This window comes from Egretta garzetta, unplaced genomic scaffold (genome assembly GCF_000687185.1).
Source record: "Egretta garzetta isolate BGI_Z169 unplaced genomic scaffold, ASM68718v1 scaffold220, whole genome shotgun sequence".
In the NCBI taxonomy this organism is placed as follows: Eukaryota; Metazoa; Chordata; class Aves; order Pelecaniformes; family Ardeidae; genus Egretta; species Egretta garzetta.
In genome coordinates, this window is record NW_009258414.1 from 4,925,400 (window position 1) to 4,997,488 (window position 72,089).

The window sequence follows — 72,089 nt, forward strand, 5'->3', positions numbered from 1 at the left end:
ATACTTGGAAACTCTATTTTAACTGGGTCCTTAACATCTTTCAAGCATGTCAGTGACTGATTCCCAGGGCTCTGTGATCAGCACCTTTGAGAACAGCGCACAATGCCTTCTATCGCTGATGTAAAAAGTGTTAGAACGGGAGTAAATTGCTCTTGCTGGTTTTGCATATGGTTCATTATTTCTGTGCTTCCCTCCCTTTTATTTCTCATTGCAGCCTTTCCAAAGGGATGAAACGAATGGTGAGTGGCATCTTGTGGCTCTCAGCTTTACCACATGAATGACTCCAGCATTAGGAATGTTAGTGCCCTAACAGTTGGCAGTCTCCCACCTCAAAGACGGAGCAATTCGGTATAATAGGCTGAGCAGCCTCAGCTACCGTTGTGTCTGGGATTTTGCCTGAACTGTTAAATCTAGGACTTGCAGTTGGCACTTTGTGCTGCTGCTGCCTCTGGGCCAGCCATGCGCATGAGTAATTTGTATAAACCACACTTCACAAGCTTGAAATGAGTTGTGGTCCTGCAAGATTAGAACAGATGAGTGCAGCTCTGTCTAGATGTCAACTACTTTTAAAAATATCCAGCATGTATGAACAAGTAAAATAGGACAGGAGAAGTTGTGCCAAATAAAATTATTTTGTATTGCTGCTTCAGTTTCCATTTTAATTTTACGTAAAATGGAATACAATAGAGTTGTCTTAATGAACTTTGCAAATGTGTTGTCAGCAGTAAATTTCCATAATTTGGCAAAGAACTTTACTAAGTACACACTATTCCTGACAATGTCACTTAGACAGAAGTAGTACTTTCATCTTCATATAGATACTTATATGGATATTGTTAATTCTGATCATAATGGCTGCAGGCTTCTCAGAGGCAGAATGACAGTGCTGGGAAGGTGGCCTTTGCAAACTGGATCAGCCTCAGCCCCTGATCTACTCCAGCATTGTGTCAGTACTAAATAATTTTGAGAAAGGGAGAATACATTGTGGATTATACAAACGTGTAATGTAGGATCTAATCCTCGAGTCCTGAATTGAAATATTTCAAATATATTTTATTTGGGATTTTGGCAAATCTACTTTTCTGCTAACAGGTTCATGAAGTTAGATTGCTGCCATGAGCCTGTGGTCTTTTCATCATCTTTTACATTATGTCTTCTTGTGTTTTACAGTGGGTTTTAGTCTTAACTTTGGTAAAGAACCTAGCTATTTGCTTATTTTACATGAGTGCTTACATTCAGAACTAAAACTGGTCAAAAATACTGGATTAGAAGTGCAAAGGTTTTGCTTTGTGTTTGGTTTGTGTTTTGGTTTAGTTTTTTGTATGAAATGTTTTCCGCATAATTGTTTTTGTAACCCAAACAGCAAACCCAAATGTTGTTTTTAATATAACTAAGCCATCATGTAGCCTCCATGTAAACTGTAAGGAAATGAATAGAGTCTTGAAAATGCTATATTCTCCATCCAGTGCATCTAAAGGAGTACTTATATTTAAATTTTGTTTCATCCTCTTAGTATGAATTCATGTCATTACCAAATGGTAAACAAAAACAGATGTCAGGCTCACTTTAGAACAAGTGGTGAGCTTGCAGTTAGATATTGAAGTAAACTACTTCTGAGAGCAGGGTTTTCATATACTTCTGTCCATCTCTTTCAAATGAATATTTTTATGTTGGAAATGCCTTTAGTGCCCTTAGAAGAAAGTAGCCAAAAAGGAGGAAAAAAAAAAAAAACAAACCCAAAACAAAAAAGGATGAAGAACTTTGAGAACGTCTGGTTAGTTAAGGGTATTTGTTTATTAAGAAGTGAAGAGAAAAGAACATCTGGCCATTAAAATAAGATGAGTAGGTTATGGAATAAATTTATATAAATAAGCCTAGCTTAAAAAGCAGAACAGTTGTGTACTTTGCTACTAAACAGATTTTGTGGCAGTACTGCAAACTTGCCAAGATATTAAGTAAATGAAAGCCAACAATCAAGTCTTTAAGTACGTACCTTAATGTCGTAAGAGTATTATGGGCTTACAGAGGAAGAAAGCTTATAAAAGTACTGACCTTCATCTATACTCTGAAAGACATTCAGGTGAGTTAAAATAAGACTTTTTACAATATCAAAAGACAATACCTCAGAACAAAAGAATTGTCTGAATGCAAATATTGTAGCAAAAGTTTATAATATAGGCTTTCATTATTCATGAAATCATAATAGATGGCATTTTGTAGTCTCCTACCAGGAGATATGAGGCATTCTGAGATACAAAAAGCATTCTAAAAGAGCACCGTCAATGGAACAGAGTTCATATTTGCAAAGGAAATACTGTTTTCCCCATTAATATAGAGGCAAAGTGTTTACCAGTTTAATGGTATTTAGCAAAAAAAAGTCCCATTTCCCTGGATAACTCTTCTCAGGTGCTAACTAAACAGAACTGTCAATATTGAGTTCATGTCTACCTTAACTGCTGGTTTGTTCCCGGTCCCCTTCAGCTGGTTAGCTACACCACATGTTTATTAGTGCTTTGCTGAGCCCCTCTTGGAACGAGAAGACCACTTCCCTTCAGGTAAATTCTGGAGAATAGTTTACCTGAGCCTGAGCTGGCTGCCTCTGTCCTGCAGGATCCTTCAATGCTAGTCCAGCAAGCTTTGTACCTACAAACCCCCTCGTCTGTCATGGGACTATTGTCCCAGCATCATACAATAATATGCCATTGTGGCAGATTATGACCCGGTCCTCACTTTGAACAGGGAAGGAAAAAAAAAAAAAAAAAAAAAATCACAAAAAAAAGTTTAATGTGTCTTAGAGGCTTAAGGGTGATGCGGTGCACAAGGAATACTAAGCCAATGCTACGCAGTGTGAGATGACCAGTCAATACAGAATACTCTGTGGGAGACTACTTTTGGGTGATTTCAGACACTCTGCATCTGGTATCCCAGGTATCCCTCCATAAGGTGAATATATGTAGCCTGAAGCATGGAAATTTAAGTGGCATCATCGTAGCCCTTAACACGGCCGTGGTAGCTGCTGAGAAAAAACTCACAAAGGCTGCTTTACCTTGTTATCTGATGGGGTTATCTCCTGGAAGGGGGTAGAGGGAACTTCTCAGCAGTGGCAAGATGTATCTCTTTATAATGAATGAAGCAAGTTATGCTTCCAGTAATGGGTCTGCAGAGATTTGGCTATCTAATGTACTTGGCAGTCTTAATGTCTCAACCTCTCAGTGGCATTGCACTTCTTGCACATGTGCTTTTCCTTCAGACTAAAGAAATCCTATTATATAAAAAACAGCAAGGTATTTGAAACAATCACAGTTTGAAGAAAATAACTTTTTTTTTTTTGAAAAATACTTGCCTTAAGGCAACTGACTCAGTGATGAAAACCCTAAACGCTGAATATTCCATACTTACCACCTAAATCGCTTGTTGATTTTATATGGGTTTGGTAAATGACTGACATCTAAAAACAAAAATCTGGAATAAGCCAAAGCTAGCAAATATTGAAATTAGTATCTGTTTGATGCTCTGGTAGAGTACACACAAAAGTGTGTAGAGCAATTTTCTTATTAATTGAGAGCAACAGAGGATGCTTTCTATTATGTCAAACTGTTTAAATAGTAAAATTAATAAACATGTATTTTAGTGCAAGGTCTGAATCCTGTTCATCTTACTTACCTCACTGGGTCAACTTCTACAAGTAGGGTGAGTAACCAGCAACTGACTACAATTTTTGAGAAACTGAGCAGTTGAGTGGAATTAGAAGTAAAGTATGTTAATTCACAGAAAACTAATAACATTGAGGTTTCTTGTTCTACTGTGTTCCATAAAGCAAATTTATCTATCAGAGAGAAGAATGCAGGGCAATTAAAAAGTGATTAAGAAAGCAAACAAAAACTTCTGCTATCAAATTACATCACCATCCCACCAAAAACTTAAATTAGTCTTCAAAGGCTCCTCTCTGCTGAAGCCAGTCTCAAATTCTAAGTATATGTCCTAAGACTAGAGAACTGAAAATCAGTGGGTTGTTTCGAACTATCAAGTGTGGCCTCAACATGCAGTTCAGACTTTCTGAATTAAATGGATCTCCTATTATGTTCGATTTTGTAGTAGATTTTTCCATACAGTGCCATTTCCTGAAAAATTGTAGCTTACCAGAAGATTGTTAAAGGGACAGTCATTCTAGTGGTTCTTCATAAGATCTGTACACTGAAAATACTTCAGGCTACCTTTCAAGGAAGAAGCTTCGGAGCTGGAGACTGAGAGTCAGGAATATATATTTCCATTGTGGAGCCTGATTCAAAATTTATGGAGTATCAGAATATATGGCAAAAGACAGCACTGGATATTCTTGTTGTTTTGTAGTGGATCTGAGGCTCGTTGTCTCAGCGGTGGTAGCCACACAGAATCACTGATTGTCTGGTCTTGGACATCTGCTGAATTGTTCATCATTTCCCTGCCATCGTAAAGGAGTGATTTTTTATGTTTAGATTCGATTTTCAAACAGGTTAGGTAGTCAATAATAATGATTTAAATAATAAACTGGAGCGCAGCTAAGTTACTCTAAGAATCTGTACTCAGTTGTAATTTGAGTATTTTCCAGGCTGTATTTGGAGCAAATCAGTTGTTAGGGTTTGAAGCCTGATCCAAAGGGCACTGAAATCAATGAAAATATTGCTCATGGGTACAGTGTAACTTTGGTCAGGTTCTGTGGATTCATAATCCTCTAATTTACACATGTTCTAGAAATTATTTCTTCAGATTATTTCAGAGACAATTCTGTAGCATCACTGTGCCCCAAAGAGATGAACAGATGGAAGCTAGAGATCACAAGTATCTCTTCTGCGTAGATGGATAGATAGACTGTGTTAAGCTTTTATAGTTACGGACTGTAACAGAGGAATACAGTAGATTAATTATGAGGATTATATAGAATTAAAGTATTGGATTAAGTTAAAACAAGTTTCATTTCCAAACCTGCAACAGTAAAATAAAAAGAAGACGAGTGCTTATCATAGAGTCTTCTGCCATGAAAGAATGAAAGGGATTTGTTTAGGAAACTTCTGAACTCTTGAGACGGCAACCAAATAAAAGACAAATGCTCAGAAGCTATGAGTTAATGAATACAAATATGACCACTTTAGTTCTGACATTAAATTATCAGTTTATCATGTTAGGAGTTATTAGTCGTATCAGATGTGGTGCTTATATGATATATTGCCAATTTGACACATAACAGAGCTTGTAAAACACCGCTTAGTTTTATTTCTAATAATTTTCTAACTGTGTAAAATGTTGAGACAAGTATAGGAAATACTACAGGAATACATTACCATTAAGTGTGTGTTTGACCTTGTATCCAAGTCCTTTTCTTGAGGTTTATTAAGGGGTAAAACTCTGAAGTAGAATTCATGTAAGTGATGAATAAGTAGAGTTAATTGCTGTTCGAGCCTCTTTTCTCGATGTCTTCTCTACAATTAGCTGAGTTGCAAACCAAAGTTCAGGGCAGCAATTGCTTTTTCAGGTTTTAATTTTACTCAGAAAACACACAAGATAAGAAAAATGAAAACCAGAACCAATCCTTGATCACTGGATATTTTGTTTATTTTTTTAACAGCTACAGGTTACAAATGATACACTGTCCTAGTTCCAGTAAGGTAGTGATTTGGGGATTGTCTACTACTGCTTGGCAATATTGCCTGTTGCTGCTATAGGCTATGACAAAGTGAGATCAGTTAATTGGTGCTCACATCCAGATATATTGAAGAAAAACTGGTTGCTTCTGTTTGTAATATTAAGAAGATTGTGTAAATGTTAATACAGGATTGGAGCAAAATTTTATCCTGTTTACTCACTGAGTAAACTAGCAAAATGCTGGTTTAAAATGCTTCTGAAGATGTGCTTCGGTTGTTCTTAAATGTTAAGACAAAAGTCTTGATCATCTCTTCTAAAGGTTCATTTTTCTTTTTGTATTCAGACCATACCATCTTTCTTAACAAAGTCAATAAGACCATATAAAAGAATGGAGGTTATTGAGTGAAAAGAAACAGATTGACAAAAGAATTATGCTGCTAGAATATACTTGAGAGATCGAAGCTTTAAATTAATTCCAGAGAATTTTAAGAATCAGGGCTAACAATAATAGAAACCCAGAAAGGACGAAAAGGGGTAAATTTGAAAAAGTAGAAATATGTAATGATAAAAAATTACTTGTGAGGAGATTTCAATTATGTATAGAGAGCGAACTTAATCTGATCAAAGTGAATTGGTTTTATATGAAAGAAAAAAAAAAGCCTCCACCTTGCCATAAATCTCTTATGAATAAATGTGTATTTCAACGCTAAGATACTGTGGGAAGTGTCATGACTAAAATAGGCACAAAAAGAATGAAATAGCTGTGCTAGGAATTCCTCCTCCCCATGCCCGCAACCTTTGGTCCTTCCTGGAACAGTAACGGCTGTCGGGTCTGCAGCCAGTTCTCCAGAGAAGATCTTTGGGTTTGCCACTGAGAATATTTTAATTCATTTTATGGTAAAAACTTAAACATGCCCACATAGGTTAATCCAGCAATTAAAGACCAAAATGGGAAAAAAAAAAAAAAATAAATTTGCAAGCTGGAGTTTGAAAGGGCACTTCAGAAACTGAGCATTTAACATTCTGATGGAAAATTTATAGTATTCTCATGGCATTTAAAGAACACGCAGCAACAGAAAGCAAATCACTATAGAAGGCAAGAGACAGTCAATGAAATCCTAAGGGTAAGCAGACACCACCACCCCCCCAAACTAGGTCAACTTAAGGAACTAAAATATACAATAAGATTTAAGGAATTTTTAAGGCAGGGTTATTTTTTGGTTTGTTTTTTTTTGTTTGGTTTTGGTTTTCTCCCCCATGTGATACCTGAGTGGTTGATTTGTCATTAGAACTTTGAAAGAATAAAGGATGCAGTAGTTTTAGGTATTTTAAGTAGCTTTTTGCTGCTTTTGCTACCTATCATATAACAATTTAAGTCTTGATCTTTCATCTGAATGCATGGATAACATTAATACAAATATTATTCGCCCTCGTGCACCTATAAACTTGTGTTTTCATGGCCTTTCATAACTAAATATCTGATGTACTTGCCCCTACCCCCACAATTAGTACTGAACTCCTTAAAATGGTCTGTGCAGTCATGAGCACGATGTCCCTGGGAGGCAGAGAAATGCTATCACTGGTATTCAGCAACTAGAAAAAGGCCGAGCTTTTGCTTTGCCCACACTTGTGACAAGGAGCAAAAAGGAAACCTTGATCTCCCATCAGCCATGTTAGCCCAGGCTTCTTCCTACATAGCTAGTACTCAGCAGAAAACGTTATCTGTTTACCTCTGAAAGCTGTCTTTTTAGAGATAAATCTGGCTTTAATTTAATGAATTCTAATTTAGTTTGGAGTATGAAATCACTTAATGAAAAATACTTTTTCTGGATAGTTTGAAATCCAGCACAGTTTTAGGAATTAAAGCTATAGGGTAATAGTAAACCTGAAAATAGGATTGCCAGGCTATTTTAATGGTGATAGCATGGTCTCACCAGGTTTCAACTGATTTTTGAATATGATTTACCTCATGCTCTTTTGTTCTTTGCTGATCTATATGTGAAGGAGAGCTAAATGATTCATCTGTACTTTGGGGGGAAAAAAGTTTCACCATGACAACATTGTGGCCCAGAATATTATCCTATATTAAGAAAAGAACAAGATAACAGATCTTTTTGGCACAAACTAAGAAAGACAGTAACTCTTGGGAGGTGCTCTTTCTTTGTAAATCAGAACTTCGTTGCCTTGGAGGAAAAAACCGTGTCTGGTGTTCATAAACATATTTTATTAAATGCATTACAGAATCTCTAGCCAAGTGCTGTCATGGCTAATTTGAGGCTTCCACATGGTGTGCCTTTTTGGTTCTTTTACCTTTTACTGTTTTTCTACTCTTTTTGTTCCCTTCTTGCTGCTTGGTTACAGCCCTGCTATTGCTCATACGGAATGGACCTGGCTTTCTGAGGTGCTGAGCCCTTGCAGATGCACTTGCAGTGAATGGGAGGCTTAGATGGGGTGGACAGGTCCAGCTGAATACTGGTCACATGTTACTGGGAAATTTAAGCTTGCACTTCAAAGAACCTGTAAGACTTTGATTAAGTCAATTAATTCATTCAATGCAGAAATCATAGCACCAGAAATTATGAACTGGTTTAGTTAATCTAAAAGCCCTATGACGGGAGCACAGTGAAATGATTTTTTTTTTTTTTCCTGAGAATTTTGTTTTACAATTTGTTTTCTTAGGAGAGCTGTTCTGAAGATTACCATTTCCAAGAAAAGAACTTGTTTATGGCATAACATTAATGATGAATCTCAAAGATACATTTTAAACATAGATGTTCCAAAATACGCCGTACATGCAGTATAGTGGTGGAGAGTGGTTAGCTTGACTTCCTAGTTTTATCTCATGCTAGAGATAACAAAAAGTCAGGAATTGTATGCTGAGGGAATTTCCTCATCTTTCTAAATGAGTTTTCATCCAAATAAGAACAAAAGCATTTTCACCTAAACTTCTATGAAATGGCAAATTGCAGAAAATGATCGTTGAGGAAAAATCAGCGTATGGTTCTTTGAAATGGTTTCCACATTTACTAAGTTGCCTCTACTAAGGCAAGAAAGCTTTCAGAGAAAGAAACTAAGCTTAAGAAGTGAGCTTCATTTAATCAGCCAGGTCACTGGCTCTGGCTACTGAAGCTGTGGTTACTTAAACATAAAAAAACCCCTCTTTTACTGTGAGTGTGATTGGACACTAGAATAAGTTGCCCAGAGAGTCTGCGGAGTCTCCATCCTTTCAACACAGGCAAAACCTTCCCAGACATGGTCCAGGGCCATCGGCTCTGTTCTGTGCAGTGAGCGGACTTTCTTCCTAGAGAAGTCAAGATACACACTTTTCTTTTTGTCTTTGTCTTGTGAACATGGGTGATTTCATACATGGAAAGGTTTCCCCCTACACTTGTGAAATGTCCTGCAGGTGCCCAGGAGGAGATAAGTACAGAAGATCAATGCACTATACATTGTATATATTTTGCAACATAAATCCCTATATAATCAAAGCAGTTTTATTTGGCTAGATAGGAGGTTTATGGAAATTCCCTTTATCAAGTTGTATTTTAACTTATTTTGATTCCAGTATTTATGGAATTAGGGGCGTGTTTGGGTTGGTACCACTCTCAGCATGGCATGTTGCCAAAAATTCATTACGTAGTTCTTCTCTGTTGCCAGGTTAAGGTATTTTCATCTTTCATGCATGCCTCTCATACTGCATGTGCTATTTTCTCTGATTTTACCCTGATTTTTAATTTCATTCATTCTGACATTGTTCTGATGCAGCCCAAACAATTAGCTTCTGTGAAGGTATTCCTAATTTACACAGCAGTACGGGAGAGCAGATTGCTCTCTAGTTGTTACGGTCCTTCCGTTAGTGGCTCTTCTGCTATTTATTCTACAGCTTTTTTTTAAAAAATCCTCTTTTTAGCCTCTGTATAGTGACTATGTTTTCTGTGCTAATTCGAACAAATCCTGTTCTGTTTCTCATTCTTTTTTTTTACATTTTCATTAAGTATCTTATAAAGATATCACTCTACTAAATTAAATTAAGTATATAACATCAAATGTTAATTGTTTATTCTTCAAACTGTGCTTGTTCTTTGAAATGAAAGACAACGATGCTGTGTTGAGGATCCTAGCTATCCTGTCTGTATATATCCCTAGCAATTTTCACATCAGTGATTAAGGGATTAGCTTGAAACCACAAACACATGCCTCAAGCCAAAACATATGATGGTGGATTCTGTGATCCTTACAAGTAATACCGGGCCATTCCTTTGTTTATATGAGGCATGATTATAGAGCAGCCAGTAATAAATGAGGGTTTGGCTGTTTTTTTTTCTAGAATCACTGCCTTCTTTTCAGACCTACTCAAAATTCTTTCACAGTACAATATGGGGTTTGGGATTCGAAGTGCCTGGTATTGAACAATCCAGAATTTCTACACCTCTTTCAATATTCAGTCCTACTTGGAGTAGTACTATCTCAGGCTCTGCTTCCACCCAGGTCTGGGGTGGTACGTCACGGGTTGCTATTAATTCTCAGCCTCTCTTCCATCGTGAAGCAGAACAAGAGTAGTTTGATTTGTATGGGTCTGGACATCAATGTGGTGAGCTTCCTAATGATTTAATTGTATTTACATTATGACACAACCTTGCACTTAGTGAAGCTCCTCTCTTGCTATGAATTGCAGCTTACTCAGTTATACCAGTGACAATTGTGTGAGTCTCCTTGTGGGCTCTGCTCCGCTGTGGAGTCAAACATCCTGCCCTGGCTCCTGAAGGGAAGCTCCACCAGGTAGAAACAGTAGCCACGCATTCCTCTTTTGGGATACTCCTGGGAGACAATTTTATTATCACATCTTTCTTTCTCTTCCAGTGGTACCTGCACATCTTCTCTTCAGTATGTAGCGTTGGGTACTCAGCCCTCCTGTTCCTTTGCTAGTGAATGAGCTGGGATGTGCTCCTCCACGCAATGGCTATGGCATGCTCCAAATAGCTTGCAAACTGTTTTACTCAAACCAAGAGTGTAAGGAGATAAAAGACAGAGCTATTAAAAAGGGAGAAAAATCAGCACAGACACAATTGATATCTTCTAACAGGATGGGGTAAATAGGTTACAGACTCCTGCATCCACATTGTATCAGGTAGTGAATGGCTGTGAATGAACTCCTAAGTTTGAAGTCTTGAGGTACACTTCAAGGTATGGGTAATAACTAATATAACACTTTGATCGAGAAAGATTTTTTTTAATACCTGATCCAAGAATTATTTCATCTGTTTATACTTAATGTTAAGTTCAGATGATTATATTTTGATGATAAAAATCTGACCTACAAAATAGATCTCAGCAGAGTCTTTTGAGTCTGCATAGGCAAAGAATGGCAGTTCCTCAGTGTTGGCATACAGCTTATTTTGAGCTTTCAGCTGGTGAAAGAAAAAATTGAACAAGTTTTTACTGGCATCTCAAGCACCTTTGAAAATCCCCAGGTCACAAACAGGGAGAAGAATGGAATTTAGCCGCACACGGGGAGAAGAATAGAACTTACAATGTAAATTTTGATCAAAATGCCTTGGTGAAGGCAAGGAAGGATAATTGCAACCTGTAAGGATTACATAGCAGGAGCAATTTGGGTAACAGTTATCAAACTGAACAAGTAGGCCTCTCTGTTGTATTTTCAGACTTTTCTCAATCCGTACTGCTCCTTTAAAATTTTCCAACTTTTATTTAGAAGCAGTGACTGGACCAGTGCTGCAGCAGAAAAAAATATTAGAGATGACCATAATTTTCAATTACATCTAACCTGTTGGACAGCAAAGATCAGCATAGTCGATTTGAAAAATGTTGTGAATCTTTGAACACAAGAGTGTTTAGGGATTTCTGGGAAACATCTGTGTTTGTCTAGTTGCACTAAAGACTCCCCAGCGAGGAGGGTAGTTTCTGAACCTCATATGCACAAAATTGATGAACCCCTGCTTGAACAGTGGTTGCAAAACAAACCCTTCACAATGATTAAGAGTCATGCTCGTTTTATACCTCAGACGAGCCCCAAAACTCCTTACAAAAAGATGCAACTTTTCACTAGCTTTGCAAGGCCTGCACCTGAGTTCCTATTGCCAGCCAGAAAGCCACTGGAGATGATGATGTTTCCTTGACCTAATGGTAATGATGTTTCCAAATGCTAACTGGCAGGGCACTTTTGGTGGATGTGGGCAAGAAATCTCATCATGCGGACCCCCTGAGAGGACAGCAGTCCTCTCATGAGGCCCCCCCCCTCACATATTTACAGTGATAAGGAGCAGGTTTTATGATGCTCCGTGGTAAAAATTCTCCTCTGTTATCTACCTCTGTGTTTCTAGTGTGGAACCGATTGCAGGGGATTGTGGCTGAAAGATCAACTTGAAAATCAAAGCGCAATATGTAATGGAATCTTAACTTTATAAATCTTAACTTTTCTGAACTATCAGCATATAAGCTATTCTATTATTGATCATTGTTCAGTAATATCAATGCTTTTGGAAAATTGAAATGTGTCCCTGCTTTATATAGTATCATAGGATTTGCAATAAGCACTTTTAATCATAAACATAATTTTTCAATTGAAGGAGGAAAAAAAAATATTTTTGGACATCATTTTCAAGCAAATATATAATGTCCTTCTAACTGCTCAAATTTTGGTTGTTTTTTTTGTAAATTGCTACCATACACTTTGTGTAAACAGTCCTTTCTGTTCCCCCACTCGAGACTTACTCTCTATTACTGTGTTTGTGTGCTTGAGAGACGGAACAAGGGTAAGATCGTCAGTGGGATGTGCTAATGATAGCTTTGAGTCATCTCTGCCCTGTTCAATCCCCAGAGAAGCCTGGAGAGGCCTCCAGGTGTCTGAATTATGTTCAGTTTTCTATAACCTTCCATCGACTACTATGATGAGAGTTTTCTCATCTAATTCTGAAGATGACCGATGATCTTAAAGGTCTTTTCCAACCTAAGTGATTCGATGATTTTTGGGGTAAGGCTCCAAATAGCTGATGACATATTGTGTTGTCATGTTTTCTATTTGTGTGCTGCTAACTGTTGTATTACAATTCTAGTTTATTCTCTTCAAAGAGCATAAATAAGAATCCTGTATTCCTATTTTTGTGATTTTTAGGCTTTTTGGGGAAATGAAGAAGGTGATGTATTTCCTAATGCAGTTGGTGGACATTTAGCTAATGATTATAGTGCCTGTGGGTTTTCTCCAAGGAAAATCTAAATCTTTCTGTGTATGCGTATCTCTTACATGCAATATTAAGTAATGGTAAAATGTATGTATAATGTTTCTGGTAGAAATTGTCCCTTGCCCTTGTGCCTGGAATGTGTCCAAACTTTGCTGTTAAGATTGTTACTGCTAGACTAAATTATGAATTGTTATAACAATGAGAGAATAGCGATGCCAAGAAGTCTATATAAGATTGATTAGGTTATAATTATGTAAAAATTGTATTAGTAAAGAATGTTTTTTCTCTTGTTTTGAAGGATGGTATGATTTCCAGAAGCAACCACTTACAGCTCCTAGAATCACTTTATTTAATTGCTCAGTGGTCAGACAGGCAGGCCTGCAGCACACAAGCTACACTAATTAATTATTTGTATAGCAATAGACCTTGGAGACAAAAGGCTCTGTATTTTCTTTTACTTAATTCTTCTTTACACTAGGCTAATTTCAGAAACATCAGTGGAAGTATTCCAGATTCTTACTGGCATGAGATGTGAATTGTTCTTACAGATTTCTTTCTAGAAATATATTCTTGGGATGCATTTTTATATTGCAAAACCAGTGTAGGAAACATCCATTCTCACTATAAAATGTGCTTGCATAAAAATGTGAGCGGAAAAGCCTCAGATCTATTTAGGAGAAGCATTTTAGAAAGAGTATTCTAGTTCTAGTGTAGTGTTGTGTTCTGTTGAATGACCACGTTCAGGAAACATTTCTAATGAATCATTTTAATAAACAATTTGATAAAGAAAAAGAGCCTTTACTGGCTGAAAGTAGAAATCCGTACACAAAGTAACAAAAGATTACTTTAACTCTTGACTATTTCTGGGTGTTGTGGAAAAAAATACTAAGATATAATAAAAATGGATTTCTTTGTATAGAATACTTCATGTCTTGAAAATGCAATACCTATGTTATGGGACAGGTTAGGATGATTTTTCCACACTGAGAAAAATCTTATTCATTATGGGAGTATTCACTAAAGTTTATGCTTTGCTTTGTTGTGACACCAAAGTTAATATCCAAGAAACCAGTCCTGTTAAATGTACTGAAAAACAATATGTTAGTCTAAATCTGCAAATGAGTTAAGGTACCGCATAAGGAACTTGTGTCTTGCCTATTGCTACAGACTTCGTAAAACTAGACAGAACCTTCATCTTTGCAACACTACATCTGTCTTCTTGTTGAAATATAAGGAAATTATAGAAAAACAGTAGTGTGCAGAGCACATTGCTTAGGTCTTCAAATCCTTCTATTTGCTGGATTTACAGTTGTCTACAGCCCAGCCTTGTTAAGTTCACCATGTCACTGTATATGGTCTCCTTATTTTTTTATCAATTTTCATCATTCTGCAAACTGAAAGTAAATGCTGGGCTAATTCTCTCTCCTCTCATTTTAAGAAGAAAGGAAGTCTTTAAAATAAAATTTAAAAGCCAATCTTATAGGCTTTTAATACATATACTGTAATATGTCAATAGATAAAGGATCTCACTACCTGTTGTTCTTACATCCAATATGTTATACAGTCCTTTAAGAGCCTCTGCATCTGTTTTCCAGCCCAGCTGATTGTGCTTGGCTTCCTACCATGTCACAATGAGTACAAATGATGGCAAATCTTTACTGTATTGCTTACATTTATAAATATAGATTGAAATTTGGCCATGTATTCCCTAGATTATTCAGCTTTTAATGAAATGGAATAATCACTAGGGGTTAAGGAAAACAAGGGTTTATGCATGTATGGGTACACAGTATTAGAACTGAACAGTTGGATTTGGAGACCAAAAAAACCTACTTAATATCTGCATCCGAACTTTATTGTTGGCCAAAAAAACCCTTTGCGGTTGATAAATGAAAGCAAAGTAAGCCAGGCAACCTTCCCAACCCTACAGTACCATGGCTGAGTTTCTCAGGTATAAGGTTTTCAATTTTTGTACAGAACTAATGAGGGCATCAGGTAAAATACAGAAGGGTACTCATCAGGCTAGCATGTAGAATATTGTATACCCCAGGACACCAACTTCAGCTGTCTTCAGAGAACTTTTTTCCTGGCTTTACGATTTAGGAGAATACCATATCCTGGACCTTTTATTCTGGAGAAGCATGAATCCTGTTAGGCCTATTCCAAAGTTTTGGAAGGGAGTCCATTCTTCAAACGCATTGCTTAGCTCAGCATTTTAATTGCATCTGCAGTTGTGTGACCTGTAAGTCCTGAAATGAAATGGCATTGCAGAGTGATTGCAGTTTATCTGCACATAGGCAGCAACAAAAGGCTCATGCACAACCTGAAATCTGCTTTGAGTTGTGGGAATTAGAAAGTGAACAGGCTTCATCATGACATGGATTTCTTGTCATAGCAGGCGACACTACAGGGTAATGTCACTCCTCTGAGTGTTGAACTGCAATTTTCCTCAGTGTTCTGATTTTTTTATGATGAATAACCATACTAGAGATGATGTTCTCTTGAAATGGAGGACTGGAATGGGGAGAAAATAGAAAAGACTTGAGTGAGAGGCAAGGAAGCAAGAAATACAAAGAGTGGAGAGGACCTGGGAAAGACTAGCAGGTGGCTGGATGAAAGAAAATAGCAAAATGCCGACAAAAGAAGGCAGCAGCCAAAGAATGGGTCCATTCTTTTTCTTCTCTTTCTTTTTCTTTTCTTTTTTTCTCCCCCTGTTTATGCTCTTAAACTCTTCCTGACTAGTGAGAGGGGCAGAAAAGTAAAATGTAGATAAGGTTTTAAAAAGTGGGGTATTTCAGAGTTTCTTCCTCAAGGGGACACACTCATGAGAAGTAAATTTCTTTTTAGTTTAAATCCAGTTAGCTTATCTTTCTGTTGTTGCTTGGGGTTCTTTTGGTTTGGTTTGGGGATTTTATTCCTGTTTGAAGGTAGCTCCTTAGTTTTCTTTGTCCTCTGTATGCTATGTATAATGCAATAGTTGCAGCAGTGCTTTGAAAGTCTAAATTCATTGTTCATTTATGATGATCTTCCATTAATATAGGATATGGGATTATTTACATAAGATAAAAAAGGGGTTTTGTAAAACAATCTTTGGACAAAGGCATGGTATGTTTTGAATGCATACGATTTTATCAATGCATGACTATACATTCTATATGAACAAGACCTTTCATACTATGAAGATTTTCTGCTTGCCTGGCAAAGCTTGGAGCAAAGCTGAAATCAAAGCAGCCTTACTTAGTGAAGCAATTTCATTTTACCTGAAACACTGAGGCTTAAATTATAAGCTTCAGGATGACTCAGTAGAAATAATGCATGCATATAAACTACATAATTTTCCTAGTGTATTTTCACAATCAATATAACTGTGTGTTTAAAGTAGGGACCTTAGGTCAATCTTCTAAGCAGTGAATGAATAACATATTTTTTTATCAGAGAAAAGCTGCTCTATGCAAATAATATCTGACATGAATATTTAATAGATTGTACAGTAGGAAGTAATTGCCAACTAGTGGGGCATGCTAAAACGAAAAAGAGAAATACTGAAATAACAAATCCGATCAGATTTCACTTATAGCATTTTCTTAACACTGGGTGGTCTGACAGGTCTTGATGGAATATGTGAAATAAATGTAATAAACTCTGTCCAGGTTCTAGATAGTAAATATACCTATTAAATAACTGAACAAGAGGTTAGCTGATATGTATATGTTGATCTATCGTAGATTTAATATTTACTGAACATAATGTGAATAGTTCTTCTTTTTCATCTCAAAATATTCTCCATACTGCCATTACCATCACTATTCACTGTGGTAAGTGAATCCATACAACTTGGGGTGTCTATATGAGAAACATCTAGGGATGCTTCTCTAGGGACAGTGTTTATTCTTTTCATTTAAATTTCTCACAGCTGAAGAGAAACAATAATTCTTCTCTCTTCCCCCTGCCCTTGAATACTCTTTCCATTCTCACATTACTCTCTTGTCTTGGGAATCCTAGGGCAAATGGAGCCCCACAAAGCTGAGGAAGGTTTCACAATGTTTTCTTATGGCAAAAGACCACTTGATGCTTTTGGTCCTTCTGGTTGTGTATAAGTGTATCCTATAAAGTTTACAGAGGGAGGTGGTGTCCAGGAGCTATTATATAGTGACTAAGCAGTTGGATGACTTGATGTGAGGATGTTCTTTAATGGGGCCATAAACCTTTCTGGGCTTTATGGCAACTTGGCCATGAAAATAGCACATAAAACAGCCTTGAATGTGTGCAGCATCTGGACCATGAGCTATATGTAGCACTGAGAAACAGGAATGCAGATTACATAGACTCACATGCCTACCCACAAAGTTTCATCCACACATTTGTAAAGTGAGTGGAAAGACAAGAATTTATTGTACTTTGTACCCTCTTCCAGTGAAATAAGCTCACACTAATTTAGAAGTCATTGGATGTAAAAATTTATGCCATCCTCGTTACACCCTTAGTACCCATGGGAGTCCAGAATTATGGATGTTATAATGAAGATAATTAGAGTAAGCTCTATTTTAGCTGAAGGCAAAAGGCCTTAAATCAAAAGGAGTATGTTCTAGTAACCTTGAAATTGGGGTGAAGATTACAGACTGCCTACTGGCATAACAAGTATCTAAACTCATTGTTTGAAAAAGTAAGAGAAGAAAATCACCATGGGAGTCAGTGTTCAAACAGGCCTGGGTTTGCTTTTGATGGGCAAGATGTGTAGTCCTTGACTCCTGGTTCTGCAAGTAGCATTTCTGATGGTTGTGCTGTGGGCTGGGGTTCATACTCCTGCATGATTCCTTGACATCGTAGCTCAGTCTCTTTCCTGATGTATGGTAGAAGAGGAACCGATGTGACTATGACTCTATATACCAGCACAGATTTCCAGTAAAGATTGTTCTTATCCTTTGACCCCAAATGTTCTTGGATAGCGAGCCTTTGCATTCCACAGGCTGTTGTTATGCAAACCCCTTTCTGAATGTCTCTCTCTCTTCCAAGAGTTGTTTTTTTTTTTAAAATGTACTGAAGGAAGTGAGCTGTGAGCACATATGACCGTATGTATTAGGGAGTGTATCTTGTTTAACTCTCTTTGAAGAATATGAGATGTGTTTGATTCTATGTACATTCGCTGCCTCAGCCTTTTACCTTCAGGAGCAGTTTTTCTCCTGTGAGAAGTTAGGTACTCACTGTCCATTCTTTCTTCTTGCGTGTTATATTTTGGAGTTATGCCTAAAATGTAGTCACCTTCATTTTTGCACCATGAGATGAAGGCCATGCGTTCACTGAGTTGACTTATATGGTGTGGTCATTTCCTTACCAGGAACAAGACTTCAAACAGACCTCCTTTCTCTCCAGCGCCCAACTCTAGTCATGTAGCAATGGCTTTTGATTATTCCTGAACTGAGCTGGATGCTGATGGCTGAAATCATTTGTGGCATATTATCAACCACTTCAATTCACTTCTGCTAAATAATGAAATCCAGTAATAAATTGAACAGACAAGCAAAATCTCTTAAACATGCTCTGGGGGGCTCTACCTATTTTCTTTCTACTCTCATAATATTTCTTTTCTTTATGTGTGAGCTGCTGCCAATGCCAGCATTTGAAATCAACCAACCAAGGAAACTCAAAAATACTGCAGAGTGTCTGATAAAGAAAATGTGTGAAGCTGATCGCAGTGTTCTTGTCTCCATTTTTTCTGACTTACTAATGTAGAGCTGAGGCTGGAATTCCCATAGGATTGAGGCACAGTGAATTCTGGGTGTATGCTGGGACACTACAAGTAATGTCCAAAATCCGAAAAATCATTGCGCTTTTTCTGCCTCTTTTCTTTTTCTTTTTAAGCAGAATTTGCATCTCCAGCTTGTTGGAGGTACTGCTTTATTTTGGATAGTTTAAAATCTTAAAGCAGGCCAGGTTTATCCCTCACAAATGAAGGAGAAAGTGGGCCTCACATGGGAAAGCATAATCTGTAATGCACCCTGTCACGGCATGAGCTCTTTGGCACAACATATGGCAACAGAATTACCTTTGTACTACCCAACTGTGGGATATAATTTATCCAGTCCAAGGGACTATGGTGACAGGCAATAGATTTGATAGCGCACATGTTCAGCATGCTAAAACGCAAGCCTGTCCCCTTTTCTCTGAAATGCAGAGCTCTGTAGCACTGCAGAGCAGTTCTGGCTATTCCTGGCAAATCCTTCTTCTCCCCGTATGATGTCACTCATACAGTGACATCCTGCGATAGTAATAAAAACGGATGTGGTAATGTAACTGCTGGAGAAGAATGAAAGAAAAGTGATAAACTGCAACTTTTACAATGTGCACTGTCAGCTAAAGAATGAAACAATTTTCGGCTTTAACATTAAGGGCACGCAAATTGCTTGGAGATTTATGCGACAACGATACTTCAGATCACTTTACGGTATCATTGGTTCAAATACCTGAAATTAAGACAGTGTAGTACAGTGTTACTTCAATAAGTCTGCTCACTGGAGAGCTGGTATTTTTATTTGGAAAGTAAAACAACATCACTGCAAAAGATAAACAATAGATTTTTATGGCTGGACTCTTGTGTTTTTAAGGTGATTTACTTACCTTTTTGCTTTTTGCCTACTCTAGAGGTCTAAATATGCAGACCGTATTGACCTCCAATATGTCTACTGAAACTAAACAGAGAGTTGAAATCTTATTTCTTGTCATAGAAACAAAATTCTGAGGTGCATTTTCTTTGAAAAGACATATACTATCCATAAATATGTCTCAGAAACATTGGGAAAGATCTTTGAAATTCCTCAAAGGGAAGGGTTGATGTTATAGATCCAGTACAAAATGTCTAATAATAATCAGTCGTTTGTCAGCTGAAAAACAAATCTGCTTTTTGCTTTAGCAGTTGTTTTTTATATGAGCTTGGAAGATTTAATTTGAAAGAATTGTACTTGGTGTTCTTCATTCAGTGTAAAGGATATTGTAATGCTATAATAGCCATGGCTGACTTTGCTAATATATAGTGAACTTAAATAGGTTTTCTGACATTGACCGTATTTTTCATGCTTGGGAAGAGTGTTGGTCAGCCTTTTGATGAGACGAGTATTAATAAATTTTACTGACATTGGGTCTAAGTTAAAGTCCTGTTGGTGGCTGGTTGAGCCCTCTCTGCTGGATATAGATTTTGGTGTTAATATGACCCATAACTGCAGTTTAGTTGGGAATGGGAATAATACCTGGTGATTAACAAAGGTGTTGGGGTGGAAAGGAAGGGTGATGACAGGGGAGCTGATGAAGAGTTCAAAAACCATCTGTGTGGGCAGGAGGTCCTGGCTCGCTGCGGGCTGTGTCCTGTTCCCAGTTGGAGATAGGGGATGGGTGTTGCTGGGGCTGCTTCCAGGCAGTACCCCAGAAACAGCATGTCCTGGCAATGGAGCGGGAGGTTGTCTTCTGCACACTGAGCTTCTTGTAAATACCCAGCTTAATACTGGGTGAAGACCCTTAGGTCAGTGTACTTTTTTTTTTTGAAAGACAACAATAATAACAAAAACAGGTTGGTGGTTTTTTTCTTCCTCTTGAAGATCTGCTTGCAAGGAGGAATTGGATTAGTCCAGAGGAAGAGCCCTTTGACATACAGTAATGGAAGACAAGGAATTGAGAATTGATTTTGGTCTTGTTTGAAATAATATATGCACAAAAAGATCTTGTTTTGGAAATGAGATTAATTTTTTTTTTTTTTTTTTTTTTTTTTTTTTAAAAGGGAAAGCTTTTACTTCCTATCTGAGATTAGCATTCTGTAACAATATTTCTGATTTACTACACAGTGATTTTCTTTTTATAGCAGTCATCATGTGGAGCGTTTTAAGCTTTTTTTTAAGCAGCAGATACTGTGGATTTTCTTAATTCTTGATTTTGAGATAGCTTAACAATATAGAAATGTTGTTGACTTGTCAATCAGTACCAAACTTGATAGTCTAATTGTCTTGATTATCTGAGGCTCAGCTTCAGGACTCCTTTTTTTTTCAGGAGAAAAAGATGCTAACAGTTGGAGATGGATATTTTTATTTGTTAGGTCACTAGTGATCCAGTGCCAAACAGAGGTTGGCAAATAAATGTTCACAGGGTTTTTAAATTTCTTTTTCTGCAGTGATGTGAGTGATAGTAGTTCAGTCACGATTCCTTACCTTGAGTTTGCAGCATAAGAGATTTCCAAGTGATCCTCCATACCCACTCTGGGTTTTTTATTTTCTAATTCCTGTTAATATTAGATCCATTCATTCCGGTGTGGCCACAGTTAATAGTGAATTATGGTGAAGCAATTATCCTAGAGAACAAGTACTTATGGTTGGGAGGTTATAAGTGGGAATAATGAGGGATGGAGGAGAGCAATTCTGGCAGTGCTCATGGGTGTTAACTTGTTAGCAGAATGTAACGGTTTCAGGACACTTGGGAAACATTTAGGATGCCATACGTCTGCTTCAAATGGGAAAATGAGAAAAAGGCCTATACTTCCCAGCAATCGCTCATTCTGAGTCAGTTTGCATTCCGCCTAACCCACTGGATGGCTAGAATCTGTGTGTTAATAAATCGTTTTTCTAAATTAATGTAACCTAGTATTAAAAGCTTGGCTTCAGGACAGTCTTAACAGTATCTCTGCTCTGACAGTTGCTTAGCATATCTCACACTTAAGTGTTAATGGGATTTCTGAAGTAAATGTTCATTATTTGCTCTGAACTGGATTTGTTAAGTGTACGTAAAATGTTTGCCCTCTTGTTTACTGTTACCTTTGCATGTTAGCTGCAACACCTTTGTCATTTAGAAGTTTCACCAGGATATGAATCCCGCTAGGCAAAAGTTAAAGGTGTTTCAGGGTACCTGCTACCCACCAGACAAAGGTTTTCATCCTGATGCCTTCCCCTTGTGTAGACAGTTGGTCACTGGACCCAAGAGAAGTGGGAACAACGGTGATGCCATTTAGGTGACAGGATCTCCTCGTTTCCCCAGACATCCTTTTTGGTGAACAAAACCAGTGGTAGACCATCTCATAGTAGTAAGGGGTTTGGGATATCTGGTAGGCATGTGCCCAGAGGGGTTACCAGGTACAGAAGCTGTATTTTTATAGTGTTGGGATTAGAGCACTTGCTTGGTAGGGGTTGTCCTAGTCTCCAGTCCTGGATCCCTCCTTGGTGGTACTGTTTATCCAAGTCCTGCTGTGCTAAGCACGCAGAGCCGTCACTCCCTCCCTACATGAATATCTCTATAATCGTCCTCTATCCGGTCTCCCTCCTTCTCTCTCTCCTTCTTTCACCAAAAGAAACAATTTCAGTGGGAGGGATAGAGAAAGACGTGGTAGAACCTTTCCTGTGTTTTTTCCTGTAGTGTATGTGGCGTCTTTTTATCAACATGTCAGAACAACACGAGCAATTTCAGAAAATTCCTGGAGGATTTAACTGTGTTCAAAGATTTGTGGCTTTCACAGTATTTGGGTTAAGAGTTCAAAATTACCACCAAATTATACTTCAGACACCCGAATCTGAGAATGTGTGTGCATGTGTGCATGTGCGTGCACACGTGTGTGGGGCTGGGTAAAGGTATTTAAAAAAAAAACAGTCAACATAAAATATTCATAGATATTAAATAGACATCAGTTCGCATCAGGTTGCATTTAAGGGCAACAATTTTCCATTGTAGTTTCCTGAATTCTTTCATGTAGCTCTATTATTTAAATAAAATGCTACGATCTCATCTTTAAGCACATGAGCAACATACAGGAGTATATAGGGCACCATTCTGAATTTTGTGACCCAGCTGACCTGACAGAGACTATTCAGTTCTCTCCGTGCAGTTACTACAACGCTGCATCCTGGTTAATATTTCAGGTGCAGCAACCATCGTTCAGCCACCGTCGTGCCTGCAGCCGGCTCCCAATTGCCTGGTTAGGACCCAGCATGCAACAAGCTTGCATGAGCTTGCAGTATGCAATACAGAGATGCCTTGAAAGCCAGCATGATATAAAAAATAAGAGAGACCATAAGAATTGAAAGTGTTTGGTATATTTGGAAACCAGGCCACTCTTGTTTCAATTTCTGTCTGTAGATTGAATTTAGATATTCATATATGAAAATTGGGAAGCATTTTTATCTTCTAAGCCTGCACTGCGAGATGAAAGGTTCTTCTTTAAAGAACTATTTTTCCCTGTCCTGCTGCTTTTTAAATAAAAGCAACTCTCTTCAGTTTATTGTTTTTTTCCCTTTCGTTCCCTCTAACAGAAGATACCTCTTTCACACTACCTACCTGTATAATACCTGTTTGTGGTGCAAGATAGCAATCTCAAGGGTTGCACATCAATCATGTCAGGCAGAGATGGGATCCTGTTATGACACACAGCTGTCAGAACATACGCTCTATGCATATTAAAATGAAGCCAGCTGCAAAGTGGTGTATGTACATACATTACCCCAGAATTAATATCGGTACCCAGCAATGTCTAATCACACTGCAACCTCCCACATCACTGCGTGTTATTGCTTTGTGTTGAGGTCTCCTTTCTGTGTTGTTAAATCAAACTAAAACAACAAATAAGCTTAAAATTTATCATTGCTGGTTTGGAAACAGTTGTTTAACTCCTTCAAACTCTGTTTACATTTGACATTTCTTCAGCAGAGTCCTTTAGAGATAGATATCTTTTTGTAGATCTTCAAACTGAAACTCAAGGCGAATTCAAAAGACTGCAGCTGTTATCAGGGAACTTTGAAAACAGGATTACTCTGCTTTGGTCTGAAGTTATAGTCCTGCATTTTTGAATACTTCTAGGTGACTTTATAGTTTTACATCAATGAGAGCTGTATGGCTGAATCTATGCATGCTTTTTTGAAATTGTACAGGCTTAAATCTATTGCTTCTGCTTCACCGTGGTGAACCACACAGAGTGGAGCATTGAAATCCGTCAGTTCTTTCATAGTCTGAAAATTTTGAAGCAATTCAAGTCTTCCTAGATTGTACTGTCTGCAGTTAATATCTCTATTTGGAATGAATGTGGTAATGAATTTATGCCGGAGATGTATTCTGCGGTTGAACCCGGAATGCATGTCACTAGGTTTGTCCAGTCTTAATTTGGGCACTCTGGAATTCAGCCACTTCTTCTTGTTGCACTAGAATGGAAAATAGGCATTTATTCTCTTACTGCTTTTTCTGAAACTGCGGCTGCTTGGTTTCCAATAAGGGAGTTAGAGAAAATGCTAAGTAAATACAGACTTAATGGGACTTCTAAGAGCTTTGTAAAGAGCACATTTTCTTACTAATTGCCAACTTTTCAGGTGCATCTCAGCCACAAATAACTTGGGAACTACAGTAAGACTCCTTGTTTGTGTTTTATTCTGCTACTAACAACAAAATTATTGGCCATTTGCTTGGACTGCAGTGTTCTTGCTGTCTTGCCATCCTTCCACGAAGATGGCACTGGTCCAGCTGAATTCATTTACTGGGACTGTCTCTCCTTTAATGTGCTCATTCTGTACCAGTGCGGGTCACTGGGAACTATTTGTCTTGGACCAAACTACTATTCCCTTGCTCTAGAAAACAATCTGGCCCCAGTGAAGGAATATGACCTGAGAAACACTGTGCATGGGAATCAGGGCACAGGCTGTGGAGACATGCTGGGTCTGGAGCAGAACTCAAAGTCCCAACTGTTTAATTCCATTCCCCCGTACAACCAATATTCCCCCCACCCTATAGATGATTCCAAAACTTTAGATATCGATTGTCAGGAAAAAAAATGTAAACAGATATAAACAGATGTCAATGAAAACTAAATAGATTTTTAAAGTGAAAACAGGAAGAACAACTACAAGCCATATAAATCACTGTTATTATCACAGATTTACATTGGTACATTTGCCATCAGGATTTTACGTTAGTACTGAATAGTTCCTATCAGTTCAGTGGCTTTACTGATTTACACCCCTGGAACAGTCAGATCATGACTTGCAATTACAGTGTTCCCAATACTGTGAATATATGTTTGTTTTAATAAGGACAGGAGTGTGTGTAAAGCAATGTTTCGCAAAATATTTTAATTTTGTTGTGTCCAAGAAGACAAACAGCCCTTGGGGATAATGTGGGTTGTCCCTTAGCAGAGTTCTGTATATTCCAGCTCACATAGCTAAGCTGCTCTTTTAGCCTCCTTTGGGTTGCTAATCCTTTAGCTCTTCAGAGCACAGAAGCTCTTGATTACATTGAAAATATAGAAGGGCAATTTCACTGTGGAACTGTGACTTCTGGGGGGTTCTGTTGGGCAAAATATAGCCTGTAGTACTGTTTTATCAGAGCGTTCAGAAAGCTAATATTCCAAATCTGGGTTTGATACTGCAAACACGGGGAGGGAAAGGGGCTATCAGATGAAGGAAAAGAATTAGAAATTGGGTACTCAGTAACTGTTAATTAGAGCAAAAATATTAATTAAGTATTGAGACAGCATAGTGTAAATTGGAATCTTATATATTTCTGTATAGGGAATTTTGTGCATTGAAGACTTTTGTAATAGTCAAAATCTCAATAGATTTTTTTAACATTTATTAGAACTTGCAATCCATGGTGGCCAAAGGTCTGGCATAGCTTGATTTTAATAGAATGAGATCTGGAGTGAATTTTGTGGCATTGTCTGTTTCATAAAAGATTATACTAGAAGCATTCTTTTTAGTATTTTCCTAAATTGTTGTAAAAAGGAAATAATAAAAAAATCATTACTTTTAAGCAGAAGAAAATGAATGTTTTGCCTACAGCAAGAAACATCATGAGGGCGCTTGTTAAATTATTTGCAGCATCTATAGACAATCAAAACACGCTACAGCTTTCCACACAATGTTTATTCTGGTCATATATTAAAGAAAAATCACTCCAAGTATAAACTAAAGAATAGGACGGATTTGTCAACATCTTTATGCAAACGTAGGGATGCACCACCTCTAGAACAGCTTTCAGAACCGCTTGGTCGAGGGAAAAAAATGTTCCTTAACCCTTTTGTGTCTTCTGCAGGTATGTGCGCTGGTGTTGGCTCATGCCCGTGCGACTAACTCTGAAACTTCGTGTATTTTAATATACCTTAAATGTGATGTAAATAAGAACTTTGGGATGATGTTGTTTACTATCTACTGCAAAGAAGCCTGCCAGAAGTATTTTGTACACATATCTTACAGAGAATTAGCATCACGGCCAGTCCTTATGCGTGGCAATGTATCGTTGCAGTTTGACTTTAGGGAAGGCTGCTCTGTTTGGTGGGAAATACAGTGTCATGAGTTGGGGTGAGGAAGGACAGCCATGCAGAAGAGAGCAGTAGGAGCACTCTACTTCTGCAAAGCAGTGCTTGTTATTTGCCCTCCTTTCCCTCCATCTGCCTTGGCCTGAGAGAGGGGCTGAGCTCTGCCTGCAGGCGAGGAATGGTATCGCGTTGTGGGCATGGTAAAAAACATGCCCAGCCTTTGCTGCTGCGCAGCGCTGCGGCTTCCCCTCACCTTTGGGGACAAGCTGTGTTTCACACACAGCTGTGCCCATTGCCAGAGCTGGTACAAGAGGGTGAAATGCCTTTACTGGCCTTAAAAGGGGTAATATGAACTACAGCTTTGACTATCCGCTTGCTTGAGTGAGAAATTCTCTTTAATTCATTTGTGCTTTTGCTTTTAGTAAAGGGAATGTTATTATTTAAAGCTGTTGAACCACTTCCTTTAGTTAGTAGCACTAACAAAGTAAACTGCCTGCCTTTGAATTTCGTCCTGAGTAAATTCACCATGCCCTTCAAGAGCTGCCAAGGCGGGAGAGCAGGGTGGCAGTCTGCCTTCTCTTGTGATGATGCCTTGGAAAAAAAGGCGCCAGGAGGAGAGCAGCACAGAGGGTTAGGAGGAAGGGAGGTGTTTGCTTCCCTGGGAGGGAGCTCTGGGGAGGCAGGTACTGCTGTTAGAGCACTTGCCTCCTTCCACCGTGCTAGCAAGGGCTTTAGGTGAAATAAGGGGCATCACTGGGACTCCTAGTCAGCAGCAAGGCTTTGAACAGAAAAGGGTATGTTCTGTGTATGAAGGTTTTCTAACATCTCTTTTGGTTGTTATCCAGGCCTTCCAGCATGGATTTTGCTCATTACTAGGTTTTTTGCTTTTTGTTTTTCTTTCTAAAGCCTTGCTACTTTTATCTGCCCAGGACAAGAGGTCGAAATTTAATCTGAACTTGTCGTGGTTTAACCTCAGCTGGCAACAAAGCACCACGCAGCCGCTCACTCACTCCCTGCCCCCTCCGTGGGACTGGGGAGAGAATTGGAAGAGTAAAAGTGAGAAAACCCGTGGGTTAAAATAAGAACAGTTTAATAATGGAAATAAAATAAAGCCGTGGGTTGAAATAAGAACAGTTTAATAATGGAAATAAAGTAGAATAGTAGTAGTAGTAATAATAACACTATTAGTAGGAATAATAATATACAAAGCAAATGATGCACAATGCAGTTGCTCACTACCCCCAGCCCATGCCCGAGCAGCGATCGCTGCCCCCCGGCCAATTCCGCCCCCAGTTTCTGTGCTGGCCATGACATCCTATGGTCTGGAATAGCCCTGGGGCCAGTTGGGCTCAGCTCTCCTGGCTGTGCCCCCTCCCAGTTTCTTACGCCCCTGGCAGAGCAGAGGAAGCTGAAAAGTCCTTGCCTGGTGTAAGCTCTGCTCAGCAACAACCAAACCATCAGGGTGTTAGCAACATCCTACTCGTCCTAAATCCAAACCACAGCACTGTGCCAGCTACTAGGAAGAAAATTAACTCCATCCCAGCCGGAATCAGGACAGAACTGTAGTGTCTCTGGTTTTCATGGTATAAAACTGCTTTCTAAAAATTGGTATAAAACTGCAGGGCTTTCTGTCCCATTTGAAAAATGTATCTGCTGGGCTATCTGTCGAATCCTTTCTACAGGATTTTGTCCTGTAGAAAAATCGGTATTTCTTCAAATGACGTTGAGGGAATGTTGGCTTTGACAGAGCCAAGTACGCTGCCCTGACTCGTTCTTAAAAAGCACCTTGAGAAAAGAAATTGATCAAGGGTAAAGAAAAAAAGTTTTAAAAATCTCTTTTTTTATATTTCTTTTAAGCTTGCCTTCATCTTCCCTTCCTCTGTGCACTCGTCATTTGCTCATTTTAGGATGGCTCTGGTTCTTCCCTGCACAATCTGAATAAAAACTATTGTTCTTGGAAATGATAAATGTACCTCTTTCATCTAGAGTGAGGACTGGAAGATTGTAATGCACAATATAAGCTATAAAATATTAATTCATAAGAAATAAGCAGTGTGTTCCCCTGTGAGATTGAGAGATTACTATCAGCCTGAAAATCTTGCGGGATAACCAAGGCTTATTTGGGAAGGAAAAGTAGTTTAAAGGACTTTCAGAATGTGCATTCTAGTTGCCGTCTCAACTCTTCACGTGACAGATACTTGGAAATGCATTTAGTTTTATAGATTAAATTTATTGATTAGTGAAGACTTGCCACTAAGGCCTAGAGAAGACATCATTCAAAAATGATGTTACAGTCTTTCTCCTTCAATGTGTTGGTTGGATAAGAAGCAAAACATAGAAAAATGTTACAAAACTTACAAATGATGGTACCTGACAGTAATGAGAAGCCTTATTTAAGAAAAATCTGTGGGTAGAAATCAGTCATTAATGGCTATTATTTTTAGTAAGTAGCAAGGTCATCTCTGGGCTACCTCTTCATAATCCTGTTGTTCCTCTTGGTCATTCTTGGCCCAGAAAGCCAACCGTATCCTGGGCTGGATTGACAGAAGTGTGACCAGCAGGTTGAGGGAAGTTATTTTTCCCCTCTGCTCTGCTCTTGTGGGACCCCACCAGGAGTACTGCATTCAGCTCTGGGGCCCCCAAGAGAAGATGGACATGGGCCTGTTGGAGTGAGTCCAGAGGAGAGCCACAAAGATGATCCAAGTGCTGGAGCACCTCTCCTATGAAGACAGGCTGAGAGAGTGGGGCTTGTTCAGCCTGGAGAGGAGAAGGCTCTGGGGAGACCTTACAGCAGCCTTCCAGCACCTGAAGGGGGCCTACAGGAAAGCTGGAGAGGGACTTTTTACAAGGGCATGTAGTGATAGGACAAGAGGTAATGGCTTTAAACTGGAAGAGGGTAGATTTAGGTTACGTACAAGGAAGAAATTCTTCACTGTGAGGGTGGTGAGGCACTGGAACAGGTTGCCCAGAGAAGCTGTGGATGCCCCATCCCTGGAAGTGTTCAAGGCCAGGCTGGATGGGGCTTTGGGCAACCTGGCTTAGTGGAAGGTGTCCCTGCCCATGGCAGGGGGGTTGGAACGAGATGATCTTTAAGGTCCCTTCCAACCTGAACCATTGCATGATTCTATGGTTCTATAGAAAACTGAAGCAGCAAGGCACAGAGAATATTGCCTTTTTAGGTGCTTCTTAACTGAGGTTGGATGCTGATGAATATTTCTGAGAATCCCAAGCAGGGCTGTAAAAGCAAATTGCTGAGTCTAAGGCTTTTCCTGAAAACGTGGAAATCAGCCTCAGCTGATTGAGGTGTCTCTGCAAGTAGTGTACAATGTATGAGAAAGGATAAAGCTGTTGAACAGGTAAATAAGAAATTATTATTTTTTATGTTTTCTAGCAAGTTAAAAATAAAATCTTGAAGCTTATTACCAAATCAATTTGGGGTTTTAAATATTTTTATTGTTAGGGGTTTTTTTAAAAATTATAGTGAAGTTGGACATGAAGAGATGATTTGGATAAGATGCAGTTACAAAGTAATTTGAAAAGTTTAAAATGAAATGGTTTGTGATTTTTGGAAAAGCATTTGTGTTCACATTCCAGTGTAAATGCTTAGAAAAACTGAGGTGAACTTGCAGAGTGTTTTGAAGTAACTTTGTTACCACCCTCACAAAACAAACCTCCTTCTTTAGGGGGTTACAGTGATGAGGCTTTATCCATCTTTAAGACTGAATTGCACAAAATAAAGACAAGAAACAACTAAGGGAACATTTCAGGGTATGAACCGACCACGTAATGGATCAGGTAGGTTATAGTTTACTCTGTCTTTTTTTCCCTCAGAAGAATTACTTGCTGGAAGCAGTGAAGTGAAAAATACTAGATTAACATGAATTAGATCAGAACAAACCTAGCTCTGATACAGTGCGATTGTGGTGGTGGTGGTGGTGAGTTCAGGCAGCAATGACGTAGCCTGGAATTAGGGTTTGGCTTCAATTTGTGGTATAGTGCGGTAGTGTTGGTGGCGGTTTGGTCCTCAGGTTGGCCATTATTTGGTCTTCCACAGATTATTTCTGTCTAGAGGCAGAACTAATGATAATGCTGTCCATTTAAAATGATGAACAGAATCTGTATCCACATTCAGCCTGCTGGGGTCTAAATTCCAGGCTGTGGTGGCTGACCCCGGCTGGATGCCAGGTGCCCCCCAAAGCCCCTCTGTCACCGCCCTCCTCAGCTGCACAGGGGAGAGAAAATATAACGAAAGGCTCGTGGGTTGGGATAAGGACAGGGAGAGATCACTCAGCAATTACTGCCACAGGCAAAACAGACTCGACTTGAGGAAATTAGTTTAATTTATTACCAGTCAAATCAGAGTAGGATAATGAGAAAATAAAAACTAAACCTTAAAACACCTTCTACCACCTCCCTCCCTTCTTCCCGGGCTCAACTTCATTCCCGATTTCCCTACCTCCTCCCCCCGAGCAGGGCAGGGGGACGGGGAATGGGGGTTGGGGTCAGTTCATCATACGCTGGCTCTGCAGCTCCTTCCTCCCTGGGGGGGACTCCTCACACTCCTCCCTGCTCCAGCCTGGGCTTCCCACGGGGTCACAGCCTCCTTCGGGCACCCCCCTGCTCCGGCGTGGGGTCCTCCCCGGGCTGCAGGTGGGGATCTGCTCCCCCGTGGGCCTCCCTGGGCTGCAGGGGCACAGCCTGCCCCACCATGGGCTGCACCGGGGGCTGCGGGGAATCTCTGCTCCGGCGCCGGGAGCCCTGACCTGGGGATCTGCAGGGCTGCTCCTCTCACACATTCTCACTCCTCTCTCTCTGGCTGCAGTTGCACAGTTTTGGGTTTCTTTCACCCTTCTTAACTGTGTTATCCCAGAAGCGCTACTGCCGTCACTGATGGGCTTGGCCTTGGCCAGCACGGGTCCCTCTTGAGCCGACTGGCGCTGGCTCTATGGGATGTTGGGGCAGCTTCTCACAGCTTCTCACAGAAGCCACCCCTGAGCTCCCCCCACAACCAAACCCTTGCCACGCAAACCCAATACCCAGGCAGTAAATTCAGTCCTGCTGCAGTTATGACATTTTAGATGTTTTTCTAAAAGGAATTTAATTCCCTTCAATATTCCTGCACATGCTACGTTCTCTCAGTATTATCTTTTCTGTACTTTTAAGTAAGTAATTGTGCTGGGCTGGATTCATTATGGTATAGCTTTAGCGTTACAGTGGTGAAATCCAGTTGAGTTCAGTGAAATTACAGTGAAGTGGAACAAATACTGTAGTAATATGCTTAGGTATGTTGATCAAAAATGATATGAGTCAGAGAAGCGCAAGGATTTTGGACAGTAATTATAAATACTACAAAGCAGAAGCTCGGATGCAGAGGTTTCTCAGTGAACTTCAGTACTAACCTCGTTCTTACTTTTGACATGTTTCATCTTTTTTGCTCAGCCTACTGCATCTGAATAATGAAATAGTGACTCTGACACTGAAGCGCTGATTTACTCTTCTCAACATTTCACACGTTTTCCTCAATTTTGCATCTGTTTTCTTGCTGGCAGCAACCTCTTCCATCAAAACTGTCAGTGTTTTTGAGAGCCATGAATTTAAGAAAAAATAGGGGAAAAATCTCTAGAAGCTCTGAAGTGAATTTTTTTACTTCAGAAGCACTTCATATGGTAGTTTTCTATCAAGAAGATATATAGTAGAGATAGTTGAAAAGAAAAATGGCAATTTGGAAGATCACTGGGTAACGATACTTGCTGCCTGCTCTCGGCAAGGAGTCAGTATTGCCAGCTACAGAGCTTTTGGGAAGGACCCATTATGCTGTTTATGTTACAAGAGGACAAAAAGTGGGGCAGGGCTGGGGTCGAAAAGGGGACTAAGCTGAATTCCACTTCTAAAATGTACCTGCCAGCCAGCTGGTCCAGGAGAGAGAGAAGAACCAACAGTGCTCTAAGAGACATGCTTAGTTCTCTCTAGGATAAAATAACGTGCTGTCCCATGCTACAAGGTTACTGTTCTTTTGATTGCTGTAAAGAACATGTTCTCAGTAGGGTGTTTTAAATGCAGACTGTAGCCAGAGCAAGTGTTGGTGGCTGAGTTGTAGCTCTGACGTGCAGCCACACAGGACACCCCAGGAAAACATGCCGATGAACCGAAGAGAGCGTACCTGTTCCTGGGAGCCACGTGGAAACTCTGTGATTTCGTTAACTCTGTACATTCTCTTAAACTGAGAGAGTGTGCCAGATGGAAATAAGAAACAGGAAGGAAATTTGGGAAAGTCGTAATAGCTTTGAAGATCAAGGAGAATTTATGAAATATATATAATTTGAATTTTATAACCTATAAATCCTTAATGATAATATTGTTCTATGCTTCTCCATTTAATAATCTACTATAAATTTTACAGTTCATTACAATAGAAACTAATTATTCTATTCCCACATTTGTCTCCAAGTAGAAGATGTGGGAAAATGAAAGCAGGCAGACACTTCAGTGGCATAAATTCAGAATACTTAAGTTTTAACAAGAAACTTTCCGGGTGTTACAGTACACTTCAGTGGGTGTTCTTTTCAATTTCAGTTTGTTTCTTACTGTTTCTAAGTCATGATAACTTTAAAAAAGCATGAAAATGAACTTCAAAAACAATTTCCAAATATCTCAATTCAGGAAGTAATGATAGTAATTTTCTTGCTTGCTTGTTAATGACAGTAAATGGAGACACCAAAGATTTCTTTGGGAAGAGGGGAAAAAGGGTGATTAGAGTTGATGGGGAGAAGTGGATTATGGAAACTGGGCATATGTTTCTCCAGAGAATCAGGTTCATAAACCAGAATGTCAGGTGAATATTAGGGAGCTGGTTCACAACCATTCATTTGCAAACTCTATTAAAAAGTTTTGACTCGAGACGAGACGTCAGATTCTTCAATCCTTTCATATTTTCAGATCACAGATGATGACAGCTGTTGTAACAGAAAATGAAATAAGTAAATTGCCTGGAAATGTCACTGTAGTCTCCAGCATGAAATAGCAGGAAAGGTGAGTGGCATTTTTTGGAATGTCCATTTTCATTAGTAGGTATAGATTTGCGGCTGGTGAGGCTGGTCCTAACCATATTGTTTCCTGCTCATCATTTCAAAGTTAGGCAGAAAAGATTCACGATTCACGCATTCTTAAGTATGTATTGGAGTGGATATGTAATATTTTCTGCTTCTGTATATTTAGGTTGTGCTTATTTCATTTTTAGCTTGCAGCTTAGAGTTGGAAATTTGTTTTTTATGACCTCTGAGATTCTAAAGTAATCATTTCCTCAGTGTAAGGTGGGTTGCCAAGTACACCTTGAATATATATTAATAAATTTGATGTAGCTGCCTTTCTACATTCATAATCAAGAACCAAATTTCCCTTACCATGACAAACAAGATTTTGTTCATCACCTAGAAATTACATTCTTCCTAAAGAAACCAGAGACAATTGGAGATAAAAACATACTTTTCCAAATGTGAGACATTGCAACTCTGATAAATTATTGTTGAGATCCATATTCAACACGAAAAGGCGACTCATATTAAAAAGAGCTTCCAAAGTATTATTGAAACCTAAGATGTGAAAGACCTATTACAAACTGTGTGCACACAAAATCTCCTGCTGTTATTATGTTTCACTATGCAGAAAATGGGGAACAATAAAGCAGGCAGAAGAGACAGAGGATTCGTATTTGCTAATTATTATTTGTTGCTTCAGAGAATAACACTAAGTTTTATGGAATAAAAAGGAAAGAGATTCTTAGTTCTTTCAACTGTGAACTCCACTCAGCTGTTTCAGGGCAGAGTTAGCCATCTTATCTCAGTCCCATTTTGTGTTTCTGTACAAGTAGCATGCTCTCACACACAGTTTTGCTGTTTCACTTCTTCCTGGAATGGCCAGGACGGATCAAATATGGTTAATAATAAGATCATGTCCTGAGGCAACGTTAGATACCACACGGAATTTTTTGTAGTAAGCCACAATCATGTAAAACTGAACATTATTATTCTGTGTATCCTCACTTCCGCTGCAAAGGCTTTCTTTTATTCAAAGCTTTTTTTTTTTTTTTTTTTTTTTTTTTTTAATATTAATTTGTGTGCCATACACAACATTTCAGACATTCTATGTAAAGATGAAGACAGTATCTCATCAAATGATCCTACCAGGTCCTCTGCCCAAAGAATAGGGAGAGCTGTAATGCTGGCAACCAGCGTAGGATTAGAGAAAAATCCTAAAATGGCAGAAACACCTTTCCACTGACAGATGAATTTTCCACTGCAGGTTTTGGAACCCCCTTTGCTTTCAGTGAGCACCAGGCCATGGGATCTCAGTAGCCCATCCAGTTGAAAGACGTTAGTCTGTATTTTATCCTCTTGTCGTTGTCTGACTTAGCTGTCAAAGGATACTGGGTGGCCACTGAAGTTATTTCTAGCCTGTAGACAAATCTGTAGAAGGTCAAAGAGCCTCGTGCGTATTATGCTTTCTGTATTGTAGGCTGCAAAGAATCTCCAAATTCAGAGTTGAAAATGTATCTGTTAAACTTTTTGGAAATGAGATCTTTTGGACTGTTTAGTCATTATCAGCTTTAGTGCCAGCAAATTTGTTCCCCTTGGTGATTTTAATATTCATAAAATTAACATTAATGACTCCATACCCAGTGAATTTCTATCACTGTTTAGATTCATTATGTCTTCTCTAACATATTCAACTCCTTAGCCATTTTCTCAATCTCATTGATATGGTGTAACATTTTTCCAGTAAATTGAATAGCTACCTAATCCCTCTTTGATCATTTTATAGTAAACTGTGAAGTTTATTTCCAGAAAACAGATTGTTAACTGTGAAAATCTGTAAATTATTTATCTCCTAGAAACTATTTTAATGCTGATTTATTTGTCAAGTATATTTTTATATGATGGTTTTAATTAAGTTTTTCAAAAGGTTTCCAAGCATATGCCCCTACCTCACATACATTTTGAACTAAAAATATGATGGTTAGTTTGTTTCCTGATTTTTTTCCTGGACTATAAGAGATGCTGTATGTACAGGAATAATGCTGCTTATTGACTACTTATTCCGCTTGTGCTTGCAAGGGCTTCTTCCTCACCCAGTTATCTTTGACCCTGGCAAACAATGGTGAAGGTGGGAAGAAAAAGCGATCTGAGCCAAAATGTACACAGTAGTTATTTCTTTGTATGTGGGGTTGAGAAAAGATGAGTGTGCTGCCATGAAAGGTTGATTAGAAGAATATGCTGCAGAGGTACTGCAGAATGTTAAAGTGCGATTCTTTTTTGTAAAGAGACTACTTGGCTCAGCGAGAGCGAGCTCTGTATTCTTAAAACTTCTAGTCAGGAAATTACCACTTAATTCCAGAGCTGGAAGACTTTTTTTCCCCTTAAAAAGCAGAAAGTAATGGAGGATGGCATATAACTGCATTTTATTAATAGTTTGCATTAAACAGACCTATCCGTGCTGACCATTTCAGTGCATCCAAGGCTGCCTACAGTTTTTCCAGCTCTCTTGGTGTTCCAAAGTATTGTTCACGTTGCCTCACATTTCCTTGTACCATTAAATTGACTTTGCGACTTCTTTGTACAACGGTACAACAGCTCTTCGCACCAGGGCCAACGGCGGCTGGCACATGCTAACTTTGAATATGCCGTGTCCCATTCAGCAAGTCTGTGCGTAGTAAAGTAAAATGTATACATGCACGCCTGGCATTCTGAACGTGTTCGTTTACTATGATTGATTACCCCACTCCTGCTACCCTAATTTATAGACTGATAGGCTGTAGCTATACTAATAAATCAGAGGCATGGAACAGACTGTGTTCATAATATCAAGTTCACAGAGCTTCCAGAACAGATTCAAAAAAGTCAGGATATCTACTGGGAATAGTCCATGGTCTAAGCTAAATTCTGATATAGGATTTATTTATAACTCTACCAGAACTATTTTAGCAATTTCGTAGTATAGGCAATTGAATTTCAGTCCCAGTGACTGTTTATTCCTTTGTGCTGTTAAATTTAATACTGTATGTGTAGCCATTGGGTCTATGTGTGCGGAACCTTTTCTGTGGCAGCCATTCCCAGGAGTGTAGTGTTTTTATACTTGCGTCCGACAGCACAGCACTTGCATGGATAGCAGATGGGATAAAAATGACTGAAAGGCTACAAAAAGTTAAAGAACTCTTACAGGTCCTGAAAATCTTGTTTTGGTGTTACTCTAAAAAAGTTTAAAATACTTTAGTGAATCCAACAATTATAATAGAATTTTGGACATATTTAGAGAACTGTTGAGGGACGAGTGCATGTTCAGTGACTGCACGTTTCTTTGCTGTGGCCGGAGTCTCAGCTTTACCTATGCTACAGCCTAGTTCTTCTCTCTGAAAATTATGTCCTTTGTCTTACTTGGGAACCCCTTGCCTCAGAATCTTCAAGTCCTTCTCACAGTGAAATGCACTGGGCAAGACTGTACATAGCAAAAAGAATTAAAAAATAATGTTAAGTGACTGGAGTTTTTCTTATTATCTCTTTATTTGTATATTAAAAAATGCTTTAACATCAGCAAAAATTAAGATCAGGTGAAAAATGGGATTCTAATATCTTCACTCAAAACTAGATAAAAAATATTCAGCACCACTTCTGCCAGCAATGAAGATGTTGTCATTCTTCATTACAGTATATCAGGATATCTTTTAAGCAATTTTCTGTGGTGATCTGGAAAACTTCAGATGTTGCTGACATTTTCTGTGTTAAAGTGATATACTGGAACAATTGCCTGTGGGTATATATAGCAATATATTTCTTGCAGTCCTCTTCTGGTTTCATCTTCTAATATGCCTGGGATAGATAGTACTTTTCGTTTTTTCTCCACTCTCAGCCATCCCCTCCATGCCTTACGTGCAGTGTCAGGCGCTGATGAGTATGCCCTGCATGTAGGTACGTATATGCATTCGCCAAACACTGCAGATGAAGACGTGTTGGCTATTTATGGCTAAAAGCAACTATTTTTACTCTGAATTTGTAACAGCTGCAGCTGTGATTGTTTAGATAATATATAATGTGTATTCTTCTCTTGTACCACCCTGTCCACAAAAAGCTTCATGCCTGCTGAGGGAGGTAAAAGCAAGCTAAGTACCAAACACTTACGGCATGGTTCCCTTCCTAAATATGGGTAAATCTGAAACGTATTTTTTTGGAACAGAAGCATTACCGACTGCCTCAGTCCCATCTACTAAACTGCACTTTTAATACAGTTTGTTTGCTTGTCCTTACTTTTTATACACAAGTATGTAAATTCTTTGTTCCCAAATCTCCTGTTGCACTTCGTGGTGTTACTTTCACCAAGCCCCCTTTTACCAGCATTGTATGCGGCCATGTAGTAACTCCAGGTATCAATCTGTCCTGCAGCTTGTTCTGTAACACAATTCCAAATTGGCTGGACTCTGTTATAGCACATGGGCAGGAGTAAAAGGCTAAAGTTTCCTCTCAGCCTTGGATGATTCTTCACGTATTGTACCCTAATGCTTGGCTTTGGCATTTAGTTCTCTGATGAATCCTTTTTGAGGTCGTCTAAACTTTTATTGAGGTTAGCGAACTCCTTAAGAGGAGGCAGGCTTTACTGCCACAAACAATGAAATAAATAGCTGGTAAGATCTGCCTTCAGCTAATAGCATAGTAAGATTCTGGTTTTGCTGCTGCTGTTAAGTAGTGAATAGTCAAGAAAAAGGTAGAATATCATGGACCAGAAATCTGCATTAATTAGGCTGGAGGATGTATCACAGTAATACCCAGTATCAGTATCACTAAGTCTTTGGATCAAGGAATTTCAAAGACTGCGACTGTGTTGCGAGAGCAGTAAGGGATATATGCAGGCCTATTTTGTAATACCTTGGCATTAAGACTTTAACTATGCTTGTTATTTGTGAATATGCTGAGAAGATGATTAATTGCTAGATTAAAAAGAACTCTTTGATCTTGAAATATTTAATGCCTGCTGTCCATGGAGACTGATATTAGAACAACTAACTTCTGTAGAAGTTCACGTAACACCAGACTCGTCTTATCTTTACAGAGACCCTTTCATTAGTCAGAGCCGAGAGAAATTTTCCTGTTGTAGTTCAGAGCCCAAAGACCCTCAGAGGTCATAACAAGTAGCAAAGCAGTATTACGCTACGGGAAGGCTTCTGTGGTCTGCTCACCTCACTTAAACGCTAGCATCGACATAAAAATGGATTGAAACAAATGAACTCAGCAGCGAGAGCTGTCTCTGCCCAGGGAAGACATGTAGTGCACACCAGTTTAAGTACAGCCAGACAGACTGGGATTTATGGAGAAATGTACCAAAATGACATTTGCGAGTTCTAGTTTTAATACAGTTAGCAGTTAGCTCTCTTATGGGTAGAAAATCGCTACCCGGTTACCTGTGCGTGGCTGAACTTGGAACAGAAAAGATTCTGCTGCTGTGAATGCAACTGGAATCAGCGATCTGACAGTGGAGCTACGGCAAATCTAGTTACACTAATGTGAATTAGCATGGGAAATTGGGGCCCGTGTTTCATTCATAGCTCATACAAGGCGAAAGTCAGAGCAACTTTGTGCTGAAATACCAGATAGTGCTGAAAGAGAGAAGGTGATGCCACATCTTTCATTTCCCGCTCCAGGGATGGTAACATCTGGCCAAGTGATAATGAACAGCTGGGGTAAGTACAGCTTTACATTGCCACAGCTGTGTGCGTAGTGAGCGTGAGTTGGAGCCTTCAGCCTCCTGCCATGCTCTAACCTCATGACTTCACTGGAAGTAGACTTGAGATTTCTACTTGACTTTTTCCTAGGCTCCCTGTTGCCAATAGGAACTTCACTTGCTTTTGTTATCGGAATGGTGTAATCAAAATAAGGGGTTTGTACTACTCTGCTAGTTTTCTGAGATACTGTGTTAAATTTTAATGGATTGGGGCGGGGGTGTGTGTGTGTGTGTCTGTTAAAAGACAAATGTGCTCCTTAAACAGACAACTTACGTAGCTCTGCATATAAATCTTGCGCGTATTTGGAACGTTTGTGAACACACACAAAAATCAAATAAGGAAAGGTAAGGCCGGTGAAGCATTTTTCTAGATTAATAGAAGATTTAAACTGTAGTCCCCTCCTGTAATGGCAAGACGTATTTGGCATTTGTGAGTTCATCTGCAGGCACATCACTTGATCAGGCTTCTTCCACTGTAGGAGCTTCTGGCATATCTGGCAGCTCAGTCACTGACATTTTCGTGAGAACTGTAATGCTCCCTCTTAGAGCTCTTCCTAGAGAGATCTGGCTGAGATGTGAGAGCTAACGACTGCTGATAGACAGGAAGCTGGATCAGATGAGATAATAGTCTTTTCTGACCTTAAAATCTTGCAATAAAAATAACAACAATAAATCAAAATAACTCAAAGTTTCAAGCCTGAATATTACAAAATAATAAAATTTAGTTTGCCTGTCACTTGCTACACTGCTGTTAAGTTTTAAAAGCTTACTTTGATAATTCATAATATGCAAAGGATTGCAGTACAGTCTTATAGGTTATGAAGACAACATAAAACTTTTCTGAATCCTAGACCTTAACTGCATAGCTTATACCACTGCGATTTTGAAGTTCTGAGTATTATTTTGATCACCTTTTTATATAAAGTCTATACATCAGCACCTAAAAATAACTTTTGCTTAGAATACAAAATTAACTCCTGTGGCTGAGTGTTTATGTACAATGACGTTATTTCTTCAGCATGGAAGTGATCAGTGGCGTGACCACCTACATAATCAGGACATTCATTTTCTATCTTAATATTTAAATCAGGTGAGAATTATTAAATGCATTTTTTAATATTAGAACTAAGTTGTGAAATAAAAACATACTTTTGCTGCCTTTGCTTTACTTACTGCATTACTGCTTTTTCCCCAGCATAAAATGAAGGATCTTCTGTTTGCTTTTGGTCTTGCTACCAATGATTTAGTCTTTATTTTTTCCTTCTCATTGCTTAACTTTGTGCTCTATATTGCAGATTCAGCAGAGATGGGCAACTGAGAATTAAAGTTGAAATAGTTTTTTCAGAAAGCAGTCATTATTTAGTTTTTTTAACACTGAACCTTCCTGTCCTATGGATTTATAGCTCATTGATTGATTGAAATCGATTGCATGCCTCCTACACGAAGAAGTTAAGATGTTGCTAGCATGCTTTGGGCACAGCTGGGTTCTGTTCAGGAAAGCCCTTGCTGGGATAAGCTGGGATGAGTTATCACATGCATGCATTGAATATTCTGAGATGAAGGGTGAGATTTTTGCCCCAGTGAAGTCAGTAGGAGTTTTGAAATTAACTTCAATGGAGTTGTGTGTTCATATAGGCTTTCCATTTCCCAAATCCTTCGTGTTCAATGTGCTCATCCTATTCCTCTAATATAAAGATGAAATATCCTGGCTCATGCGAGACAGAAAATACAGTTTTTAGCTGCCCAAAAGATCATTTTTAGTAATCAGGAACTCCTTAACTTTTATTTGGAACCAGCTCATCTTCTGGTTTAGGAGATTAAATTTAGTTTGTCACATCTTCCACACAGGAGCATCTCCCTGCTGGACTGGCCAGCAAAAGATCAGAACACAGGAGTCTTCAGAATGCCAAGGCTAGGACTTCATGCTCAGGCGCATAAACCCAGGACAGATACAGATGTTTTCAAACTAAGGTTATGAAGATTTTGTTTTTCATGGACTCCCAGGCATTTTAAGGATCTCATTAGAAACACGTTAATCAATGTAAATCGACAAAAGCTGGACTTTCTGGAATGAACACTGCTTTCTGGCAGAAACACAACCTATCTATCTGTGTAGTATCAATCTTCCCTGTACTGACTCAAGAAGCTATTTTGATTTTCAGTAGCGTTTACTGGGAAGATAACATCAATATCCACAGGTTAAAATTGGGAACAGGACTTGGAAGAAGGCAAAATACCAACTACGTTGTTCTAGTAGTTCTGTACTGTGTGTAGAAAGGTGTGTAAATGCATCCCTGTGCACCCATACCTGTACAGCATCCATCCCTGTTTCCTGTATTTAGCTTTGGAAAATGCAGAAGTACCGTCTCCTCCATCCACGTGTAACACGCTAAGCATTAGTTGAGTGGTACATAACAGTGTCCTCCTAATAACAAAGTAAGATTTGAAGAAAATCTATTAGCTTGTTTTTCAGTTTATTCCAAGGTGTATGCACAGAGAATGGATATCTTAGGATTCGTATTTCACACCGTGACAGCCTTTACCAGTGTATCAAGCAAGCATTGCAAACGGGCTGTATAATCCTCATTGCTGTGATATTATTACGCCCATAGAGAGAAAAGCAATGCATTCTGGGACCTGTGGTTCCCCTGTGTGGCTTTCTCATGGTTCCTCTCAAATACTACATTTTATGCTGTTGCTTTCTGAGATGTAAGAGATTGTTATTTGGGTAAAATCAGCCCATGTCCCCTTAAGGCTTTATGAGAGGGCAAGTGTGTTAGCTTACAAGATGTGCAGTGTCAGTGCGAGCATGGAAAGCAAAGTCTGTAGCTGCAGATCAGTTGTAAAGTGTAAAACTCGACGCACGAGAATAGTAATGAAGTGTTATATACAAAAATATTAGAAATATAGATTAATTTTTTCTGTCACCTTGGTTGAAAACCTAATGAATGTATGCCAAGATGGAATGGCAATTCTCCAGAAACCCGTCCTGTGATGTCTTCACCCTCAAGTCTTTCATATTTATTATCTGCAAGGTCCAGGCTGGTGTCTACATCAGGCAGAGCCAAGCGAAACTACAAAGACTTCCTCTATTGTTTGCTGAAAATTGCTGTGGCTTCTGCTGTAGCCACGTCCCATCATCAATAAGGGAAAAATATGATAATGCAGAGACAGATGGGATCCTCTTCGTGAACTCTAATCCCTTTCAGTTTCATTGGTGACAGGTGCTGGAATGAATTCTGTGCTAATGGGAAGTCCTGAACTACTGGGGTAAAATTTAAATACCTGGCAGAGGAAAATTATCATATGGTTAAAGTACCAGACTTTGGTTCGGGAGCTCTTCTGAAGACTTTTGTTTGATTTGTGGCATGACACTTAATCTTCTGTACTTCATCCATAAAGTGTGGATAATATTGCCTTCTTTTCTTAGTCCAAGGGAGGGTGATGATTCACACAGGCTAGAAAGGAAAAGACATACAAAATTATTGCTTGAATTTTAAAAGGCTCATATTAATGCACTGTGCAGAGGATCTGGAGCACATACTAAATGAATTATTATTGTTTTCACTTCCTATGAGCCATCGTTTCTTTCCAGCCCTTGAACAGCCGAAGTTTCTGATACAAGGTTTACTCTGAGCAAACACTTTTCCTCTCGGAATTACTTTTATTTCAGATTGAAGGAGAGAAAGGAGAATAAATGAATAAGGAACTAATACAAGATCAACATGAGAGGGAAGGCAGGAACCATTCTCTTTATGTCAGCCATTTTGAGTAGATTTTTAGCCCTGTGTGGAAGCAGAGAGCACGGGACAGCATTATTTAAAGGGATGCAAATGAAACAGAGGATCAGGTGGCCCACTTATACCTCCATAACCCAGGAAACACAGTATTTTAGCACAAATCTCCATCTATTTCTGCTGCAGCATTGCATCACTCTCATAAACTAAGAATTATCTGCTGTTTACCTATGAGCTCCTGTCTTTTTTCCTTGTCAGCCAGGTGAGGCAGAGGTCTGCAAAAAGAGGAGGTGGCATTAGGAGTGCAGGGGGGTGTCAGCACAGGCTGAAGACCCAGACCTGCCTGCCTCTAAGGGAGGTGAGCGCAAGCGAAACAGGTTTTGCAGGTGGCTGCTTTCTTTGGTCTTGCAAGAGGATAAGCTCACAAACTCCAGTGGAAGTCCCTTACGAAAAATAGCTTATTTCTTAGCACAAGAAGTAGGCCATCTTCCTCCTTCCACCCCCAGTTTCCCCAGAAATGCTTTTTTTCTTAGAATTTCTTCATCCATTTCATCCAAATATTTTCATCCAGTTTCCTTTAACATCAAACCTTCTATCTTATGTCTCGATATTTTAGGATGTTGGGACTGAATTGTTTGTATACTCTTGGATATTGAAATCGCTTTTCTTTCTTTCATGATAACCCTTCCGTTATCATTTTCTTTCAACTACTCTCTTAAAAAAACTTTCACTTCGGTGCTGAGATGACTCGCTAAATGTCATAAAATTATTTGTGACTTTCTAGTGAATGTTCTTGAGAATAAAAGGGTAACAAGGGTCAGAAGAATGCTGATAATACATGACTTGGCTATGTACGGCTCTTATAACAGAAAACTTGGAATTCAGTCAAAAATAGATTGCAGATAATACTCTTATTACATGAAGTACAAAGTTAAAAAGGGGTTACTGCTCTTGTAATTAGCTTACTTGTGAAATTTAGGAGTATTGTAAACCCTGAACAGTTTGTGACAGGTGTGACATTTAGGTGGCCTTGGTACCTTTAGAATAAATTTTTCTAAAAACCGTGATGAAAGTTTTTATTTTGTGTCCCTTCCTTGCTGATAGTGGACGGAAATATGCAGATATTTTTTCTCTTTAAAAAAGTTTTGTCTCTGATCATCATTCAAGGACCTTTGAAATCTCCCGTGTAACAGTAAGACCAGATTAACCAAGAATGCAATTAGGCAAATCAAATGTTGCTTATTATAAAAATGAGTCATTTTTCAGTTCTGTGATTTACTTTTTTAGCATATGCTTCAATGCAGTCGTTATGCTCTCTGCAAAATGTGGGTGCTAGGTGAGGCTGCCACGAGGTGCACGAACAGCAAGCAGCGTTTTCTCTTTTGTTATATCCTTCCTGTATGGGGGGTAAGAATCACACAGCATTTTGAAACGACAGAGTAACGAAAGGAGATGATCTTCCACTGCTAGATCACGGGCTTTAGCCAAGGGCTGTGCAGTTCAAGTCTGAGATAACCCTGTAGTATCACAGATGGATAAAGAAGGATGCAAAATGGCTTTTGTGTGATTGTACGGATGGGAGGGAGCAGATGAGTCTTTCTGTTTTCTCTTACCGTGCATTTGTGTAGCTAAGGACTGTGCGAGGTAGCTGTTCCCTTCTCACCTTACCTTTTTAACAGAGTCCCTGTTTCCTCTATATTGCTATTTTTTTGGTACGTCTCCTGATCTGTGCAGAGTTTAGCTGCAACATAAGCCTATTAAAGCCAGAAAAATGGGAGAGTTTTTCTCCTTTTTTAAAAACTTTTGTAGTATGGCTCTTGTCCTTGCTACGGTAAGGCTGTGCAGTGTCACATAACACTTCATCTAATAACTCTTCATCAACCTTGTACACACCAATTCATTTTTAACCGCAAGCAAACCTTGTATCAGCAATGAAGAGGATCATTTCTGCATATCCTTTAGCTCAACAGGAGAGTATACAAGAGAATAAATACATCTTAGGTATATAAATGTTTTCTTTCTTCTGGGAACAGGTTTGCTAGAAAACTGCAGCATTCTGATATTGATTAAAAACTTCTTCCCAGAGGTGTATTTTAGAAGCGATGCTTGGGTAAAATACATTTATGGGGAGGGGGCTTTTTCTTTGAGTACAAGCTTTCTGGGGTTTTTTCAGTACCTGTGTTGTTCAGTGCTGAGTGCATCACTTCTTATCGTGATCCAGATGGATAGGCTGCTAGGAAGCTTTTATGTTACACTGTTCAAAGAAAAGGTCGCTTTGCATTGAATGTTTCTTGCCCTAATTTTAATTAAAAATTCACACAGGATTTTCTTTTCTCTTATTCAGCCTTAGGCATTTGTTTGTTGTAAGAAAGGGAGAACATGAAGGATTTCAGATATCCTCTCTTCTCAGAACAGCTTGTAAATCACCCCGTAAACTTCCTAATGTTTAATGCTTTCTGATGGCAATAGCTTCGGCTTTGTAGATAGGTTCTTTTTGTTTTCCCCCAGTTTTCTTCCTGTGGATCTTGGCACTTTGTCACTTGGTTAAGAATACTTATCAGGCTCATAAAGAGCAGGCAGGAGCTGCAGGAAAGCTAGTTGTGTTATCAGCTGAAGTAGGCCAAGTGCCGGGATCACACATCCTTGCCCACAGCTTCCTGGCTCAGGCGGTACGGCATGTGCGAGGTGGAGGAATGATGATCCAGCTTCAGCTCACCACCTTGCCTCGCCCTCAGAACCAGTAGCAGTAGTGGTGCAGACCCACCCTGACCAGCTGCTGAGGCTCAGCTCCATGTGCTGAACTGGGGAAGCTGTGGGGCAGCCTCCCATCCCGCCAGCCTTGTCAAGGTGGTGGTGGACAGTTGGGGCCATCTTAAAATGTTGCTGATAAATCTGCCAATGTTCTTCTGACAGATCGGTGAGCAACCCAGCTCAGCGCCTCCCAATTACTCTAAGAAACGAGTCCATCTAAGCCTGCTCTGTGAACATAAGCTCGTGGCGCTCAAGAGCACTGATACTCTGCGAGGTCTGTTCCTTGACGTAGCTGTTGTAAAAAGTCTGTCTGGGAGTCAGACAAAAACTGGAACTGTTGTTGTTCAGGAAGAACTTCAAAGGGAGTCACAGTTGACCTAGCATCTAAAATGGCCATTTTAATTCGATCTAACGAATATTATGCATGGTGATATTTGGATGTAAAGTAAGAATTGAAAGCATTTTATGTCCTTATAAAGTTAAATGTTACATTTGTTCTTCAAACTTGGAAAACTTGTTTGTTTAATACAGCATTGTTAGTTTAAAAAAAGCAAGCTGATATTTAATGGTGGCTTTTAATGCAGTGACGAGCGTCATAGTTTTCTGGCTAATGATAATCAGTAACAGATAAAACAGTACGAATCAGTGCTACCTACCCATTAATTCCAATTGCTGGTTTAATGCACAACAGGCTATTGTTACCTCTGTTATGTCTCTCTTCCTATCATTTCCATTCGATGTTGCAATATTCTAATCCACTATGCTAGCTATGTCATTAGCCTGGAATAGCAGCATACATGGTGTCTGTGGTGGGGTTCCAGGGAAAAATGAGAAAAAATATGGCAAAGTATGGTGAGGACAGCCTGTGATATTCCCTACCAGAAAAAAACACAAAAAACAGCCCTCTGCAAAAATCAAACTAGCCCTCTCCTTAGAGCTTATTTAGCAAAACTCTGTTATGCTAGAAGAAATTATTCTTATCAGAAAAATGAATGAAATAATTTTACGTGGAAGGATTTTAGCATTCACATGTTTCACAGGTAGGGTTAAAGAATTACACAGGGTTTCAAAGCCATGTAGTTCTAGGTCAGTTTATTCTACCCAGTGTCTCAAGATTTCTGTGTATCAGGTACTGCATTTTACTGGTACTTTCTTCAGGGTAGAACTATATCCTGAAGAAAGGGATTGTCTTGGACAGACTAGCAAGGCTGTCATTCAAGGAGCATAAACCTTCTCCCCTGTGCAATTAGGGAACAAGCTCCCTACTGACCTACTAACCCTGCCAGTTATGCTTCACTGAGGAGTAACTTGTCAAATGTCACTTTTTAGCCTGAAAACTAGAATTCCTGAATGCTCTTTAAGGTGAGTAGCTGCTGCAAGGAGATTTGTTTCCTTCAATAAAGAGCCTGCTGCAAGTCACAGCCACAAGGTTACTGGGTCTTAGGGCTCAAATCAGTCGTCAGATGGGGATATTCCTGTCTGCTTGGCTCAACGGCAACCAAATTCCAGTGTAAGGTGGTAGTTGTTCGGCTGAGAAATAGTTTTCTCTTTCCTTAAAAGAGTGGCAGGAACAAAATAAACAAGCATCATTCCTCCTCTCCCTCTTCTGGAAGGACTCGACTGGACTCACAGCCTGTGCTGCTTCAGGAGGTGCAGAGCTCCCTTCCCCGTTCTGTGCCGTAGTTCTGTCTCTGCTGTGCGCCTTCGCAATAATGTCGGAATTACACCTGTTAGCTCCACGCTTCTCTCTGACCACTTTGTCTCAGGTGGTAGCAGCAGGCATCCTCTTTTGTGGTTTTACTGTACAGAGGAATTTAATCTGAGTGCTTGGTATTCATTTATTTAAATGAGATCAGTTAACATATTTGCTTCCAACTCCCATAGAGGAGGACCATTAACACCTCATTCCTAACAATGTATCTACAAAACTCTGTGCATATCAAGTAGTCTACGGAAATTGCCTCTGCTTGCAGGTTAGCCACTGGGCTGTTGTTATTGTTCCTAAATTCTAGTAGCCTAACAGAAGAGTGTGCTCTTGCAGAGAGATCTTCTAGAACTATTAGAGAAGGACTTTGTAAAATATGTTGCATGCATAATATTGTACGTGATTACATCAGTTCATGCACCTGAGTGGAACAGCTGTATTTTGTTCCTCAAAGCACGGGCAACTCTGAAGACTTGGCTGAAATAGGCTGGGATTCTGGGGTTTGCACTAGGAAAGGGTTAATGCCTTCAGTGGATGGTTTGAAAGGGAGGATTGACAGTAGCTTGCTCAGGAGTGAGCTTGACCTTGAAGGAAACCACAAATACAAGCAGGTGAAACTGTAACGAGCAATAATTGCAGGCCAATTACCTTTTTTAGCAACTCTCCACCAATGAATGTGAAATAAAAAAATAAAAAGTCTTTCCCCAACACAGAGGCTATTGATAAACTTTTAAAGCGGAAAGTTTGTAGAACAACTTCTTGAAGTAGTAGTGTGTCTAATGTTTATTGCATTTGCTGGAAAGCTTGGAAGTTTTCTTAATAGGATGGTCAGGAATCAGTCAAACAGAGAAACTATAGCCTGGGAAAAAAAAAGGTACCCTTTTGTTCTCTTTTATTGGTTTGAATTTTCTCCAAGTGAGTAAGTCAAGCAGAACAGGAAGTCTTGAAAGCATTTGTTCTCTTGCTCGTCTAAACTTGGCTGCTCTGCGGTGCTAAAATCCCAAATCAGCAGCTGAAGAGGTGAGATTTAAAAACTGCGGATACGGTTTGAATTAAATCAGCATTTCAGAAACTGAATTTCAGTGTTCCTGCGTTAGAAATGAGAGAAGCTACTTGTACCTAGGTTAAAATAGACAGCCTGATCTTGATGATGTCCCCTTCTTCCTAAGCTTCGGATTGATATTGTATTTTCGTTCTTCAAGGATGTGGTGCTTTTCAGTTCCCCAGTGTTCCCTACTATGTTTAGAGTTTTAAAAGCTGTTATTTCTAACAGTCCTCAGCTGCCTGGAATAAAAAGAATTTGTTTGGATCCTTTTAAGGAGAGAAAGGGAGAAGGAGAGGGAAGTGTTTGTTCCTTCATGTTTCTTGATGCACAGCATGTTTAGACCACTAGATATCTGTTGCTGGTTTTTTCTCTAGCTTTCGTGAGGAAGTAGAGGTGTGCTGGGGGAGAATGTCGTCGTCTTCTGGGTTCCCGTTCAGATCTCTTGTACAATGTGCCATGTAGAAAAGGAAAGGAAAAGATAAAAATCTGAAAACATCCTTTAACTAAGTTGAGCTGCGTAAGGTACACACATGACTTCGCTCTATACCACGTTAGACTTGGTTGTGTCGCCTTCTGTGATTTGATTTACAGTCGCTCGGTGCAGACAGGTTGATGCACTCACTTCATTGCTTCCCAGTCTAAAGTGCACTGTCTCCCGTAGCAGGCAGTTCAAAGTTAAAATTGCCCTGCTGCTTTATGTAGCTTTGTTTTACAGAATATAATACTACACTTAAGAATTTTGTTGTTCTCATCAAAATTACATAATTAACCTAACTTCTGTGAGAAAACAGCAAGGCTGACAGCTTGTTTGCTAATCATGAAATAGAATATTGATAAAAGTGTAGAATGGGTTGTCTTTGATTAGTTGGCTCAAATATATGCTATGAACAACATTTAATGCAATGATCAGTCATTTCGTGCTCGACTGAGTCATTTTAGAAGTGGAATAAAACTGACTTTTATGAGAAACAGTCATACAGGAGAGAGCTCAGTATGTGTGTTTTAATTGTTGCTGCTTTTCTCTCTTTTTATGAGGTTTCAGAACATTTTGTGGTTTTTACAACAATTCACTGGTGTGCTGGGGACCGAGGCTTTATGTACAAAGAAGAGTAACTGGGTAAGAGCCCAAAAGAAAAACAAACACACATTGTTAAATTTTTAGCCTACATGAAATGCATAATTCTCTATTGTGCTTATTAACCTCCTCTACAATCTAGTTTGCATTCAGGAAATGAAATCCCTTACTAGTTAAAGGGCACTGTGTTATGCAGTCTAATAATCTTAAAATACAAGATGTGTAGCTTGGTGGCAAGAAAAAAAAAAAAGAAAATCCCTCAAACTCAAAGGAATGACTGACTTGTAATAAACATGGCATGTGCATGACTTGGTCGAAAGTTCTTTTCTGGCAACTGGCAGGTCATTTCCTCCTGTCATCCCTTACAGTTACTTGCATCCTCACTTGAAAAACTTAATGGCCAGATCTGGAAATACATCACAGTACCCAGATGCAGTGGGACTCTTAGGAATGAGTAGTAGTCCAGCACAGTGATAATAAGTAGTGGTGTTGGGTTGTTTTAGTGGTTTTTTTGTTTCTTTTTTTAAAGATTAATAGTTTTATTTTCATTTTGTAACTAAATATTAATCATAGAATCATAGAATGTTTTGGATTGGAAGGGACCCCTAGAGGTCACCCAGCCCAACCCCCCTGCAGGAGCAGGGACACCTTTAACCAGCTCAGGTTGCTCACAGCCCCGTCCAACCTGGCCTGGAATGTTCCCAGGGATGGGGCCTCCACTGCCTCTCTGGGTAACCCATTCCAGTGTTTCACCACCCTCATTGTAAAGATTTTCTTCCTTAGATCCAGTCTAAACCTACCCTGCTTCAGTTTAAAACCATCCCCCCTTGTCCTGTCACAGCTGTCCCTACTAAAAAGATTTTCCCCATCTTTACTATGGGCCCCCTTTAAGTACTGAGCAGCCACACTCAGCTCTGCCCGCAGCCTTCTCTTCTCCAGGCTGAACACCCCCAACTCTCTCAGCCTGGCCTCAGAAGAGAGGTGCTCCAGCCCTCGGATCATTTTTGTAGCGCCCCTCTGGACCCGCTCCAACAGTTCCATGTCCTTCTTGTGCTGAGGGCTCCAGAGCTGACTATATTCTTGACTATATGTATTTTGAGTGGTATTGCCCACACATCTAATTTTTCACAAAACTGCCCTAGAATATTTCAAGGTAATTCTGAAAATATGAAATTTGCTTAAATTAAAAAAAAAAAAAAAAAGTAATGAATCCTGTTCTACTTCATGACTAAGACTGTTGGCACTTCATGTAAAAACTCCATAGCATCTTGCAGGTGAATAAAAAAATTGATAGAGGTTTGCCAAAACCAAACAAAATGCTTGATCACCTCATTCTGGGGTGTGACTGTTGCTCAGGTGCCTCTAGAAGCAGACAGAATAACAGTTCCATCCTTCTTGTGCTGAGGGCTCCAGAGCTGACTATATTCTTGACTATATGTATTTTGAGTGGTATTGCCCACACATCTAATTTTTCACAAAACTGCCCTAGAATATTTCAAGGTAATTCTGAAAATATGAAATTTGCTTAAATTAAAAAAAAAAAAAAAAAGTAATGAATCCTGTTCTACTTCATGACTAAGACTGTTGGCACTTCATGTAAAAACTCCATAGCATCTTGCAGGTGAATAAAAAAATTGATAGAGGTTTGCCAAAACCAAACAAAATGCTTGATCACCTCATTCTGGGGTGTGACTGTTGCTCAGGTGCCTCTAGAAGCAGACAGAATTGTGGATGGCATATTTCCAGGCAGAAAGTGAAGCAGTAATTTATAACCCAAGGAAAAACACTGGGATATCCACGATGAAGTATTTCATAGCTTCTTGAAGAGGAAGAATTCATTACGTTTTCATCAATGCTGATTCAGATTATTCCCTTCAAGTAATTATTTGCTCAGAGATGCTTTTGCTTCTTCAAGGGAAGCATGAGAAATATCTCCCTGGGTGCTTATATTGGTATTTGTTTAGGGTAGATTCCTATTTGTCTCCCAGATGTCTTCATCTTTGCTGTTCAAGGAGAAGAATTTCAGAGTTTACTCAGAAACTTTACCTTTGTCTCATCAGAGGATGCTGGTTTTATTTTACAAGGTATAGAAGGTAACACAATGATCAGCTGTACGCATGTACGGAATACAAGTATTAGTGTTTATGCAGAGCTGAAGAAAAAAGAGGGAGCACTTAGAGCATTAACAGCCTGGTATCAAGTATTTACATTTCTCTCTGAACATGTTTTAATTTTCAGGGGCCTGTGGTAGGAATGTAATATCAAAACAGGATGTTTTGCAAAACTAAGTAAACAAAATAACGGCACATCATAAACATTGCTTGGAAAATGTAACTTGAGTTGGAAAGAAAATTGTCCCGTATATAATTGATGGAAAGTGAAAAATAAAGAATTCTAATCTGCCCCTTGCATTATACCAGTTGCATGTAATTCATACTTAAGGCTCTGCATATTCCTCTTATACCTATTATATGACTTTTACTTGTACTGTACTATTTTCTTATGAACTGCATTCATACTTCTGTTTTAACTGCTGTGTATTTCCTAAATGTATAATAAATTTAAAATATATGTTGCATTTATAGGGAAATGCCAGTTTGGGGTCCTCTGTAGTCCCTGGCTTTTCCTCTTAAAGATAAAATAGGAATTCAAGTTAACAGAAATGGTAGCAGTTAATTAAAATAGTTGCCTACAGTGTTATTACATGGCAAAGGAAGCTTTGGGGTGAAACATTTTCTCTCTCTCTAGGAACAGGCTGTATCCCCATGTTCACCTAAAACACAGTGATTCCTTTCTTCCCTTTTACCAAGAGGGAAAGTGAACTTAACAAGGCTATTTTCAGGTTTTATGATTAGCTGATGTCTGTTGGAGGCACTATTGGAAAGAGCCATTGCACAACCAAATGCTCAAACACAAAAGCTGGTGGCTGCGGAGCTCCTGTGCTGGGCACAGCTCCTCCCGGAGCCAGACAAAGGGCGACCTTCAAGGCACCAGCTGTGCTGCTCCCAGCTTCTCCTCTGGAGCTTCAAGAATGGCACCATGGAGACACTCTCCGATTCCCCTTCTCTCTTGAGAATAGATACCTCAGAAAGGTATGAGCAACCACTGCTGAAACGAAATGCCGTAGTTAGGAAGGAGCTGTCTGAAGGAATTTTGTTTATTTTTTCTTCTGTCGTGGCGCATAAATGGAAAAGGGTTGGCAGCACTTATCACAGTAGAAAGAGCAACACTGTAAAAATTACAAAAGAGGACTTGACAAACATGTAAAGTGGTTTTTAATTTCAGACACCCTGGAGCATGATGCATTTGAAATTTTTTAATTGGGAGCTTGAAGTTTGATAGATTTAATTGCAAAAGATAGTTGCAATCCTGAGCCTAGTGAGTAGAAACAAGAATGTATATAGTTTCAAAGCTTTCTTTTAATGTTAGAGAGCCACCATGTGCATAATATGTGCCTTGTTTGTATCATCCATGCTGTGACCCCTCCTTCCACGAGTGACTGAGCTAATGTCTAATTTCCAAAGTCTGTATTTTTGTATCTTGGAAGCTATAAAATGCACATATTAAAAGAATATGAGTGGGGGAATTCATAAAGCTCAGGCCAGCCCCGTTACTGCAGGAACCATGCAGGGCTTTTTTGTCGGCCAGGATGAAGGCTGATGGCACTCCATGTAAGTACCACATGTTCTCAGCTGTCAAGTTAAAACCACTCCGCTGCGTCCTGAACAGGGTTATAACACATTTCTTCAGAGAAAAGGATTCTGAGTTTAGATCATCTGTTGGGATTTTTTTGTTTGATATTTTGAAAGGGGTGGTAGTAGCTTTTTTGTCCTTTGTTAGGCTTGCTTTATAGATACATTTATTTCGGTAATTCTTTCAGATTTACTCAAAATTTCTAGCAGACAAATTGCATATATATGTCATCATCTTACTTAAATGCAGCATTTGGGGGTGTTTGTTTGTTTGTTTGTTTTTCTCATACTGGCACAGTATGTTCAAACAACATTCAGCTACGCCCTTGTTTACTCACTTAATAGACAGGTCTACAGAATTAATCAGGTCAATCTGTGGGTCAGCAAACGTAACGTATTCCTCTGGTAAACGGTGTATGCTTCATTATGAAGGGGTTTTCATTATTATTTTTAGACACTGTTAGACTGCTTAAAGCTTGGAGAGCTTAGTGCTGGGGATCATTCTGCCTACAAGCATGTTATATAGGAAAGTTTTTCCTTCATCCTGGTCCCTGAAGGTATCTCCGTTTAGAGGAACATTTTTAATTACTCTTTATAATGTTGCAAAACTTCCTTTGGGCTTTGTAGACACAGTTACAGATAGAGAAGGCATCTTATCTAGAAGCCGGGAAAAATTATCAACTCAAGAGCTGAGATGAGAGTAGAAATACTGATGTTGTAAACACACTGAAGGACAGAGAGGTTTCTTCCAGTGCTACAGGCTGCTGGGCCCATTACTGCCTGTGGTACCCCGCTGCCTGAAGTCTCCAGATCGTCTCCAGGTGTTGACCCAAGTGAAGAGCTGCTAAAATAAAACTAAGAAACCCTTAGAATATTTTGTTGGTTTGTTTGTTTTGCTGCTGCCTCTTTGATTTTGTATTTTACCGTATTAGTTTGGTTTGGAGCTTAGAGGTCGATTGGGTTTTTGTTCTTCTAAGTTTTATCATCAGATGTCTCTTCTGTTTAAAATATCATAGTTGGGGAGATAGTCGGAAAAATAATTACACTTATATGACAGAGAGATAGTTGACGATAAATCATGCTAAGCACAAAGCTTCCTCCCATTTTCCCAGATAAATGTAGCTTTTACAGCAAAACTTCAGAGTACTCTTAACCTTCCTTTTGAGTAACCTAGGAGTGAAACACTGGTGCTGATATTCTAGCCTTTTCTCAATCAATGGGATGCTGAATGGGATGATTTTATATATGCATCATTTTTTCTAATATATATGCACTCCGGGTGGGTAAAAGTTTTCTCAAATGGTTTGAAAATAACAATCATATAACATTAGTATCTAATTCATTTATCTGTTGTGCTTTTCAGAAGATCAAAGCTTTATAATTTGTTGGAAATATCTAAGAATTACACGGTTAACTTAATGAAGTGGTTTTGCTCCTCCATTGAGTACAAACATCATTAGTATTGGAAGATTATGACTGAAATACAGGCTTCACTGGGTACCAGGACGTAGTACAGCTATTTTGTGCAATATTCCTTTCAAAATGCAATTAGTGAAAGTACTTTCCTCATGTATAGCTTGTATAGGGCTGGTCAAAATAACAAACTGGTTTTCTGAAGAAATGAAATTGTTTCACTCTACACATTACCCTATGAAGGGTGGAGTGTCGGTTTTTTGGTTTAGTATTTCTGATGAAAATTCAAGATATTGGGGAAGGGGAATGCATAAAAAGAAACAAGCAGAAAGGGGGGAAACTAAAGTAGCTAATTAACTGCTTTGTGTTCATGTGTTTTGCTGGGAAACTACTAAACGAATATTGAAAAAAATGTTCACTATGACATTCTATGGTCTTGCTTCCATGAGTTCACCTTTTTTATTAAAAGAGGAGTACATGTGTTTCACTGATTAGTTAACTATTCTCTGTTGCCATGCTGCCTTCCTTATTCTGTAAATGAAATTTGTTTTTACTTGAATAGCCAATGAATGCAAAGTATCTGAAAAAGTACTGGTAATGGAAGGAAGGAGAATTTGTCCTCCAGTCAATTGAATGCTGAAAAATGCTGCAGAATTAGTTGGAGCAATTGGGCCATACTTTTCCCTTTTTATTCTGATATTCCATTTAATTTTCTTTAGTTTCACTAGAAGTAATCAACTGCATACGTTAAAGCTGTTGAGAACAAGTAGGTTAAGGATTTAGGTCAGATTACATGTATATACCTAAATGACATGTTTTATGCCCACGAGGAGATGAGAGCTCAGGTTTCAGCAGTGCTGTCCCAAGATAGTAATGACCTTTAAAATTACCATTTTGTGTGACAGGTATCTTTTGGAGTTGCTGGCTTCTTGCATTGAGAAAATACAATATTGGTCATGTCTTGTGGGCTTTTTTGGTTTTGTTTTTTTTTTTTTTTGACTTTTGCCTTTAGAAATTTCCTCTTTTAATCATAACAGCTCTTCCTCTCACCTCACTTTACTGCCCTCTTCACACAGATGCAGAAAATTACATCATCTTAATGAAGATTTAGGGCCACTTTTTTGAGGTGTCTCGTTAAGCATTCCTCTAATAAATTAAAGATTTCTATTTTCACACCTTACAAAAAGCCATCAAATCCTGGCCATCAGGCACTTGTTATCTACTGGTGACAGTTTCTTAGAACAGTTGACTATTTTCATTATGATCATCGCGTATTATTTCGTTACTTTGCCAGCTATGTTAAAAAAAAATGATGTTTTCTTACTTTCTATTCCATCTCGAAGGAGAGTGTCAGCTACTCAAGCAGAAAGCTGATGCTTCTGATTTCCTAGTTTCTTATCTTTGATAAACTGGCACTAGTGGCATTTGGGGACCTTGAACACTGGTACGTTTCTGACTTCTTCTGTAGCTCATTTTTGTGTGACTGACATGAGCTATAGACTGAACTTCCAAAAATTCAGACAAGCTTATCTTGTATTTTTGTTATGTTTTGTCATTACTAGGATTAATCATATCCACTCACACTATTTATATTTTTATGTTCCTTGAAGTAGTCAAGATCAAAGCCGTTTCTAATCATTAAAAAGCCAACATACATATATCTCAAATGCATGCAGAACGGAATGAAAATTTTAAAGAAAACAAATCCTAAAAGAGCAGTGCTGCAAAACTGTTTCCCACACATTCTTGTTTGATTGATTGTCACTTAATACTTTATTAAGTAGCAAAGTCTAATCCCCCTTGTGAGACCTCTTAGTCCCCTCTCCCCCTGCCCCTCCTTCAGAATATATAACATTTAAATCCATCTCTCTCTGGTGCATAAATCTATTTTTAACCTGTTTTCAGTACTAATCTCACTTAACCTGTTTTTTGTATGCATTGGGCAGAAACAATGTAATTTAAGAATTACGAGATTTTGCAGTGGAAATGGGAGAGCACTAAATGATTCCTGTACTTCAATAAACTATTATGGTGAAAATACACATCACATATAAAAGAATGATGCTGTAGGTGAAGCAGAGACTTTGCTTTTCTTGCCAAACATGGCACAAAGCACAAAGTGCAAGAGTCAAAGCAGTTCACGAGGTTTTTATGTTAACTGGCTGCTTCACCTTTGGGCAAAGGGTATTAGGAAGTTGTTATTCCCATGGTCACGGTGAATATTTTGTTGTAAATGACTTCTTTTGATACTGTTGGCTGGCAGGAAGGGACCACAGATATGGGCAGTCTGGGCTTTGAGTCTGTAATTGATTTACTGTTTGCTGAATTTGCTGTATGTAACTCTTGAATTCATGGTGACTGTGGTACATTGCGAAAAAGATTTTAAAATTCAGATAGTTGCAACAGAAATGTATCAAATGTATCTTCATTTTAAAAGAGAATCTGGTTTATAGCTGACAAGGTGTATTCAGTGTAAGAGAGAATCAACCTGTATCTTTGAAGACTAAAACTAAAAGGAGAGTTACAGTATGCCCTGCCTGTGCTGATGTGGTTGCATTTGTCATCCCAACAGTTCTTTCTGAACATGCTCCCGTTTGCGGCCAATGCAAGCCAACAGAAGAGCCTAAAGTTACCCAAAGCTGAAATTTAATCATTTGAGGAAAACACTGGAGATGGTAGAGGCTTTCAAATAACCACTCATTTGCATCCCAGGAAAGGCGTTGTCAGTGGTGTACAGTTTCTGGTATTACTTAAGAAGAACAAAGGAAACTGCAAAGTTGAAGTGCGGCTAGGTTTTCTTTGAAGTATTTAATGTATTTTAATTAAAAATATTATGAAGGTAGCTGTCAAGTTGTAAAGTAGCTATACAAAAGCACTGAGGTACATATAGTGAAGCAAACTAAAAGGTGTTATTTCATAGTTCCAGATTCAATCAGTGCATTTTCTTTACAAATATGCATTTGAACTTACAAGAAAATTTTTATCTGGATCTCCTTATGATTCTGCATATACTGACTTTCACTGCTTATGCCTGGGTTCAATTTTACTAGGTTGAATTTCCTAACATGAATGTTAAATCTCAAATCATGAAAACTTTGCCCAAGACAATTGGCCTGGGCGGGCCACTTTTATGGGGTTTCCAACACAAGAACATAAACAATGCCATGTGCTACTCCGCATGAGTTCTGTACTGACATGGGCTGTGTTCAGTTGACCCCTTCCAGGAGCTAAGGGCCAGGCAGCCCCTCACAGCTGGATGGGGACAGACTAGAAGCGCAAAAGCAAGGAAACTCAGGTGTCAAGGTAAAGACAGTTTAATAAGTGAAGGAAAGAGGAACTATAAAACAAAACCAAAGCCACTTATGCAAAGGTAATCGCCACCTCCCACCAGCAGACCGATGCCCTGCCAGTCTGTGAGCAACAACTACTTTGGCAAGTCTACCCCCCCAGCTTTACTGCTGACGTCGTATGGCAGGGAATGTCCCTTTGGGCAGCTTGGGTCAGCTCTCCTGGCCGGGCCCCCTCCCATTTCTTGTCCATCTGTCCAAAATTTATACATGTGTAGTGTTCAAAAGTGTGCAAACGGTGCATGAAAGAAAAAAGTATATTTGGATAGATGTATTCTGTAAGTCCCAGGAAAGATTCTGTTTTGTTTTAAACATTTTTTTTTAAAAAAATTATTATTTTTTTTTTTTTTTTACCATTTTGGAGAACTCTATTTCTTCCTCAAGAAGTAATTGGTCACTGTTTTAGAATTGTTGTAACCAGTATTTCTTCAAATAAGAAATCGCATTAAGACAAAACATTCCACTGAAATAAAGACAGTATGTGAAATAAATTAGTAAAGCGAAGTCAACCTCTTTGTTTACTCTGCTCCCCTTATTGTCTGGTTCCTTGGCTTTATCTGATAGTCCATGACTGTAGAGAAGAACTGTATTTGGCATTTAACTATTTTACAGCTGCACGCTCAGTTACAGATAGATGCTATTGTTCGGTCAGATTGTGGGCTTTGTTGAGTGTTGGGAAATGGGATTTGTCCTCGTTTTAAATCTTGACAGAAAATGTCATGCAAATGAACTGCAGTCAACTGCGTCTGAGTCCAACTGATTTGAGTTTACTGTATTAAAAGAATGGGATGGTTTGGAATGTACCAATCATATCTGTAGACAAAACCTAAGCTTTTGATTTTGTTTGCTAAGTTTTCAAAGGAACATTTTCTATCAAGACAACAAACATTCTTTGTGATGTTGACCGTATTTTCACTCACTATAGTATCTTTACTTTCTGATATTTTCTCTCTTTTAAAGAAAGTCAACTCTGTCAAAATCCAAGCCTTCTCTTCAGTTTCTGTTTCCATTTGCTCTTTACAAATGAACAATGAATCTGAAGATTTCTTTTCTTCTAAATCATTGAACTATGAGACAATTAAATTTTCCATGGTAGGAGCAGGTAGCAGATTACGTGTATAATGGTTTTCTGTTTCCTCAAGAGTTTGTTGAAACAGGTACTTTGGACACACTGAGAAATGAGAGCTTTAAGAAGAAACCACTACAGCAAAAAATCTGTTACTTTGGCTTTAATAACTTCCACGTCTGGAATGGCTAGGAATATCTTAATTAATACAGGGAAATTTATATATTGACAGAGTAGCAAAAAATTACATACAGATCCTTCCCACTTAAGGTCTGCTTGTTGGCCTCTGAATTAATGTGGTTGTAGAGCTTTGGATTTCTAATAGCTTTTTTTACGCCTATGAAGAGATGTTGGTTTTATACCAGTGTGTTTTCATGGTTCACGTCTATTAATGCAGACTAATTAAGTGAAATATGAATCCTACACCAGCACTCAGGGTTGATCTGAGCGTCCTGTGAGGCATAGGACATTATAGTCTACATTTCTCAATATAAATGAAGCCATGTGAACACAAAGCCCCAGCTTTCCATCAAAACACTTGTTAGCATGCTGACAAGGCAGCTTCTGGAAGTGCCAGGCCAGGTTCTGGCTATGCTCTTTTATTCCGAGGCATTCCTCCCTTACAAATTTTCAGGCTTCCTTGATATTTCTTAAACTGACTCCTCCTTTTTCTGAGGAGTCTTTTTGTAACTCGCTGGTTACTCTGTAACCTAAGTAATGCTAAGAGTAAACCTATCATTTCCTGCATCACATAAGAACTCTCATGCACGCATTTCCCATGATATACATATTTCACATATATACAAATAAAGATTTTTAACCGTGTTTTTTAAAATAAAGTTTTGTAGCAATTTCTTGTTGCTACTCTGAGCTACAGTTTTATGTATTGTCATGATATATCATTGGTGTAATCAAGAAGAGTTTTCCCTTAACTTGATGTAAAAGTCCGTTTATTTCCATGCTGCTTTTCTTTTCTCCATAGTATTTTTATTTTTTTTTAAACAGGCTATAAAGCTAAGAATTTGCTAAACGGTTTTGGCTTATGTTTTGCAGGAACAAATTGCTGACCTGCTTAAAAATGGCCTTTGCTAATTCAATAGAATATCTTCTACATTTCAGTACTATTGTGTGCAGTGGTACTTCAGGATTTGGTTACAATTTTAGGTTCTAAATTGTTGTGAAGATTTTCACACCGCACAGTGAATGCCAGTTATTGGCCTCAGGTTAGTATGTGTCCCTCTGTTGCAGAGATGAGGAGTTACTTTTAAAACACGTTTGACTTTACAAAGTGTGCTGTGGGAACAACAGGAACCGCAGAGTCTTCTTCTGTCTTTTTCATTTTTCTTTTTAAATTGCAGTATTAGTTTGTTTAATTTGACAAGTTCTGATGACCAAGATGTGATGCTGAAAGGCTTGAATAATAGCTCAGATGATTTTGTCCTTTTGGAAGAGAAACGTGCCAGAGACAAGCTGTCCTTTCTGGCAATCTTATTAGAAAGATTGAGAAATGAATGGAGCTATTAGAAAACCCAGTTAGAATGTATATCTGAAGAATTATGGCTTGCCCAAAGGGGTGAAAAGCAATGACTCCATTTAGATTTTCAGAATTATGGTTCCTAGAAATGTCGCAGAGGAGTAAAGAAGACTCCATCTTCATCGTTCATCACATAATTGGCTGAACTACTGTCAGGGTTCAGGAGACTCCTAACGTTGTCGTCATTAGTCTCAAACTTCCAAGACAAAGATAAGATTTTTGCTATGACATATAATCAAAAAGATATTACTTTTTAAAGATAAATAGTTCATTCTATTCTCTGATCTGGATCTCATAAACTAAGATCAAAAGCAAGCCTTTTTTTGCTATGTTATGAAATGCTACTTTTGGAACAGAAGTCAAAGCTTATTCTGTTTCTTCACCACTGCAATTCTGCAAAAGTGGACCTTATCAAAGACTATCAGTTGTCCCTATTTCATGACTGTGCTTTAGAATTATTGATTTCTGATAAAAGTAGTAAGCTGTTGCTGTCAAAAAATTCCACACAATTTGTTTTTAGAGTGTTCTGACTTCCTGACTGAGTCCTCATGTCCTTACATATATATTTTATGTAAATCTTTGTTATAACTAAATTAAATAGAAATATATGATCAATAAAAAGGCTTAAATGCCAGTATACTTTTGATTGTTCTACAGCCCTGTAGGATTGTAGGGTGAGGTTTTTTATGAGCTTTTTTTTTTTCTCTTTACTGACCTAATATTTATACTGAGCTGGTATATTTTTTTTTTTTTTTATTTCCTATGGTTATTTTGTGTGCTGTATTTATTAATCAGTAAATAACAGATGGACAGACAACGTATAATGAATTAGTGGGTTAAATCTAAAACCAGGCATATTCAAACAGGAAACAACATGACTCAGTGGATTTAATATTTATGATTGTTTTAGGTTTAATGTGTGTGATTTATTTTCGTAGTGCTGTTGAAATTGTAATTACTTTTCCAAGTGATAACAAAGGCTATCGTTCCACTTAGGGTAGTGATACCCAGCGTTTAACCAAGGTGGTTCCGGTGTCCTCACGCTGAGGCAGTGAGGAGCGTGTCCTATTCACCGCAGCGTTACAGGGAGGGAGGCAGTCAAAGGAGGGAAGGCTGGCACAAGCCTGTGGTCTCCCCCACGGGCCCCCTTTGCCCACTTGCTCTGCCATGAAGAAAACAGCAGAAAAAAAAGTCATGGGCAGGGAAGCTGACCCATGGATCCCAGACTGGTCATTTCTGCGTTAGGGCTCAGCTGCAACTGCAACCGAGTTTTCAATTTAATTCCAGCTTTGTGATTTTTCTTATGTATCTGCTGCGTCTTTACTTTAAAATATTAATAGATGTATAGTTAACAAGTTAATATTACCAAAAGTTTGGGCTGTGGTTGAATTATTTTTAGTATCCAGTTGTACACTCTGGCTTGCTCATTTGTAGCTTTAGCTTCCAGTATTGCATTTAAGTAGTTTTCTGGGATCTCTGCATTATGCTACAACTGAAAGCGAAGTCCTGAACCTAACCTGACAGTTCGGTGTTGGTGTCTGTTCTGAGTGTTGGTATGATGCTTTTGTTGCATTATTTGCAAGTTTCTGGAATAGAAAAATAAGATGTAGGGCACGAGGCAGGAACAGGTGATTGTAAAAGTACATAAGCTTAAGTACATTTTGGCCTTTGTTCTTTCTGTTCAGAAAGAACCAGTTATCTTAGTTAACACGGCATCACTGGTTTATCTTTTGTACCTTACGTAACAGACCTTTTTTAGTTTCCATTTAACCCTGACATATTTGATACTGATATTATGGTTCCATTTTTTTCTTCTGCTCTGATTGTCTGTTCCTGATGTCACATGCAAGGCATGGTATTACAGATCATCATCATAATTAATGGGCAAATGATAAGGCTTAATTTTATTCTGAGCCCACAGGGCCTGAATTAAAGAATTTGTGAAGAATGCGAACTTCTTTCCCATTTTCAAATATGATTTTGTCGAGTACTGAAAGAAAACATTATTGAGGCCAGCAATAGAAATTTTTATAGTTCATCTAATCAACATGTACAAATATCTCAAGGGTGGATGTCATGAGGATGGAGCCAGACTCTTCTTGGTGGTGCTCAGCAACAGGATAAGGGGCAGTGGGCACAAACTGAAACATAAGAGCTTTCAGTTGAATATGAGGAAGAACTTCTTTACTTTGAGGGTGACAGAGCACTGGACCAGGCTGCCCAGGGGGGTTGTGGAGTCTCCTTCTCTGGAGACATTCAAAGCCTGCCTGGACGATATCCCGCGCAACCTGCTCTGGGTGAGCCTGCTTGGGCAGGAGGGTTGGACCAGATGATCTCTGGACATCCCTTCCAACCCCTGCCATTCTGTGATTCTGTGATGATACAGTTTGTAATCTTTGTAGTTTTTCTGTATCATTAGATTTTGAAGTGCATTGTGTTCTGTACTCTCTGCTCATTGCTTTATTTTTTATGACCAGCTTAACTCTTGTTGCTAACCTAACGAACTTCTTTTGTACATAGTATGGATGTTTATACGATCAGAAAAATAATGTTTAACATATTTTAAACTTAAAATTGTTATTTTACTTTATTTTGTTTCATACATTCAGTTCTTATTCTGTTTTATATTTAGTTTTGGATGTCATCAGAGGATAGCTGTCCCAAGACAAATGTTCTCATGGACGAAGTAAAGCATTTAATGGTACATTGCTACAGTAAGGAAGTGAAGGACATCTTCAGACTAACTCTGATGTGTAAGTATACTTCAGCTTGTTTTGAGATTTTAAATAGCTTTTAGTATCAAGATTTATGGAATTCATACAACTGCTATTGAATATATTGGTTTAGAAGGGCAGAATGGCAATTAAACGTAGATGATTGTTGATTATAATAGAGAGTTAAGTTGTTATAGCAACTGGAGCTCTCGTCTTACCACTGTGCACAGAAAAGCACATACTAAAGAAAAAAAAGGGAAAAAAGACTGATCTTTTCCTTTCTCCCAATAGTCTGTAATCATAATTATCATAATTGATATTCAGAATTTTTCCTTTTGCGGCTTCTAGTACTTAAACATTACTATGCAAATACAATTAATTCTGCAATCATCAGACTTACTTCACTGAAATAATTCTATTTGTTTAGCTAAAACTGGATTTCGGTTCTCTTTATCATTTTAACCATTTAAATAAAAAAAAATGTAATTCTTTCAGTCCTTTTAAAATTTATAGGGAGATGAGGTTTTGTTCTTTTTCATTCCTTTTCAAGTGTTAAGGAGATGTAATGCCGTACTCTGTCACACTGTTGTTAAAGCTCGCTATATTCTGCTGATTATAAACCATAACAGCGCAATTAGTCAACATAGTTAATGGAAAAATTGAGGCAGAAATATTTTCTGTGTGCTCGATGTATTGGATTAGATTAAAAGGCATTAAAAATTCAAGTCCAAGACTTCTACTGAAGCTTGTGCCAGCTGATTATTTGGACTGGTATGATGTTTTTCATCAATTTATGGGTGTCTTGGGGAGTCTTTCAGAGAACATCTTAATCAGCTGGCAACGCTTTGAATGTTCTGTGTGTGTGACACAATTGAAAGTTAGGAAATTGTGAATTTATTTCCTGTTCTGCCCCTGACCTGAGGCAGCTAAGTTATAGATGAGGAACAGCCATGATTTGCTATCCATGGAAACCTTGCATCCTGCAGCATGTGTGTACTTTTTTTTTTTTTTTTTAATGTTTATTTATTTATTTTTGACCCTGCAGTACAGCAGAACACTGCTGCTGGGTTTTGTCTGCTTTATTACCAATTCTTTTTGACCTGTCCGAGATTAGAAGAATACAGTTCTATGTGGAATAAGCAACAAGTTTTGAATTACATTTTCATAGAGTGATTACTGAATTACTCCTTTCCTTGAATTAATGACACTATAGAATAGCAGCTTCCTTGCTAAGTTGGTCATCAGAAGATGTGAATACTGGAGTCTGTTAGGCACTGGAACCTGTATTTGGCCTTGTGCCTTCATTTAGTTAAAAGCACAGGCACTTTCGTACTTTGTTTTACAACTGAAAAAAAAGTGTTGTTTTAAACTTAGAGGTAAAGAGAAGTTTTATGTGAATGAAATGAAGAGCATTCAGAGTTCCAATGTTCTTAATAACTCGCAATTATTTGTTTTGAATATGTTTAGCATTTTTAAAGACAACAATTTTAGGCTAGTTAGAGCTATTGAGAACTGAAATGTCAACTGATAGTTTTAATTACTTGCTCATGATCCTTTCAAAGGTAGTTTGACAGAAAATGAACACATGCTCGCCATTAAAACAGATGAGATTTAAATGTATCCAACTAATGCCTAATTTCAAATTGTAGAAATTTAGAGTTGATGTAAAGCGGGTGAATGGAGTGTTTCATGGAACCAAGTCCAGCAAAGCTAGGGTGTGCCAGTAGAATACCTAGCAGCAGAAGAGTAGTTAAGTCTGACCATTAGAAACCCTTATCATTAGAGTTTGTTATTTAGCTATGAAAATTTGCTCCAGGCTAAAAATTAGACTCAGCAATTCCCAACATATGAGGCTTTAAATTACTTTTAAGATGCACACAAAAAGCAAGTTTGCTTACACATCCATTACATCTACATCAATAGTTCTCTTTTAGCTCAATATTTTATGTGCTATGAACTAAGTGCTCTGAAAGTAGATTGAGAATGCTTATGGTCACTAGGTTAGAGCCTATTTTTCTATCTGCTTCGAGGTTATTTCAGGTCTTTTATGGAGCCTTTAAATTACATCTGTGCAAAGTTAAAGTATTTTATTTCCTCAGATTTAACTTTATGGTTTCCATTTTTAATAATTTTCATTTTCTTGAAGTATGATATCCTCATTCAAGGCCATCTGCTTCTTCTCCTGCTCTTTTTAAGAGAACTTTGCTGGTTTGGGCAGCTTGCCTTCAGCTGACCACAGGGTGAAATAATAGAATTGTCCTGGTCTGACTGGATCCCCAAGCCAAATCCCTCTGCAGTGCAGGTGTGTCTCTTCAGCAGGTGCAGCTTTGTTCAGCTTCATGTACATCATCTGTTTGCAGCCACAATACTATTTTGTAAATAATCTTTCCAAAACACAATGTTGTCTAATTTCAGAGATGGGAACAAAACGTAATGCAAGGAAAGATTTAGAGCTGTAACAGTATGTGGGAAAACAGCTTCTGTGTTTCAGAGGATTTTGATGTTTCACAGTGAGCGTGATTGGTTGGAACCCAAATTGCAGAAATTCTCTGGGCAAGAAAGTTCCACACTGTCTACTGGAGGACTGCAGACCTGGGAGATGCAGTATTTTGGCAGGCTGCCAGCTTGGCTGCTAATGAGCCAAGCTCGTAACCTTGTGGGGAGCCATGTAGGTCTCAATAGCTTCTGAGCCCGCAGAGTCCCATATTCCTGGAGCATTGATCCCTATGTCACTTACCATAGACAGACTACTGCCTCATTCCTGCATTTTCTTGGAGCTATAGGTTTTACATTTTTGATATTTTCAAAATTGGAAGCATGCTAACTAGAACTCTGTTGATTGTTCAATAGAGTTTCATTAATTTATTATTTTGGAATAACGTTAATTGAGTAAACAATTTTGTCTACCAGAAGCCTTAACTGATTTTATTGTGAAACACTCTAATATTTGAAGAGACCCCCCTTAAAGCGGGGGTGTGTTAAACTAAAGGAGGGTAGGTTTAGACTGGGTATAAGGAAGAAATTCTTCACAATGAGGGTGAATTCACAATGAGTGAAACACTGGCACAGGTTGCCCAGAGAGGTAGTGGAGGCCCCATCCCTGGAAGCATTCAAGGCCAGGTTGGACGGGGCTCTGAGCAACATGATCTGGTTAGGGGTGTCCCTGCTCCCTGCAGGGGTTTGGGCTCGATGGCCTCTAGAGGTCCCTTCCGACCCAAAGCATTCTATGATTCTACGATTCTATTTTGTGTTTTCAAGTATTTGAGAATGAGACATGTTAGTTGACTGTGCTTTCTTCTGAGTAACAAACCAGAAATAATTAGCCTCCAGGAGGTAAATTCTGAGAAATACATATTTTTTACATATGTTGTAAAATAGGATTTACAGGCTAGTTGTTACATCTTTTCAGTCAGAATGTAATACTCCATAGTCATTTAGGTATAATATTTTAAAATCAGCCTTCTTTCTGATCAAGCAAAAAACGTGATACAAGTCCACCAAAATAAATACCTGCCTTCCCATCAGACAGCCACCCTTTCCTACCCAGAGCAGCTCCCCCTGCTATACTCCCCCTGAGGAGCTGCACTAGCCTGATCCTAAGCTCTCTTTACTGAGTGGGAGACTTCCAAATCTGCCAGCTGGGATTTAGATACCTACATTGGTTCCTGTCAACTAAATATACTTACATGAAGGACAATCTGCTTTAAAGTTTCTATATGTCCCATTGCAGGAAACGCAAATCCTGCTGTAAAGTCAACAAAAAGAACAAATGAAAAAGCAGACAGGAGTTTCTGGCAGCATGTTTTACAGCAGGGTGTATTATACTTGGGCAGAAGTTGAAGGCAAGTATTTTGTTATCTTCCGTGCTTGTAACTAGATGGAGTATTCATTAGGGAAGTGTGGCCTCTCAGAAACTTGCAGAGGGTTTCACCTTTTCCTTTGTGATACTTTTCAATTTAGAGTCAGTTAAATGTGACCATTATTTACTCCTGTGCAGACTTTCTTTTTCCTTTTCTTCTGTATATTCATGAATTTCTCTTCTCTTCCTTCCTTGATATTATACATTGTTCTTTATAACAATGGAGGCTTTTCAAATACCATCTAATTTTTTTGCCCTCCACCCCCCCACCCCAGGGAAGAAAAAGTCCTATGAAGTTGTAAGTAAAAACAGAGTAGATACATAAAGTCTCTCTGATTTTCATGTATTTTAATCACTCCAAATATCTCAAGCATTTTATTTAAGAAGGAAAAAAATCTTTGTGGGATTTTTTTTATAAGGCAAGGACAGTAATATTGTCACAGTAGGAGGTGAAGGCCTGATAGATTTAATAGTGCTGAATGTGATGCAGTTATGTTTTATTTTTTTAATATTTCTGCTGTAATTTGTGTAAAAAGAAAGTGTTCCCAGCATGCAGGAAAAAATACAACTTTTCCCATTAAATGCTTCATTATATTTTAAAAAAAAGTCATTGATTGTAAATAAACTTTAGAGAATCTCTTTGACAGGATATAATTTATGCTGTTTTCAATTGTAATTTCTGAAAGCAACACAAGTTGTGAACTCATTATTGAACAGGCAGGTTTATGGCATGTTTTTTCTTCAGTACCAATAATTGTGAAAATTATTTTAAAAGTATTCATCACATTAAGGGCCTGATTTTGCAGAGGCTTAAGTGCATAAATAGCAGCTCATACAATTAGTTCTAAAATCAGATACTTGGTGCAAATGGAAAGCTGACTGTGGCTTCTTTACCAAACTGACTACTCCAGTTTCATTCAACCTACTTGAAATAGGCTGTAGCTTCTTTGTTTTGAAGTGGTTAAAAAAACTTGCAATTGAAACCATGAATACTTTGGGTTTGTTCTGCTAACGTAATCTACAAAAGTCAGTCTATAGGTCTGTAACATTTGCGTCTGCAACTGCGGACCTGTAACAAGGAGTTTAGGCAGCATGATCTGAAAGCTTGCTGGTGAAACCAGGCACCACTAGGATGGCTGATCTGCAGGGGATCCGAGAACATTAAAAGTAGGAGTCTAGCTGGGTTGCAGAGGTGCACTGTAGTCAGAGGAAGTGAGATATTTAAGACAGTGTCTCTTAAAATATTTTTTCCTACTATTTATTATCTTATCTATTGTATGTTAAAGATCCCTCTTTGCTGTGGCATTGGACATAAACTCCACATTAACAACAGTTGGTCTGACAGCGTATTGTACCTGGAAGGACTTACCAAGAGTTAATGAAATAGCCATTGGCAAAGTCCTGAATGAAGCCATAGATTCTGAATTCATAACTGGATCTCGAAGACTTAATTGTGCGCACCTCAGTAGGCCAGGAATCATTTAAACATCTGGTTAAAACATTATTTTCTTTAAAAAGTACTTAAGCATGTGTGTAACCACTTGCTGAGTAGAGTGTTAGATGGACTGTTATATCTAGGTCTCTCTGACCTTGGCACTTTGTCATAGAAATGTAGTTGAAAAAGCGTGCAGTTAAAATGAAATAGTTCAAGCAATACAAGAGAGGAATCTAAAGCCTTATCTTGCTATATTGGTCCTGCCTTCCAATCTTGCTGCATTGTGGATAAGCAACAGTATCATTAGATAAGCTACCAAAAGTCAGTTAAGAGTAGTATTTCCAACAAAGGTTTAGGAATAAAACAGAACATTAAAATTCAAAAATCCAGTATTAGAGTATTACAGTTTGATTCAGTCATGCTTGGTTTATTTTATACACCAAGAAAATGATTGCAAGTGAGATATCAAGACAGTTTTCTTTATCCCATTTAATTATTGCTTGATTAATATTTGATGCAGGGTGTCAGAAAGAGATTCTTTTTTTTTTCAAGGCAGTAAAAACTAATTTTGGATAATATAGGTGTTTTATCTCTTATCAATCAATAAAATATAATCCTCCTTGTTAGTGGGTTATTCTGCCCTTTATTGTATCAGTGACAGTCTTTATCCTATATATCTAATATCTACATTGAACAGAGCAGAAATTACTGCATGCACCCTGCAATTTATAATCTACTCTACCCAGCTCCTCATCAATTATTTTTGCTGCAAAATGTAGTGCCACTGATAGGTATTTTATCTTAGTGCTGCATTCCGACTGCCTGCGGACTGTTGCTTTGAAGAGTCTTAAAAGCATTGCTATTTAATAGTACTAGCCAGTGCATCTGCTCCAAAATTTGTTCCAAGTTACTTACGTTCTGTTTTTAACAATACACTTTCATACATAGATAGTAAACACATTTTGTTTAGTACCAATTTATTCTGAAGCAAATCCTTCCAAAATTCTTAGTGAGGCTATGTTAAAATGTGGGCTTCAGTAAAAACACTGTTCACGGTGTGAAAAAATATTTTTCCTTTAAATTACTGTAATAGATTTTTATGTAATTAAAATGTAAACTAACTGTTGTGTGCTTTAAAGAGGACATTGTGACCATTTTTCTTATTAGTGTGTTTCTCACAGAAAGGTTTCTTTCCAAAATCCTTACTCGGTGAGAACTTCCTACTGAGTAAATGAAGGTACACCAGTGGATGATCACGACCCATAAAATAAACATCTAATCACCCCATTTTCACTGGAAAAATTCCCCTAACAGGGTGCAATAAATTATTCATGTATGTGGTAACCTGTAAATAAGTTAAAGCCAATGTAAAAGTACACTTGGGGAAAAAAATTCTATGTTTGTATGATTAAGTACATTACAAATATTTGCGAGGCATTGCTTAAATCTCTGTGGTTTCTGTACAAAGTTTTTTGAGAGGCTTGACTGTGTATTTTTCTCTTTATGTGTGTTAAATTATCTATAACTGTCTATAGTCATGAATCTATTGGATTCTGAACAGGAAGAAGAGTTTTCTGGGACTGTGCTGAGCTGTAAAGTCTCTTGGATCTGTGCAGGTTAAGCCAGAATGCTCCTTCCATGCTGGATCCCTGTCCACTGGGCTGGATGAGAGAAATGGAATAGGCTTTGTCTGGCTACATGTTGTTCTTATTTTTCAGAAAATCAAGGAGCATTACAAGTGTTCTCTAACCACCAACATATTGTTCTTGGCTACAACTAATTTACCATCTAATTTAATGTAGTTATGAAACTGGGCAAACCACTCTCTTTTACATTAAAGTCTTGTCCTGGTTTCGGCTGGGATAGAGCTAATTTTCTTCATAGTAGCTAGCATAGTGCTGTGTTTTGGATTTAGTACCAGAAGAATGTTGATAACACACTGATGTTTTCGGCTGTTGCCAAGTAGTGCTCAGACTACTCAAGGACTTTTTGAGCTTCTCCTGCTTGCCCAGGTGCATAACAAGCTGGGAGTACAGCACAGCTAGGACAGCTAACCCAAACTGACCAAAGGGCTATTCCAGACCATAGAACGTCATGCTCGGGGGGGTTAGTTAGTTTGGTCGGTCGGTCGGTTGCGGGGAGACTGCTCGCCGCTCCGCCACCTGTCTCGCTCGTGGCTCGGAGACTGCGCGCGGCTCGGGGACTGCTCGCAGCTCAGGACGGGCTGGGCATCGGTCGGTGGGTGGTGAGCAATTGCATTGTGCATCATTCGTTTTGTATATTCTGTATATTCTGTTATCATTCTCATTATTACTATTATTATTATTTTCTCTTATTAAACTGTCTTTATCTCAGCCCTCGGCTCTAACCTTTTATTTTCTTTCCGATATTCTCCCCCATCCCACTGAGGGAGGGGGGGGAGTGAGCGAGCGGCTGCGTGGTGCTGAGTTGCCAGCCGGGTTAAACCACGACAAGTCTTTGTATGTCTCCTTTTTTGGTGGAAACTACAAATTCTGAGGTTTGCTTTTTGACAAGTCTGATTCCTTTCATTCAGGAAAATATTCTGGTTTTCATATCTATCTGTGTCCGTGCTGCTATCACGAGTGTGGATTTCTTAAACGTGTATGTCTTAAAAAAAAGTTTCCTTAAAAATAAATTTTAAAAAGGAATTGTAGGTGAACTCATTCCAATTTATACAGTCTTGAGCTTTGTGTTTATTTTGGAAGATTTTAGCTGTTAAGCGTTGGTACAAGTGCAGTATATATATGATACCATCTAGTCCAGGTCTTCATTCCTCTCGCAATGACTGTATCGTGGGCTATACGGCTGTGCATACAGTCGGGTAGTTCTACATACTGATAAATCCTACCTCCCTCTGTCACTGCTCCTTTTGGTAAGTGAAACCTTTAGCAGCTTTTGCATCTAAAGACCTCGTTAGCTTTTTTTTTTTTCTTTTTCTGCATATGCTTGCCAGCGCTTTTTGTATTCTGGCAGCTGTCTTCTCCTGATCATACATCATTGGTTGTGCTTGAAATAGGAAGCTGACATTATTCAAGGTTGCAGACTGTTTGGCATATGGCAGTAACATCACAGTTTGTTACCACTCTCAGCTCTGCTAAAGCCTCTAGAAATCATTTGGGTATTGACCAACGTAGGTGAGGTGGTGTTGGGAAGATTACTTTTTCTATCTAGGGATGTGTCAGCTATTATAATTGCTTGACCAATCTATTTTCTGACTCATGTGACTTTGGTAATGGCATAAACTAAAAGGAAAGAAATCTTTAGGAGAGATGAGTTTTGAATACTGGGTAACTATTCTCTTGATTACTCAGGTCAGTCCTTTTGTAGCTGCAGTATGTGAAAATCTGCACTGATGCTATTTTATCTATTTTACCTTTCCGATGTCATCAGATATGTGCTGTAATGCATTGCTGGCTTTGACTAGCTTTCCTTGAAGTATAGGAACCAAATCTGGGATCAGCAAAAACTTTGATGGATTTTAAATATCAATATCATTAGACAAAGTTAGGTCAGAATAATGTATAATGGGAGAGGGGTAGGGACAGGAACTGTTAAGAACAAGAATGCAGAAATGGAAGGGACTGCCCCAAAGGATGTGCAGTTTGGAAGCCAGGACATGGACCCATGTGTGAAGGAGAAAAAAATGTGGTGTCGGTTGCTTTTTTGTTTTGCTTTGGGTTTTTTTAAGTGGAAGTTAATGACATGTGGTGGTGTTATAGCAAAGAAATAATCTTTATATAAAAACCTGATATGAAAATATTCTGAAAAAAACCACTTAGAGCAAATTGCTAAAAAAGCCCAGAGATTGTACTATTTCGTGCAAACTATCAGCTTTTGTGGCGTTGTTAATTACC